Source organism: Thalassophryne amazonica, chromosome 14, assembly GCF_902500255.1.
Source record: "Thalassophryne amazonica chromosome 14, fThaAma1.1, whole genome shotgun sequence".
NCBI lineage: Eukaryota > Metazoa > Chordata > Actinopteri > Batrachoidiformes > Batrachoididae > Thalassophryne > Thalassophryne amazonica.
In genome coordinates, this window is record NC_047116.1 from 84,219,208 (window position 1) to 84,291,296 (window position 72,089).

Sequence of the window (72,089 nt, forward strand, 5' to 3'; positions counted from 1 at the left end):
TACCTTTAAGTTGACATTAAAATCACTAAAAGCACCTGTTTGTTTTTATTTTTTAAGGCTTCTGACAAAGCTGGTCATATGCTATCCATTTTAATGTGTTAATGTAATTCTGTAGTTTATATTTTTATAAACTACAGAAATTTATAAACTAAATTCATACAAGGATGTCTATGGCCTAACAACTTGGTCTTGGTCTTGGAGAAGATAGATGAGGGCTTGACAACTGCCCGTATCAATAGATGCGTTTACTGCAGAGGTGGGATGAAGTCACCATCAAGTCACTCTCAAGTCATGAATCAGCAAGTCCCAAGTCAAGACTCAAGTCACAATGGCGACCAGTTGTTTGCAAGCTGACTTAAAACTTGCAGATTGATGACTTCAGAATGACTCGACAGTGAATTCGTCCCACCTCTGGTTTACTGTGACATCATTTCCTTGATGTCGCCCATGTAGCAACAGGTTCCCACACCAATCGTTAATTTTCATATAGTCATCAAGGTGCAACTTGGGCTAATTTTGCCAGACCTGATGGTTTGATAAATTAACTGATATAGTACACCTACATACCACTCGCTCAGGCTTGTGCATTTTGGACCATGAGAATTTCCACCATTTTGTTTGAGATTCATCTTTATAAGTCCATAAAACTTTGTTCCACAATTGTTGTGGCAATTGACTGTACTTTAAAAAAAAAAAATTAAGCAAATTCCTGTTTTGTGATATCTTTTTCTCTTTTTTTGTGGAGGTTTTTGTCACAGTTATCTCAATGTTTCTCTCAAAGTGTTGTTCTTTGCCTTGGCCAACCCGTTCAATGGCTTTTGCTTGGGATACCTGTTCTTGTTTTAGCTATCAGGGTTTTTGAAACTGTTTTACTGACTATATCCTGTGTTTGTGCAAAGCCTGATTGATTTTCCTCCCTTTCAAATTAATTGCTTTCCTCCCAAAGTCCACATCGACATTTTACGTTTAAACAATACCTGCAGTCTTCATAGGTACAACAAAGAGTTAAAACCCGGAGCAGACATTCTGCTTACCCAGTTTATCTTCCCCCCTGGATATAATGTTTTTACTCCCCAAAAACGGTGTGGTTTGGTACAACAAGGAATTCTGTTCTATGTTCTTTAACATATCTACATGCACAGTAAATAAAAGCTGTCATTCTGTCTTCTGAAATTCTATTTTTGACCTCAAACCCAAATGTCTTCAGTGTATCACAGAAACAAATGGGCCTTTTTGTTCCAAAGGGGACTGTTTCTAGTCTTACCTGATCAGAGATTTCCCACAATAAGGTGAAGCAGAGGTGGTCCCCACTCAAAAATAGCACATTTAGTTCCAAGAATTAAGTAACGCAAGTCCTACACACCATGCTGAGCACATATCCTGGGCCAGGTTATACACCCAGATAGCAAAGGCCCCGTTTTGGGGATCCAGTCCAAGCTATATGTAGGTTGGGCGGCCTTCTAGGAATTGTGCAAGAGACTGGACAGGTGTAGTTTTAATGCAAATCATCAGGTCATCCCAGTGTTTTAGTATTTTGTTGTGAATGTTGCGTTTTGTTTGGGCAGCATAGTGGCTGAAAGATACAGCAGAGTTTTAGTGTTTTGCGCACAGTGAACAGGAAGCCCTGGCTCTGATGGCATTTTTAAGTGATTCTGAAGTTCTAGATTAATTCCTCTCTGTAATATCACACAAGTTATTCACATTTACCTGATCAAACCTGGGTGACTCTGCACTTAAATAATCCATCTCTCGTTGTCCATCTTTCCTCCTCATTAAAGATAAATCAACATCCGGTTTGTCCTTTTCACTGCGGTGAGTGGCAAAAGTTGGAAAAAGTTTAACGTCTGACAGCACTTGCCATGACTACGTGGTTGTCACACTCACAGCCACAGGCTGGGGAATTTTCCTGCAAATTTCTCACTGAAAACAACGGATCATCCAGTTTCCCCGCTGCCGCTTACATCCGACATGTGAATGCAGCAAAGTCTCCATGAATTTGTTAGAGTGCATGTGTGCAGAGACATCCACCCTTCATTGTTTGACTTAGGTTGCTCAAGTTATGGTCACAAATCCACACAACTGAAAGTGATGCTAGAAATCAAGCTTGACCAATATATTTGATAATATATCAGCCAATATGAGCCTTTTACTAGAATATTGGTATCTGCAGGGGGGGGGGGTTGTTTGTTTGTTTTGTTTTTTTGTTGTTGTTGTTGTTGTTTTGGCAATTTGAAAAGTTCTATTTTACCAAATAATGCAGAATGGCCGTTGGAAATGGTATCAGTATATAGATTGTCCAGCAGAGGGCGCACCTGCCACAATGCTGTCAGGCATGGCTGGGACTGCCATCACCCCTTGTTCTTATTAGCTATAAAACACAGTGGTAAATTGACCAGCTGCCATTCATTTTCAGTCAGAGTGAGCATTTTATAGTGACAAGAGACAAGTTGTTGCTATGCCGCCAGCTGGGCTGGGCCAAAATAGATGAGAAGTGTAATTTATGTAAATGATGTGACAAGGCACCTGCCAATCTGCATGAAGGCAGCATGACATTAGTGTGATTTGCATTGTCTGGGTGTTGGTTATATTTGTAATAAAGTTCATGTTTAAAGTGTAAAACGTCTGCCATTTTTTATGGACAGTATATGTTGGTAGATACAGTATATCATTATCCTAATTTTTTTTACTCCCAAATATCAGTATCATATCGGCTCCCCAAAAAATCCATATCGGTTGGACTCTACTGTAAACAAAGATACAAAAGTGAAAAGTATCACCCACTTCATCAAAACACAAAAACTGCAATGTATGCAATCCACAGGTGGTCATTAAGATCTGGTAAAACTTTCTGAGATACCAGAATTTGTTACCTTCAAACCATCCTGCGAAATATCCCATTAGACAATTCCAACAAATACTTTTACTCAACAGATATGATTATATTCCAAGCTTAAAAGTAATGGAAAGGAGATGGAGTGGTAGATGATTCCAACTTGATGATAATGTTGTTTACAATAATGGGCAGCACGGTGGCTTAGTGGTTAGCACTGTTGCCTCACACCAAGAAGGTTGTGGGATGGCTTTCCACATGTGGCCTTTCTGTGTGGAATTTGCATGTCCAAATTCCACATGCAAATTCCACCGGGTGCTGCTGCCTTCGACTTGGAAATACATGCAGGTTAGGTCAACTGGAAACTTTAAAATGTCCATAGGTCCACATGTGAATGTGTTTATCTACATGTGGCCCTGTAATAGACTGGTGTTCAGGGTGTACCCCGCCTCACGCCTTATGACTGCTGAGATACGCTTGAATCCTCGCCTGCCCCTTAATCGGAGTAAGCAGGTATAGAAAATGGATGGATAGTGGATGTTTGAAATAATAAGTCACAGAATGAGCCAAACAAGTGAAGACGGTGTGACCTATAGTCCAGGAAATACATATATATATATACTGGCCTGTTGTCTGACATTTTTCAAGGGTGGTAATAAATTACGCAATGAGTTGGAATGACGTGTCAGTTCAAAATGTTTTTAGAACCTTAGACCTCAACAATTTTTAGAAGAGGAACTCAGTAGCTTCTCCAAAACTATTAGTCCTATCAGTGTTCCATTTTGGTGGTGTTCATGCTTGACCCAAAATATATAAGCATACCAAATGGCAAATGCCAGCTGTATTCATTTTGTCCCTGATCAAAGTTGCACACACACACAGCTGTTTGTCTTTACTGCATGCAGACAGGGCTGCTGAAAAGGAGGAAAATAAGGAGAATGATTCTAGGAGCCCATGACTGACAGGGGCCCAGAGAGGCGGTGACCCACCAAAATTTCTTTTCATGGGGCCCAAAATCCCAGGCGGAAAGAAAATCCACATTTCGCTCATGGGGTCAGCAACATGAGGCTGAACTCATGGTAATGGCAACATAACTTAACTAAAATGACTAAGCCAATTGAACTACAAAATCACAATAAATCAATAACACTAACAACATTGTTAAACTAACATGAACCACAATAACAACATTCAAAACCCCAAACTCCCATGGTGCATTACAACCCAACAGCCATTATTCATTGGTTAGCTAAAATTGCTCATTTCTTTCAACTTTCCGTTTTTGCACAATTCGTCCTTGACCCAAAAGGGTTAGCCAATTTTTGTGTGATCGAAGCTATAGACACACGCACACCCATACGTACACATAGGCCACTTGGCTATTATAGTATATATATATATATATATATGAGGCTCTGTGGATGTATTATTGGTGGTAAGGGCCCAACAGGGATGACAGTCTAGAAATAGGCACATCTTACTAACAACACGTTAAAGAGCAACATCCCCTATAAAATATGAGCGCTAAATGTTTGCATTACTGTCACATCAAATCTACATTTGTCCAGTTTTCTCTGCACAATTCCTGGAAGGCTGGCCAACCAAAATGTCTTTCACAGAGTCCCGAGTTCATGAAAAACTATAACAAATATGGAAATGTAATATTGGGCCACAAGATGGCAGCACACACACACACACACACACACACACACACACACACACCAGTGCTGTAGAGGCAGTCCAAAAGAGGAGGAGAGTGAGGAACAGAGTGAGAGAATGGGAAAAAGAGTGAGAGGCACACATAGAAAATGAACAGGATCTTTGCGTCACCTCTGAGGAACAATTCATCAACCCCATGTTCAACAAGTAAGACGCCTCTTGCCTTCTGTTTCCATCACCTATTCCCCCCTTTTTTGTCATATTTATTCCTCAGTTCATCTGCTTTTTGTATTTCATTTTCTTATTTGCCTTGTTTCTCACTCTCATCTTTGTTTTTCTGTCTTTCCTTTTCCTCTGTCCGTCCTGTTGACTCATGTCTTTGTCCTGTGTTGTCAGGCAGACAGATGAGGTTTTGTCTTCAGCCTGCACCCACGCGTGGACGATGCTGCTGCTCTCTGTGTGTGATGAAGATGGACGGATCTGTCAGGAGACACACAGAAGCATCATGCCACCTTAAGTGAGTGGCCCACGTAGGTACACGTGTGGAAAAAAAAGGGTTTTGAGAGCCACCAGCAGAAGAATCAGAGATTCTGCAATATCTAAATCCAGAGTACACACTGGTGGTGTTTGTCAGTTGTGGTGACACCCAACCCAACCATAATGCGACTAGCTCCTGCTGATGTCTTGGAAAGCCTCATGGGTTGACTGTGTCTGGGAGCTCCAGCATTTTGAGCTTTAGAGGTGTGGCTTTGGTGGCAGGTCTGAAGGAAGAGACTTGGATCTTTGGACTGTATTTTCAAAATTTTACAGGTTGTTCTCAACTATAACTTTAGATCATGCAGACTCCATAAGTGTTGACGTACCAGACATCACCCACAAATCCCAGTTTTTTGCCCCATGGAATTGTGGGTAGTACTGTTTTGCGTTTAAGCCAATATGATAGAACACCCCTTTACAGACTCAACATCAACACTAAAAGACCTGTCTTCAGTGTCAAGACCACACAGTTTAAAGTGTGTAAAACAAGTATATCTGGGATGTGTCCAAAGTACGACACATGACTCAAAGAGGTTGTATTTATCTCAGAATTAATTTTGGGTGTCGGATGGATGAAATCAATCAGAAGTCCTGAAAAGTGGCAAATTGCTATTTAAATGGGTCTCTTATGGATCATAGCATCCACCAAGGCTCCCTGAGGTAATGCAGTTAGGCAGGGAGAGAAAGTTTTCTATTTTTCCATTTGAATTTGCTTCTGTTTTGTTTTCAATTCAGTTTTGCTGTAATTTCTTGATGCAATGCCAATTGGCAACCTCTGGTGTTGAAAAATGAATCCAACACAGAATTGCCAAAACCTACACCCTGAATGGGAGCTTAAATGGCCGCTTAAGACTGGATCCAGAAGTGAATCAACCTCCACAGATGCCATGTAAAAAAAAATAGGCCAGTTTTACAGCAGAAATAAGCATGTTTACAGCCTAGTACAAAAATGCAGGCAATCTGTGCGGTGTAAGTCTGAACCTGTCAGATCTCAGAGGCGAAGCAGTGCAGAGCCTAGTTAGCACTTGGACGGGAGACCTCAGGGAGGGTATCTGGTGTAAACTTGTGCCAAATACCAGTGCGAATCTGGCTGTATCTGCTGTGGCAACCCTGAAAAAAACAGGACAACAACAACCACAAACAAATACATTTTAGAAAATAAGAATCATTTTGGGCTCCGTAGGTCATTCACAACTTTACAGGGGTTAATTTTTTATGACATTTCCATTGCATGAAAATTGAATACCATTTGTATGTTGGAATTGTTAACAGTAATTAGCAGATTTTGTAAACCTGTGCATCAGTCTGGTCACATTTGGAGCAAAAAGTGTTCAACCTCAACTTATTTATATCCAGCTCCATGGCAAACTGTCACAAATAAACTGGAAATTTTACATTTATATCACATTTCTTACTTTAATATTACAAGCTATTTCTCATGTTTAGCCATAGGAGCACTTTGTCCTAATATGTACAGCTATAGTGCATTTCCATGGCAGCACAGAAGCTTATATACACTGTAAATCCAGATAAATAAAGTAGTACACCAGTCAACAAAACAGTTGAGTCAGTTTCAACATTGCTGAATGAGGTGTTCATTGTGATGACTCACTGAAAGTCAGCGCACTCATACTTCTATCTTTATTGAACAGCTGTGGTTTTAACAAATAAATAGTCTTACCAAGAAATTTATACTAATATCAGATGGTAAAAGTGCTATACAAATACAGTCCATTTACCATTGATGTTGTGTCTGATTGAATTTTAGTGGAGTCATTTCAGAACTTGGAAGTAGTTTTGTTATTATTATTATTCAGATATAGTTAATGAACCCTACAAAAGAGACTCAAACTGCAAATATTCATGAAAGGCTTGAAATCATCATGGAGTGGGTCGCCATTGCTGATGAATCCCTACTAATGGAGTGTCTTCATGTGGCTGTATCAGCTAGTCCTGGAGGCTCACTCTCTACCACAAATAGTGCACAGATGGGTGGTGGCATCTTCAGGGATGGCAGCATGCTTCCTGCAAAAATGTTTCTCTCTGGAGGACCACCTTGATGGTGAGCACCATCCTCCACCTCCCCATGGAAGATGGCCTTGGGCATCCTGTTGTTATCTATCCATGCCAGGTGGCCAGCCCAGTGTAGTAGTGCTGTGATGGGGATGGACTCAGTGCTCTCAAAGCCACATCTCTCAAGCACTGCACAATAGTGGAAATACCATAGTTTTTCTATGTTATTTCCACTATTGTGTTTTATATATTTTGCCTTGTTATTTTTAAGAATCCTTGCAGCATGCAGAAATGCACAAGAATTCCAATATGCTTATACTTAAATGTATACTTGCGCAATTGGCAAATAAACTAGTCATTTCACCTCAGTTTTGGGCACCTTTTCTAGCCAGCTCATATTAGCAGTCTTGTACAGACACCATAGTTAGAACTGATCAAGGCCACATATGTGCCACCCATTAGGTGTCCATGTTTCAGCATCATATAAGAGTCTAGTGAACCAGCCTTGTAGACAGAGACTTTGCTATGGACCCTGATGTCATGATTGATCCAGAGTCTGTTTTGTAGACACCCAAACGCACGACTGGCCTGGCCAATTCTGGCGGATACATCCTCATTGATGGTTGCAGCTTGAGCCAATGTGCTGCAAAGATAGCAAAACATATCACCAGCATTCAGTTGAGTATCCTTGATGGTGATCTGTAGTGGTCTTCATGCTGACGTAACCGGCCGTGTCAACGTATACTGTGATAGTTTGAATGTCAGCTAGGGAGTGTGCACCTAGTCCACAGTCATCAGCAAAGAGGAAGTCATGGATTACAAGCTTCTTGACTTTGCTTCTGGCTGAGAGACGTCAAAGGTTAAAGACTCCACTGTCAATGCGGAACATGATGGGAGTGTCTAGGTCATGATGTAATCAATGAGGTGCCCGTTTTTGGAGTGAGGGTGCATCTAAATTGTCTTCAGTTTGTATGGCTGCTGGAAAAGGGTGTTGGTAATGGAAAGATGGAACTGTGCACAAAAGGTGAGCAGGAGAGTACGATTGGCATTCTCCTTAGCAACACCATGGAGGCCAATAACACGTCACCAAGGATCAGAGACTCTGCCCACACAAGCATTGAAGTCACCCATCAGACCGATCTTGTTTCTTCAGAGTGAAGAGTTTTTATTGTCGTGTGCACAGTAAAAACAGGTAGTTATACCACACAATGAAATTCTTACTCTGTTCAGTCTCCCAAGAACACTTGTATGTAGATTATTTTAAAAAACACATTATAAAATACACATTAGGGTGAAGAATGCATTATATACACTATTTAAAGGATGTACAGTTTAGAGGATGTGCAGTTTATGCAGTATTGGCATATTTGTGTGATACTGGGTAGTTTTAAGCAGAAATCCCCCTGCAGGAGTCGCAAGGTGCGTGGATGCATAAATAGTGAACACAGCTATTATAATAAATACTTAGAGGATGTTAGTAGTAATGATGTGGAGAAGAATGACAGTGAAATAACAGTAACTGAGGTGGTGGAGGGGTCAGTGTGGAAGAGAGTTATTGAGAAGCCTAATGGCCTGTGGGTAGAAGCTGTTCCCCAGCCTAGTAGTCCTGGACTTCAGACTCCTGTAGTGTCTGCCCGATGGTAGGAGTGTGAAGAGTGAGTGTTGGGGGTGTGTACTGTCCCAGATGAGGTTGCGCATCCTATGTAGGACTCTGGTTTGGTAAATGTCCTGCAGTGATGAGAAGGCCGCCCCAAAGATGTACTCTGAGGTCTTAATCACACCCTGGAGAGCCTTCCTGTCTTGGACTGTGCAATTACCATACCAGACTGTGATGGCAGTGGTGACGGCACTCTCTGGGGACAGACCTTAATGTAAATTCTCCTCTTCTGAAGCTGACATTGTTGCATTAGCCAAGATCAGTGTGGTAGTGTGGCCATGTGCCAGTTGCACCTTGAGTATCTTGAGCCTGGGGTTTACACCTTTGGGGTGTGAGGATAGCTTCCTTACAATTGTTGACAAGCAAACTGCAAAGCCCACTCCTGCTTGAATGTGGTCTTCTTTAGGCTTGCCAGTCCAAAAGAAGGTGTACCCAGCACCCTACAGCTGCCCCTCACCGTCAAAACATGTCTCACTGAGAGCAGCAATATTGTTTCGGGTGAGTTCCCCGGCAATGATGGTCGTTCTGCACTCGTGTCATTCCGGATAGTCCTGGAGTATCCGCACAGTCCAGGAGCAACTGTTGTTTTCTGCAAGTAAAAGGATTACAAATTACATAGAAACTCAACAGAAGCATTACCACCCACATACATAAGCCACACTTTTTAGAAACATTCTTTTTAGTTTTCATGTACCTTTTTACATTTCACTGTGCATTGTGTTTGCAAAGTCTGTGCGTTAGAGTTGGACGATATGGAATTTTGGTATTGATCCGATACCAAGTAAATACAGGCCCAGTATCACTGATATCAATACCGATACCGATACTTTTTCATATTTAAACTTCATAGATCCAAAGGATCCAAAAGACCTAGGATAGAATTTCGCCAAGCATAGTATGTGACAACAAAATACTTTATTATCACAATCAGCATTTTTGTTTAAAAAAATCACTCAACACAACTTAAAACAAAATCTCCTGAGGTAGAGAGCTGACAAACCACAATACAAGGGTGCGCTGCTCCATGTTGTGTGACAAAGCGCAGCGCTGCTCTTACAGACAGAGAGTAGACTTTGATGAATCTGCGTGCGCAGCAGTCAGTGTGTGCGGGAGAGAAAAAAGGCTTGATTATCGATCTTTTTACTTTGGGGGAGGTGATGGTCTAGTGGTTAAGGTGTTGGGCTTCAGACCAGAAGATCTTTGGTTCAAATCCCCGCCTGATTGGAAAATCACTAAGGGCCCTTGGGCAAGGTCTTTAATCCCCTATTGCTCCCTGTGTGTAGTGAGCGCCTTGTATGGCAGCACCCTGACATCGGGGTGAATGTGAGGCATAATTGTAAAGCACTTTGAGTGTCTGATGCAGATGGAAAAGCGCTATATAAATGCAGTCCATTTACCATTTATTTACACGAGGATCATTCAATATCAATACCAGCATTGGTATCAATATTATCGATTTTAGGATCGATCCGCCCACCTCTACTGTGCGTCACAATTGTTTTTTGGCATAGCTGTCTATATACCTCGTGTATAGACACGAGACCACCGAGGTGCACCACAGAACGCCACAAGCGGTCTTTCCTATATGGCAATCAGGCTGTATAACTCCTCCTCCTTTTGCAGGATGACAAACAGTTATTCAGAGTTACTCAGAGTTATGTGCAATATTATCAAACATCATGTGCAAATGTCTTCCAGCCATTTCATATAAATTAGTTGTACTTACTGAAAAAAAAACATTATTCACTGTTTACTGTTTCAGTACTCTAGCAAAATAATTTTGTTTAGGATAAATAAAGTTGATCTTATCTTATCTTAACTTATCTTATATGAAAGATTATTTTAAACATACTTTTGTAGGAGGAGTGGATTAGATCAAAATAATATCTTTGTCCTATTGGTGAACATAAACCAGCTATTGTCACTTTTTTAATTGCAGTCAAATTCACAGAAGTTTAAAAATAGATAAATAAAAAATAGTGTTTCATTAACACGACAACAGCATTTTATATGTTTATTTTCACATGATTATGCATTCATAACAAATGAATGCATATTTTAGTTCATGGTGACATAATTAGGAAGTAATATAATTTATGTGTTAGAAATATTTTTGAATCAAGACAATACAAAATTACATCTCTGTAGCCAAAAATATGCTTGAGGAGCACGTTACAGCATAGTGAGAATTGTACAGGAGGAAAAAGGTGATGTTCTTATTCCCTCTGCAGGTTTAATAAAGAGAAAATCATGATTATGAACATTTCTAAAAGATATATGTATGTTTTACACTCAAAAGTTGCAGTTCAGCTAGAGTCTCTTATTGAATGTTAGATTTGGTTTAAATGACTTTGCAGTTTAGAACAGTTCAAGAAAAAATAAATCAGAGCAACATGGAAAATTACCGTACATGGTCATATGGGTAGCATCATCATATGAGAGCAAGGTAATAGTTAGTGGTTGACAGTATAGAGCTCAACAGTGCAGTTCAGGAGGAAAAAATCCCATTCACATTATCCATACAGATTTAGATTATGGGCTAAAAAGTTGTGACTATCCAAAATAAACTCAATAAGAACTATGACATTGTGCAATTATGGTATGTGCTCCTGTAGAAGCCACAAGTCTGTATTATCTTAACCTTATTTTCACAAAAACATGTTTTTTGTCATTAAAAAGAACAACAGAAAGTTGTTCCCACAATTCCAAACTGAAATGGCAACATCTGATTGGTGAGCATTGCTATAAACACACTAACAAAATTATAGAGAGCAACTTTGAATATATAAGGTTTTGCTGTGTTAGTCACAGCTGACAGTTTCTGCAATGATACAGCAGGCCGTATAAATCTTTATCATATACCTATAAATGATACGCCAATATGATTGGTTAAAACACTAAAGAATAAATAGCAATACACCCTTTTCGCGGACGGGTAATATTTTTCATACCACCCGCGTAATCAGCCAATCCGGACAGCGGAGCGGCGCCACGACGAAGAGGCGCGGTCAGAGGAACTATGAAATACTGGTGAGTCACTATTAATAATTTCTTACATGTCCAACCTCGTAGGTTGATCATTAAAATTTAATTTGTTAGTTCTAAAAGCCATCATAATTATTTATAGGAAAATGTTCTATTTTTTTCTAATAAGGTTTGAACTTTGAGTGTTTACACAGGAGAGAAAAGTGAGAAAATGTTAATGCCTGTTTGAGAAAAGTGTATAAAGTGTGTAGTGAGGGGTTTTACAGCCTTAAAACATCTATAATAATTGTAAAAAAAAATAACGCTGACTACTTCACGGATTTTGCCTATCGCAGGTTATTTTTAGAACGTAACTCCCGCAATAAACAAGGGACCACTGTATTTGATAAAATTGTTATCAAGTTGTTTTACCAATGATTATGGCTTTTTACACCCTGAAGAAAACCATACACCCTGAGGCCAAAGGCCAAAGGGTGTATGTATATGTATAAGGGTGTATAAAGCCATAGTCACTGGTGAACAACTTGATAACTGACAGTATTTGCAGGTCATTTTTCATGATAAAGGCATTTGCATTCAAAACAACAAAATTGAACACCCTTGAATACATATGATTTTACTCTGAAATCATCAAAATCGGCCAAGAAATAAGAGTTTAAAAGTTTAAATGGGGGGCCAAGATCGTATCACCACCTCGTCGTCATCGACTGTTTTGTTTACAACTGTAGTTCCCAATTTTGCAACAAGGACATTGCCTTGCGAATAGCAGATTGAATTTTAGCCTCAAAGCTACCTTGTGAATAGAATCAACGATTTAGAAATACGGCTAGCATCAACCACAGTTAGCATCCACATTAAACATGTCAATGTTGTGAGTGAGATAGAGTATCTCATCAATAGTTTTACATCCTCATTGAGCACAACTTTGAATGCTGTAGCTCCTCTGAAAAAGAGAGCCTTAAATCAGAAGTGCCTGACTCCGTGGTATAAGTCACAAACTCGCAGCTTAAAGCAGATAACCCGTAAGTTGGAGAGGAAATGGTGTCTCACTAATTTAGAAGATCTTCACTTAGCCTGGAAAAAGAGTCTGTTGCTCTATAAAAAAAAGCCCTCCGTAAAGCTAGGACATCTTACTACTCATCACTAATTGAAGAAAATAAGAACAACCCCAGGTTTCTTTTCAGCACTGTAGCCAGGCTGACAAAGAGTCAGAGCTCTATTGAGCCGAGTATTCCTTTTACTTTAACTAGTAATGACTTCATTACTTTCTTTGCTAATAAAATTTTAACTATTAGAGAAAAAATTACTCATAACCATCCCAAAGACATATCGTTATCTTTGGCTGCTTTCAGTAATGCTGGTATTTGGTTAGACTCTCCGATTGTTCTGTCTGAGTTATTTTCATTAGTTACTTCCTCCAAACCATCAACATGTCTATTAGACCCCATTCCTACCAGGCTGCTCAAGGAAGCCCTACCATTAATTAATGCTTCGATCTTAAATATGATCAATCTATCTTTATTAGTTGGCTATGTACAACAGGCTTTTAAGGTGGCAGTAATTAAACCATTACTTAAAAAGCCATCACTTGACCCAGCTATCTTAGCTAATTATAGGCCAATCTCCAACCTGCCTTTTCTCTCAAAAATTCTTGAAAGGGTAGTTGTAACACAGCTAACTGATCATCTGCAGAGGAATGGTCTATTTGAAGTTGAGTTTCAGTCAGGTTTTAGAATTCATCATAGTACAGAAACAGCATTACTGAAGGTTACAAATGATCTTCTTATGGCCTCAGACAGTGGACTCATCTCTGTGCTTGTCCTGTTAGACCTCAGTGCTGCTTTTGATACTGCTGACCATAAAATTTTATTACAGAGATTAGAGCATGCCATAGGTATTAAAGGCACTGCGCTGCAGTGGTTTGAATCATATTTATCTAATAGATTACAATTTGTTCATGTAAATGGGGAGTCTTCTTCACAGACTAAGGTTAATTATGGAGTTCCACAAGGTTCGGTGCTAGGACCAATTTTATTCACTTTATACATGCTTCCCTTAGGCAGTATTATTAGAAAGCATTGCTTAAATTTTCATTGTTACGCAGATGATACCCAGCTTTATCTATCCATGAAGCCAGAGGACACACACCAGTTAAACTGCAGGAATGTCTTACAGACATAAAGACATGGATGTCCTCTAATTTCATGCTTTTAAATTCAGATAAAACTGAAGTTATTGTACTTGGCACCACAAATCTTAGAACATGGTGTCTAACCAGATCCTTACTCTGGATGGCATTACCCTGACCTCTAGTAATACTGTGAGAAATCTTTGAGTCATTTTTGATCAGGATATGTCCTTCAATGCACATATTAAGACTGCTTTTTTGCATTTGCGCAATATCTCTAAAATTAGAAAGGTCTTGTCTCAGAGTGATGCTGAAAAACTAATTCATGCATTTATTTCCTCTAGGCTGGACTATTGTAATTCATTATTATCAGGTTGTCCTAAAAGTTCCCTGAAAAGCTTTCAGTTAATTCAAAATGCTGCAGCTAGAGTACTGACGGGGATGAAAAGGAGAGAGCATATTTCATCCATATTGGCCTCTCTTCATTGGCTTCCTGTTAATTCTAGAATAGAATTTAAAACTCTTCTTCTTACTTATAAGGTTTTGAATAATCAGGTCCCATCTTATCTTAGGGACCTCATAGTACCATATCACCCCAATAGAGCGCTTCGCTCTCAGACTGCAGGTTTACTTGTAGTTCCTAGGGTTTGTAAGAGTAGAATGGGAGGCAGAGCCTTCAGCTTTCAGGCTCCTCTCCTGTGGAACCAGCTCCCAATTCAGATCAGGGAGACAGACACCCTCTCTACTTTTAAGATTAGGCTTAAAACTTTCCTTTTTGTTAAAGCTTATAGTTAGGGCTGGATCAGGTGACCCTGAACCATCCCTTAGTTATGCTGCTATAGACTTAGACTGCTGGGGGGTTCCCATAATGCACTGAGTGTTTCTTTCTCTTTTTGCTCTGTATGCACCACTCTGCATTTAATCATTAGTGATTGATCTCTGCTCTCTTCCACAGCATGTCTTTTTCCTGATTCTCTCCCCTCAGCCCCAACCAGTCCCAGCAGAAGACTGCCCCTCCCTGAGCCTGGTTCTGCTGGAGGTTTCTTCCTGTTAAAAGGGAGTTTTCCTTCCCACTGTCACCAAGTGCTTGCTCACAGGGGGTCGTTTTGACCGTTGGGGTTTTTACGTAATTATTGTATGGCCTTGCCTTACAATATAAAGCGCCTTGGGGCAACTGTTTGTTGTGATTTGGTGCTATATAAATAAAATTGATTTGATTTGAATGTTCTCTCCTAACAAGTGAATACATATGCTAATGATAACCATGACTGGCACATTCATTTTGTAAGACATTTTGCTTCAAATCTTTGATGTGCGAGTAACCCAAAACATTTTTATACATTGTATTGTCACAGCATGAGTCAAATTCTTTGTCCTGTTGACGTTTCTTTTCCTTTTCTGTGACTAAGTCTAAAGTTGTGCTTTCAGCAGCATCATTCTGAACTAGCTTAATCAGCTAAAATGTGATGCTAAGTTGTTCAGATGCCCCAACTGCACCCAGTATAAATTTGGTTTTACTCTGACATGAAAAGTAATCTTGGCTTCAAAAATCTTGGTGACCACTGCTGGACATTTTAGCAGACTAAGTAACTTCTTAAATACATATTTAGACACGATTTTGGAGTGAAAGCCCTTCACATTGGTCTCTACTGTGCTGTAGCTAGTGAGAGAGAAAGGAGTGGAAAAATATCCAAGGAGGACATGGAAGAACAGAATTAGGTCAAGAGACAAACGCAGGATGACTGTTTTTGACAGATAAGAGGAAAAGCAATGAGATGAAAGAGAGAAGTGAGGACAGACAGAGTAGCCAAATAACAGCTAAAGGGAGTGGAGCGGTAGACAGAAAAAAAAGGCAGAAAGATTCATGGTGTGGGAGTCAGACGCTGGGAACAGCTGGGAAGACGATGACTAATATTAGCAGTGAGCTAAGAGAGAGAGAAGGAAGGAGGCGGAGAGAGAGGGTGGGTGTGTATGGAGGACAGCAGCTACTGTAAACCAACCACAATGAAGTCAAGTTTTATTTATAGCAGTGAAGTCACAAAAGTAGAAGTTGTGGATGACTATATACCTCAGTTGGTAGATTGGGTTGTCCTTTCGTGTTTACAGGTTCTAAGAACCCCAAAATGACTCAGCCATAAGGCATTCTGCTCCCACTTGAACATGTTAGAAGGTGTAGAAAAAGTAGTCATTACCCCAGAAACTAGCCTAATTGCCCTTACACCAGTGGTGCAGCTGGGTATTGTAATCATCCATCTATCAATAAGTCAGAAATAAGTGTCCCCATTTTCACCAAACATGGTAGCAATATTTCTTGGGTGAGTTTCGGGTGATAACTAACTTTTGGAGAGGACCATTCAATGTTCAAGGTCAAGGTAGTTAAACACCTAGAGACATTTGTCACGAAATGCCCTGTGCGCAGTACTATTTTCCATGTAAAGTGCAGTAATATGTACATGTGTGGGGTAGGTATTTGGTTGAACCCTCATGTGTTTGATGTAAACTGGGATACGCAGTGGAAAAATTGAAGATTGACATTATATTTATTTAGAGGATGTGGCCAACAGTGACCATAAAAAGTCAGTAGCCTTCGAACAAATGCAACTATTGGTAATTTTTTAAGAGTAAGTCAAGGTCACCGGCCTTCGAACCCATGCGAAGTACTCCTCCAAGGCATGTACCCACCAAATATAAAGTTTTTGCAAGCAATAGGTGCCGAGGTACATTGCGGCGAACAAATTTCAAATCAAATCAAATCAATTTTATTTATATAGCGCCAAATCACAACAAACAGTTGCCCCAAGGCACTTTATATTGTAAGGCAAAGCCATACAATAATTACGGAAAAACCCCAACTGTCAAAACGACCCCCTGTGAGCAGGGGGTTGTTTGAAATTTCAGGCGAAGGATTTGACAGTTGTGACCATTGGTGACCTTGAAAAGTAGGTCAAGGCCACCGGCCTTCAAGCCCATGTGAAGTACTCCTCCAAGGCATGTACCCACCAAATATGAAGTTTCTGCGAGCAATAGGTGCCGAGCTACATTGCGGTGAATGAAAAAACATTTTCCAGAATACCTCTACAATCTGCAAGTTGGTGGAAGCCATGTCAGTGTCACAAAGTCATCTGAAAACACATTTCCTGGATATCTGCAACAAGTATAGGCCTAAATTAATAATAGTTGCTTACCGTGTCGCTATTCATAGTCTGATAGAAATGTTTTGTTTTAATATTGACATGGTATAAATGGTAGCTAGATAGCTTTAGCCCTGACCTTTTTCGCTCAGCTACGTGTTGTTTTTTTTCAGTATTTTCAGTATTTTATGTATTTTCCTTTTTTCGTTTGATTTTATCTATTTGTTCATTTATTTTCTGTTATTGCATGAGTTTGCTGATGGAAATAAATAAAACAAATCAAATTACCACTCCTCCAACATCTTAAAATCATGTTGACAGTGCACTATTGTGTGAACGGGTAGGGTTCTGATGACATTGCTGTCTAGATTTACCATTTTACAGCCATCTGAACTGAGGCATCAGACAAAGAGGAATTCTCAGTGCAACATGTGTTTCATTTTATGGTATGTTAGCAGAGGGCAACAGTTAGGTTCTTCCAGAAGATCCCTCCAGTGAGTTCAAACAGAGGTTAAAAAAACATCTGCCCTGTTGTCATTGCTGTGTCTCAATGGCTGATACACGTAGTTCTGTTCTGTGTGATGTAAAACGAATACTTTTAACAAAGTACTTCTGATATGGCCACATGCACATATTAGTGGCATACAGCATTCGTTAAACTGGATGCTCCATTGTTTCCCATAACACGATTGTAAATTGCATCACTGTTGGCTGTGAGTGCAGCAGTTGCACAACATGTTGATATGTACCACTGCCCATTCAAAAATCTCAAGTTTTTCCCCTTATGACAGCAGATAGGACAAACCAGATTATGGGCTATGCCAGTTTATTATTGCAGTATGCTAGATTCAAGACTGCCAGTCTTAAAATATTCTTTCCTACAAGGTATTAGTTCCATATCTTTCCCCAGATACAGTAAGCAACAAGTGGCTCTTCACTACATGAAGGTAATGGTTTGGGCAAAATTTCAGTATGAAATCAATCATTTTTGGACCTCCTTTATTTGAGATGCAGGAATCTCAAAAGAGTGTAATTGTATGCACCAGGAATTGCCCTGACTGACTCACTGAGCTATATCATATATACATGATATTCTGTCTGTGCATGCATAGTTTTGTTATATCATATCTCGGTCAAATCATTTGTGAGATGCAAATTTCTACAAGTAGTAATGCAGGGGTCAGCAACCAAGTCAGGTGTGCACAGCAAATCATGAGCTAATAAACACCAGATTTAACTCAACTTGTGGCTGCAGCAGGTATGCACAGAAAACATGCAGGAATGTGATCTCCACGAGCAGAGTCAGGGACCCTTGATCTAATGGCACACTGTCAAAAACTGAGGCAAAACACACACACATACTTTTCAGATCTCCATGACCTGCAAGGCTCGAGATTACATTTTGTTCCCACATTACTCAGAAATTCCACTGGAGTTGCTCCAGTTTTTTTCTACATATTTTGTGAAATTTAAGTTTTGACCGTTGACCTCAAAGGAATGACTCCTTCCTGCATTTTATATATATATATATATATATACACACACACACACACACGTGTTTCCTTTTCTCTCCCCTACTAATCAAAAGCTGAAGCAATGCCTTTTTTCTCATTCTCCAGAGTGACACAGCTGCAGATGCAGTGTTCATTTTCATCGCATTCTGTGAAATGATGTTCAAGTAAAATCTGGGTAAAAGTCAGGAACCCGACCTATAAATAAAGTGTTGTGTTAAAAGGAAACAGGCTTTTTCAAGAAGGAGGGACATGTTTTCTGGAAGGGGCAAGCTACTTCAAGGAAAATAAAGCATGCCTCAACACCTGATTGTGTTTAGAGTGTAACAGCTGTCTGCAGTTCAGTTTTATCTAACGGGACAGAAAGTGTGTTAAAAAAAACTGGATGCCATGCCAACATGAGCTGTAACACACAGAGGGTACACTAAAGTACACACACAGAATCATTGCTTTCAGTAAATGTTTGTCCCTAATATGTACAACATAAAATGTACAAAAATGTAACCCTACAACTGCAATAGACTGGCGTCCTGTCCAGGGTGTACCCTGCCTGAGATAGGCTCCAGTCCCCTGTCACCCTTAATTGCAGTAAGCAGCTATAGAAAATGGATGGATGGTAACCCTACAAGTCATGGACTGCTGGAGGATTTTTTTAATGTTCTAGTACTTTATAGATTGATGCAGAACATCATGTCGGTCTGGGTTTGGTTACTGAACTCAATACGTCATTAACAGTATGGAATGCAACTTGACATTGACAGATTTTAGGGATGTTTGGTGAATATATTTGTGTATTAATTAGGATTAAGTAATTTCATTAAGCATCAATCTAAGCTTGCATCTCAGATGTACCTACCTTCTGGGAAATTGTAGCTGAACTTTGAGGTCTTCTTTTTTGAAAAATCCTTCTGTATATCACTTCATCATGAAGCTGTATAACTGGTGATACACAATGTAAAACATGCACTGTCTGCAGTTTCTCCAATCACAGCCACAGAACCCTTCTTGCACAGTCACTCAGTTTTTGTGAACTGTCAACGCCACACAGATTTACCGTACAGTGCCATACTGTTTTAATTTCTTCATAACTGATGTAAATAAAGTCCAAGACACATTCATTGACTTGGAAATGTTCATGTATCCATCCCCTGACTTGTCTGAAGAAAACTGGTAATAAAACATATTATTTACAGGTATTATACTAAAATGGCCCATTAATTATGCAACCCGTCATCTTGGCTTTTGTATTTTTAATTAATTGATGTCAAGTTGTAGAGCTTTACTTTCAGTTTGGGTTTAAGGAAGATCATTCCAGAAATTTTTATATTGAGAAGCCTGGTTTAGTTTTTGTATTTGAAATGGCATAAACAAATTAAAATGTGTGAAATATGAAGCAGCCCAATACATTTGGAGGGCTCTGTATGGATTTACTAAATTGGGTACTGATTTGCACATTTTTGTATTGCGACTTGATACAGAAGACCTGGAGCCTATCCTAGCATTCTACAGGGTGAGAGGCATCAGGGTTGAACCTGAGTAGGTCACCAAAACTTAATTTTCCATCAAGCATTTCTGATCACAAAGCAGTAACAAAATTAAAAGTATCAGTTCATTGCTTTTACATGATATATGGACACCAGTCTATCACAGGTCCCCATTTCTAACTGGTTGGACTGGAACACTTCATCTGGATTGTTCCAGTCCAACCAGTTGTAAAATGGGTGGCAGTAACCTGTGATGGACTGGCATCCAGAACAGGGTGAGTCATAGGGAGTTTTCACATTAGGCACAATTGCTCCATATCATGCCTGAGTACAACAGTTGGATTCCCCTGGTACGCACCAGTTCTAAGTCAGCTGCTAGGCGCCAGCCAAGGCCCATGTAAACACTCTATAATTATTCCATAAATCTCAGAGTTGTTGTTTGCCATGTCCAGCCGTTGTGACTGTTTGTGTCACCTGGAAGCATTTAATTTCTTCAGCACAACAGAAAGACGCTTTCACTGCCATCTTTGAAAACGACTGTCACGTAGTATTTACGTTGCACATTAAATAGCGATCTACTTCTTGTCTAGTTTGCCTTCACACCATGCATTGAGACCACCTTTTCAAGTGGACCCAGGCACAGTTCATTGATTTGTATACGAGTACAATACAAAGTGGTCCCAATACAGGACCTGGGGGTCAAGTGTACTTGGATCTGGGCTTGATTCCCTGATGTGAACCCCACCCCCCAACTAGACTTTCATCCACTTCATGCTACGGTATCTGGAAATAATCAGGGCCCATATAGGACTTATGACTTCCACTTTTATATAGTTGTTTTTCAAGAAATATAAGAACAAGAAGGATCAGCGAAAAAAAAAAAAATCCCAATAAAGCAAGACAACTGTCATAATCAGGAATGGACAAAAGTCTTCTTTAGTACACAGTAAATTTTGCAGAGTAAAATATACTCTGCCAGGACTACATTTAATTGCAGTCCAAATAGTGTTAAAACCTCTTAAACCCTAGAGTCCCCAAATTTGGAGACTTGCCCTGTTTTGGAACATTTGAACACTCATAACTAACCAATGCTGACACCAACATACACTTATTATACATCAAAATGTCAAGCGAAGTCTCCTCTACAAAAGTATCCACTTCAATCACATATCAACTAACCACAGCTGAAACGCCAAGCAAATAAAGACATAAAATGGAATTCTTTTTTGGGGAAAAAAAACCTCATTTACTCCTACCAGGTATTATTTACTTTCAATTTTTTTGCATCCACAACATCCCCTAGGACCTGTCTTTTAGCTGATCCAAACGTTTGCATTTTTGACCTTGTACAAGCTGAGAAATAATGTATGGGTATGTGATTTTGGTGAAATAGGCTCTAGGGCTTAAGGGGTTAAATATACTCTATCACAGTGCTAAATCAGTTCTATCACAGTGTAAAATCAACTCTATCATGCTGTGAATGACTCTTAATGCAGTTGAAAACTTGATCTGACAAGACGCTAGAGCTGATTTCACTCTAAAAAAGAGTGTATTTGTCTCTATTTGGACGGGGACCAAATGTTATCCTGGCAGAGTATATTTTATTCTGCAAAAATTTACTGCATACCAGATGTATTTGTTACATTTTTTTTTCTTTCCTAGACCTAGTTGATTTCTTTGCAAGAAAAGAAGGAAAAGTTGACTTTGGAGATCAAGTCTGCTTATTCATTACACTTTTCCATCATTCCAGAACGGAGAAAGAAAGAATCCAGTGTTTCATTATGCCTAAAACGTTTTAATGTGGCTGGCCACTGGCTTTTTGACCACAGCGCAACATGGCATAGGCGCTTTTACAGCCGTGCACCATCCACAATAGCCTTAGGCCTGGAAGGACCTCTCCCAATAAATTCGGAAAAAGAGAGCGAGAGACACAGAGAGAGAGAGAAAGAGAGAGAAAGAGAGTGGCTCATTTATATACTAAAGCCAAGGCTGGCCTGAAAATAAGGAGCCGAATTCAGCTGGCTGTTGGACTTGAGATGGCCTGCACATGCTGTAAAAACAGATGGAAAGTAAAAGTGGGTTACTATAGGGCACCGAGGGAGAAGGAGTTTCTTTGTGTCACGAGTCCTTTAGCTGGGATGACTCACAGAGGACTGGATCTATATGAACTGACTCAGTACTGTCTGTTCTGTTGTGTGTACTTTGTGTCTGTACGTATTTACTGCACACATGCTAACTGTACTTCTTTCTTTCTAGTTTTGGTCGCCTCTTCACACTCTGGTGCTTCCACTTGGTGAAGATGTAGCCTGTTTGATCTCCATGGTGATGTCTCCAAACAAAATTTCCTTTGCCTTGTTGCCATGGTTACTGCAGTTGCTGTTGTTGTTCTTCCTGTGTCCCGTCGCTCCAACAACAAGCTCCACCCCCTCATCAGAAACTCTAGCAGTCAACACCACGCTGTTGTTTGACAGCGGCGCCCCCAGTTACAGTCTACGAAACTGCAGCTGCGCCACACCCGTCCGGGATTGCAACGAGGCACTAGCTAACTTGATGTGCAGCTGTCACACAGTTTTGCGCTCAGCTCTGCCCCCTGCTGGGATGACAGAGCCCAAAGGACTGAGTGTTTGGTTGAAGGAGCTCTGGATCCTGGAGGAGCTGGTGAACAGGAGCATCGTCAGCCATCTGCAGTTGTCTTTTTGTGGGCCATCACATGTGGATAGTCAACATCTGGTTCTGTTTGGACTACGGACCCTGAAGATCCACAGTGCAGCTCCAGAAGCACTTTACCCCAACCAGGAGATTAAAATCTCTACTGAGGCAGCGGTTCCAACAGGTTCCTCATCCTCTGAATTTTCCACTTCCATTCTTCACATGGCCTTTGTGGATCTATCTGTGTTGAACGGGCTCTCGATCCTAAAGGCGTACAGCATGGTGGGACCATCTGCTCCTACCCTCTCTGAGCACCTTCCACACCTCGCTATGCCTATTCTTCCTCCAGCCACTGTCACTCATGATGATGCCCATGATGACACCCATGATGTCGCCCATGATCCAAGAGGGCAGGCCTCAGAGTCTCTGCAGACGATCGTCATTACTTTTGTCTACTAACAACAACTTCTCCAATAAAAGTGACAAAGGATGCACAGGAATACTTCCAGCACACTGAGGGAGCTGACATACAGTATATGGAATATGTAAGATCTTTGATAGCTACCTGCTTCACTACCATGCTGCTCCAAAGGAATTATTAAAAAAAATTTTTTTGAAGAAAGATGGATATCTTTGTCGCACAACGTTTTCTTCTTTCTGAAGGATTATCGACTTTTACTCAAGCGATATAGTTTTGCTGCCTAGATATTCCTTCGCCAACAACAGAAACTGATCAATGTGACCTATCGATCCTCATCTGATGTCACAACTGGTCTGTTCCAATTGGAGGCCATTTATTGCTGTAACCATACGCCAATACTGAAATTCTTTGAACTCCAGTACCATTTTCAATACCGTGTCTTAACATAGCCTTATGCATTTGTGACACTTTTGTTTCTAAATGCTAATTTTTGTATCGGTCTCAATGTTAAAATACTTAATGTTCAGGTTAGTATTTACTATCCCAGACATCATATCATGGTTTTGCTTGTATATAGGGCATTATATGGGTAGTCTGCAAAAAAGCACATTAACACAACTCATTTTCTCTACTAAAGGAACTACGTTGTGTCACATCACATATTTTTGAGATGGGGACCTAAAAGGTAGTATCACCGGTTTCACCCCATTTCAGACAATGTGTCCTTTCAAAGCATTTCTTTAAAACTCTTCAACACCTTGTCCCCCAACTCCCACATCCAGTACTGAAAATATAAATAGTTTATACTGTATGTGCAGACATGTCACTGAAAGTTATCATTTGTTATCAGATGATGAGAAATGACTGAAATGTCTAGACATGCTGTACCCTTTTAAAGGGTGTGCCTATCCAGTGTTTTCAATCAGTATTGTCCAATATTACCAGCTTGGATATTGGAAATTAAAAAAAAAAATCTGTATCTTCTGGTGCACATCTGAGTCATGTTGTGGGGCTGTGTATATTTTCCTTTCGGGGATTATTTTTTCCACAGTTTGACTAGATGCTTTGTACGGCTACTAGGTTAGCAAAGTACATCCAGACAAATGTATTTATTACAAGATTAGTTGTTTGTACTTGTTGTTAGTTGTTGTATGGATTGGTGTCAGCTGATACAGAAGCTTTGAGTATAGGCAAAAGTGGTATTTTGTTATCCCTAATCCTAATGTACATCTCTGTTAGAGTGATATCCAAGACTGTATACCTGCTCTCAAAGTGGGATCCGACATTCTAGGATATTACCTCTAGAGCACGTATTTTGTCTTTAGCTTCTGCTTCCATCCAGGTGTGGTCAGTTAAGGAACCATGATACCAAGGACACCAGAGGGTGTTCTTGACCTGCTACACACCTTCACTTATCAGCGTGATGCAGAGGAAAAGTTAGTCTTCCCATTCAGGGTTGAATGGTTAACATTGACTGACTATAGCACCCTAGTCAACCCATGGTTGTCTGACCTGCTAGCAGTCATGTGAAGGACAAATTGGTTTGAGTTTGAAAAATCTTATAATTGTAATTTAATGAAGTATGTCTCTACTGGGAACATTCTTATGAAAACCATGCAAAAATTATATTCTGAACGTAGACAGGTGTGGTCTTTATATATATATATATATATATATATATATATATATATATATATATATAGGGAGTTCAGGCCAGTTCTTTCAAAGTAAGCACTGGGTTCAGCTGGGTGTTGGCAGCAACAACATAGACCTGATTATAATCCTCACTAGTATACAGTAGCTACGTGTTACATTAACATAAAATAACTTCGCAAAATCAATAACTGAGTACCAAGTTGTTACCTGGTGGTGTTACATACCATATAAGGACAATACTTGCATAACATTTGGCTGCAGAAAAGCTATATGCTAACATGCCAAACTAGCATAGAAAGCCATTGTAGTGACTGGGCTAAGGTAGCTAGCTTGGTTGAGATCCAATAATTTAGCTATTATGAAGAGATTTTTTTTTGAAAAATATCCAGTATTGTCTTACAGCTGGCTGCAAATTATATTCATATATCTGTTTATGGAACAGTTTCTACTTCAGCAGCACAAAATTTTATAAATTTCCTTCACATGCTAACCCATTCTAGATGCTGTTAGCTTTCCTCATATCAAATGTCAACAGTAGAACTTGACACAACACATTATTTTTGTAAAAATATAAATCCATGACATTCCACTGATCTTTGCAAACAGCGCTGAAATTAATGAATTTTTTTTTAAGAATACTTGCAGACGACTGCTGAAGAGGACCTCCGTTTGTTTTTCTGTGCATGTACGAGGTCTGTCCAAAAAGTATCGGACCTTTTTATTTTTTGCAAAAACCATATGGATTTGAATCATGTGTGATTGTATCAGCCAAGCTTGAACCTTCGTGCGCATGCGTGAGTTTTTTCATGCCTGTCGGTTGCATCATTCACCTGTGAGCAGGCTTTGAGTGAGCAGTGGTCCACCCCTCTTATCGGATTTTTATTGCGAATAAATGTCTGAACGATTTGGAGCTTGCTGCATCAAATTTTTCCAGAAACTGTGAGAGACCTCCAGGTGGATATCATTCGGAAAATTTAGATGGCTTTCAGCCACGGAGCCGTTCATGGCGCGGCACAAAACCACCTCCGTGTTGGTCTCACAGGACAGCTTTCAGATGGCTTTCAGACGGCTGTGGATGAGCCTGGACATGCCAGAACATGTCCTGTGAGGCTTCATCACGGCGTTGCTTTGCGCCATGCGGCACCGCTGCGACGCACGGAATTCCTCCACTCCTCTTTCCATGACAAAAGCTCCTGTAACAGTGGAATGTGCTGTTCATTTCCAAACTGGACGCTATGTTTTATCTGGGACGTCGTCTGACTAGCACAGGAATTGCGGAAGACGTGGACATCAGCACTTTTTCGGCACATTAAGACAGACGTGCGGTGCCATATGGCGCAAAGCAACGCCATGATGAAGCCTCACAGGACATGTTGGGGCATGTCCAGCTCATGCACAATTTCTTGGATACTCACATGACTGAAAAGCAACCGGAAGCCGTCTGAAAGCCACCTGAAAGCTGTCCTGTGAGACCAACACGGAGGTGGTTTTGTGCCGCGCCATGAGCAGCACGGTGGCGCAATCCTCCACTTCTCTTTCCATGAAAAAAACTCCTGTAACAGTGGAATGTGCCGAAAAAGTGCTGATGTCCACGACTTCTGCCTTTTTTGTGGAAGTCAGACGACGTCTCAGATCAACAAAGCCTTCACGTTGGAAATGATCTGGTTGTTTCAGCGGGGTGTCAGCCTGTCGATCGGCGCTCGGAGCGCGCCGCGCTCTCAAGACGCTGTGGGCGGTCTTTAAACCGGCTGTAACACTCCTTAATCTGTGTAATCCCCATAAAATCGTCGCTGAAAGCCATCTAAATTTTCCGAATGGTGTCCACCTGGAGGTCTCTCACAGTTTCTGGAAAAATTTGATGCAGCAAAGCTCCAAATCATTCAGACATTTATTCGCAATAAAAATCCGACGAGAGGGGTGGACCACTGCTCACTCAAAGCCTGCTCACAGGCGAATGACGCAACCGACAGGCGTGAAAAAACTCACGCATGCGCACAAAGGTTCAAGCTTGGCTGATGCAATCACACGTGATTCAAATCCATATGGTTTTTGCAAAAAATAAAAAGGTCCGATACTTTTTGGACAGACCTCGTAGAGATAGACAGTATATCTCAACTGAGGCATAAAACAATGGCGCCATCTACTTTTGCAAAGCAAAAATGATCACATCACCAGGTTGCAAAATGGGGGAGATTCTGAATAAACGCTGCTGTGTAGAGAAACACTAAAGGAATCGAGCAAGCGAGGTTAATAATTTGTTTATTATATGGCTATTATATATAAACACGCAAACTTCCAATATTGCCCAAATATGAAAGCTGGTGACGGTGCTGGGCTTGTAGTCAAACCCATTCGCTTTCTTCACCTCCATGAAGAACTTCTGGTCGTTAGCTGGTAAGCTTTCATTCTGTGTGTTTTTTTTCGATGCCATTTAGATATTTATGTAGTATGTTCATGTTCGACTTGGTTTTTCTAATCGTGTTTTTAGTTTCAAAGTTTTCAATCTGTTCTTGACTGTACGGAGCTGCGTTTTCATCTTGTTGGTCTTCATTTTGCACATCCACTTCGAGCTCGTTTGCTGTTAATTCTTCCATTTTCTTTGTTCACTTTTTGTTTTTTGTTTTTATTTCCCGCCATGAAAATTGTAAACAATGTCGCAAATCTAATACATGATCCGAACAGATTGTCATGGTAACGGTCCAATATGGGAAAATATCAGACTGGAAATCAGCCAATCAGAGCGTGTGTACTGTCGTAGCCATATAATAATAAACAAATAATGAATGTTTATGAGTTCAATGGTATGAATCTTTCACTACATTAAATATTCGTTCCATTGAAAGAATGTAAGAACATTCATTATTTGTTTTATATAACGGCTAAAATAGATCTTTGTTATTTAATATTTTATTAATTTATAAACAACAGAAAAGGGACTTACAGTGGTTGCCAAAAGTATTGAGACAAAACAAAAAAAAATCAACTTTTTAAGCAAGAAGAATTCTAGATAAAATTACAGCACATAACAGTGTACATCTGTTATACAGTACTCAGTACTTCGTATGGAGTTCTTTGTTCTTCAACACCTGAGCAACCCATTTTGACATGGAATCAAACAGGCGACGACAGTAATCCGGTGTGACTTCTTGAATCCATGCTTGCTTGATTGCCTCTCGAAGTTCATGCACTGAGGACGGTTTTTTGGCAGCAACGGCTTTCTTCACTTGGGTCCAACAATTCTCGATTGAGTTGAGGTCCGGAGATGACCCTGGCCATGGTTCCAAGAGCTGGATGTCCTGGTCCACGGTCAATGAAACACAACAACAAATGTTATGAATAATCCATGTCACGTGACATACAACCCACCAATCAAATGACAAGGATCCACTCAGCTGTTATATAATGTAGTTGATTGCACAATTTTAATGATCGAGGGTTAAGATGTGCGTTAAGATGGCACGGCATGAGGAAGGAATGAGAGAAACCGAATAGATGAATTCCTCCTTCAGGGATCAATGGAACATCATAAAAACAAGATGTACTGCAGCAGCTGACTGTCGTGTATGCAGGCTGGAACAAATCCACACAATCCAGAGTTGAACCAGACTGTGCACCAGATATGGTGTTTTTCTGGGGATAGGCTTTGTGTGTTCTGCTGCTTTGCATTAAATATATTTAAACTGTAACTTAGAGTTAACACTGCCTGTTGTAAAGATGAAAAGACAACTGCCTGTGGCACACATGATGCAAGAATGTATTGTATGTATATATCCATTATTTAACCGGGTAAAAGCCACATTGAGGTTAAAGAAAATCTTCTATTGTAAAATACAGGAAGGGAAAAAAAAACTTAGACAAGGACTGTGGCGTTCTGCTGTTTTGTGAAGTAGTGGAGCGGCACAGTAGGCTCAGTGTTCTGAAGGCTGAAATCTGCTGCTACGTTTTTTCAGCTGGTGTGTTTGCCCGGTCTTATTGAGTGCAGATGGCTTAATAAAACAAGTTGTTTTGAAACAGGTTTAGAAGGCCGCCAAAAGTCCCAGGGTTAGGATTGTTTAAAACCAGCCAAGAAATCACACTGTTTGGATGAACAGAATGAATCTGGCTCTGATGAACTCGATTAATTGTGCCACCTAACAAGCTTGGCTGGGCTCTGCGATGGAGCGGTGGGACTTTAAATCCATTTCCATTCACAGTGGATATGATTGACTTACTCTGCATTAACTGATGTTCTGAGAGAAACATAGGAGGGGGTCTTTCTGTGTGGAGTTTGCATGTTCTCCCCGTGTTCGTGTGGGTTTACTCCAGTGGTGGGCACAACTAACAAAAAAGTTAGCTTCGATAACCGTTAATCCGCTAAATGAAAAGTTAACTTTTATAAAGCTAAACCGATAAATCCCTTAACAAATAGCAAAAGCTACAGATAAAAGCTAAACCGATAACTTTCAGTGTTTATTTCAGTACACAGCAGCTACTGACACAACAAGTCAGTGTTCTGTCTCAGATCAGCCTTCTCTCAGCAAAAGAGACCTGGTGATCCAAGAGAAAGAAGAGAGGGAAAAAAAGATAATTTCTCTTCACACCATACAGACCTGCCGGTCATTTCACTGGAGTCTTGCACAGGCAGACAGTTTTGACTTATGGTTATAATTTTAAACAAACTAGCCACCCACCGACCAACCACCTGGCATCGGTGGTTGGCTGGTCAGTATAACACACAGTTACTGAAACATGTGGTGAGTTTTTCAAATAAATCTGTATTTGTAAATATGTCATTTTTTTTCATCTGTAAAAAAAGGCAATTTGAAAACTGAAAATTCTGTTTAAGTCCTTCATCACTTTTAGCGAATGTGTGGCTGCTCACACTGCCATGAGCACGGCCATCTGACAGGAAACTAATTTACCCATAATGCAATGCAGCATGTGTGTCTAAATACTAAAACCTTCAAAATTAGTGCATTACTTTAAAACTTTAAAACATATCGTTAATATTTCACTTTGTAAAATGACAGGCGTGATGTTAATTTCAATAACTTGTCCGCAATTAGTTTGTTTAAAATTATAACCATAAGTCAAAACTGTCTGCCTGTGCAAGACTCCAGTGACATGGCCAGCAGGTCTGTATGGTGTGAAGAGAAATTATCTTTTTTTTCTTCCCTTCCTCTTCCTTTCGCTCTAGTAGTCAACTCTCCTCTGCCTGCAGAGGATAGAGCTCTATCGTTCATGGCTGTCTGTCTGCTAAAAAACATCTAACAGACAGGCACTAAAATCATTGATTTTTTAAATATGTTAGCGGTCTAAAAGTTACCGGAACTAAACCTATCGGAAGCTAATTGGTCCGCAGATGGTTTTCAAAGTTATCTGGAAAGCTAATCCGCTAATGAAAATGTTAGCTTTGATCATTAGAGATTAGCGGAACTGTGCCCACCACTGGTTTCCTCCAAGGTGCTCCAGCTTCCTCCCACTTCCAAAACTTTGAATTGACAGTTGGTGTGAATGAGGATGTGGATGTTTGTTTGTCTATATGTGGCCCTGCGACAGACTGGCGTCCTTTCCAGGGTGTACACCGCCTCCTGTCCTATGACCCTGTGACCCTTCATTGGAGTAATGCAATCTGATCTCAAGCCAGTTCTTAATGGCATTACGAAAAATGATTTAATCTACTACTTCATAATGAAAATGTGTTACATTTTCATGACGTATCATGACATTTGGGGTGAGGTGAGGGTTACGGTTATGGTTAAAAATAGTGAACTAAGCGGGTATAGAAAATGAATGAATGTTTTCACTCCTGTGTGTCTGTCTGTGTGTAAACAAAATAACTGGAGGAACTTTGACTCTATTTGGACCAACATTAGTGTAATCGACTAACTGATTAGATTTTTTGGGGGGGAAATGGCTAAAAGGCATTTTGACCCAAAGCCTTTATACAGGAACTATTTAGAATGTTTTTGTTGTTGTTGTTGTTTTATTTGTTACAGATATGCCAGTAGTTACTATTAAAACACTAATAGACAGTCATAGATCTACTTGCTATTGGACACATGACCTTTGACTTTGGGTGCCCTTGAAAGGTTAAACTCATGTAGAGTGTCTATTTTGAGGAACACCAATAGTTTCTATGAAATATGAAGTTTATATGTCACTTTTCTGTTGGTAACATGACCTTTTGGCCTCAAATGCCCTTGAAAGGTCAACATCAAGGTTATAACTGTTTAACATAAAATGTTTGGAGCCAGTGTGGTTTAAACATGTTGAAAGGGTTGTGGCTTATTTGGGGATAAAGTAATTCAACTGTGAATTAATCAAATGTCAAAACCACAGAATCACATTATAGCATCACTGAATCACAAAGAATTAATTAGGATAATTGCGAGTTAAACTTGTAAGGAGCAGGAGTTGCACTCTCTGAGTGTCTGGTCACACCACCCTTAAGCTGTCTCTTTGTTTAACAGCCTGCTTTGTGACATCACTAAACTGCAGAGATTGGCCTCTTCCTGTTGGTTAAATCTGGTAAAATAAATTTGATGACCCAGATTAATGTAAATAACAGCTATGTGTTGCTTATGTAATATCCCATACCATGCCGTCTGCTGAACACTGCCACCGGTTGGATGGTTAGTCGATAATGGAAATTTACAGAGAAACTGTTTCTGCACAGAGATGCACTAAATCAGAGAACTACATAATTATTTTCTGATTGCTTCATATGGTTATGTACAAAAACTAAAATAATATGGCTAAACTGCCACACAACCCAAAGGGAAGCAGAAACAAAAACTTCTTTCTTTCTCTGTGGTTTTGAAGTTACTTGTAGGCTGAAACGAGCTTGTTTGTCAGTTTCTTTCATTTGCAAACTCTCAGTCTTATTGTCACCAAGGCAAAAACAGATGTTTTCTCATGACATCATAAAGATCTAATGGCAATAAAAGGACTGTCTGCTCTCTGTGAGGTGGTGAAAACAATAACGGTGGTCCTCCATGTCATGTTTTCATCTGCATCTTCTTTATTTGAGTTCCAAATTTTGCAAGAATGTTTGGTTTAATCCGAGCTCCGTGGAATGTCGGTGGCAAAACCAGATTAAAGTGCAGGGACAGTAAAAGGTTTAAATAATTAAATTGACGCTGTAAAATAGGCCACACCCACACCGCTCTGAACCCCCCCCCCCCGTCTGCATACATAGTAATGGTAAATGCCATTTATATACATAAATACACATATATGCAATTTGTTCTTGCAAGACAGATAGTAGTGCGTGAGTGAACGTGGTGTGTGTGTGTGTGTGTGTGTGTGTGTGTGTGTGTGTGTGTGTGTGTGTGTGTGTGTGTGTGTGTGTGTGTGTGTGTGTGTGTGTGTGTGTGTGTGTGTGTGAGACCCCCACCCACCCTTCCTGATCAGCCTACAACATCCTACTGAAAGCCAACGGACAACTTCTATCAGGAAGGGTCGACCACCAAAACAACACAAAGACAGACAAGAACGAAAGACAAGTGGCAACAGCAACAACCGTGAAGTGATGAAGTGAGACACCAAGGAGACGCCCCCAAGGAGGAGCGAGCGGCGGCAGAGACGAGGGGCCAAGGAGCCAGCATGACCGCACCCAAAGCCCGGGCAGGGACCACCAAGCCCAACGAGGGCAGGACCAAGGCCCCCAGACAATGGGCGGGACCAAAACCCCTGAGCCAGGAAACACATGAGACTCCCTCAACGCCCGAGACTGCCCCAACACAGCCAGCAGGACCCCCCCAGCCCCTCATTCCCCTCCCCACGGACCCCACCCCAAACACCAAAACCCAAGATTAGGAGACCACCCAAGCGAGAGCAGGGCACCATCCCACCCCGCAGAGATCTAGCAGCCGCCCACTCCCCCAGTGTCATCACCCCCCCAACTGCAACACCCACCTCCCCAACGGGCCACGGCCCCACAAGCCCCAGAGTAGGGTCCCGAGACCACGGCAGAACAGGACAGACAGACCATCCCCCCCACCCCAGCACCCTAGACATCCCCAGCCATCCGGGGCCGACCCCACATGCCACACTTACCCTACCTAACAAACCCACCCTTGTTATTATAATTAAACTCCCTTGATGTGTGCGACCCCCTAAGTGGGCAAGGATAAAGTGTTGCATTAAAAGCAGGGCAGGAATGGCAGGTGGCAGACCGCCATGCGAGACTGCAGCACACTTATGCGCCACAGACTGCCCTGCAAACCCATCAACAACGTCTGACCACGAACCTATATGAACCCTATAATGTGCTGCTTAAAACGCTCTGAACACACCTGATCCCGCTGGATCTCAGAAGTGCAGCTGAGTTGGTCCTAAGTTCAAACTCAGTTTATACCAGATGCCCTGTGGTGACCCAAAGCAACAGGGACGGGCTGAAAGCGAGGCTTTTACACCAAAGCAAAGCGTGGGTCAAGGCCTCCTGGTGGACTACAAAGGTACTGCAGAAGGGTCTGGACAGGTCACCAAAAATAAACATCTTTGATTTTCAATTTTATTAAAAAAAAATGTTCAAAATTACCAAAAAAAAAAAGTATTATTTTTAAAATCTAACTAAAAGTAATAAAACAAAGCCATAGGATTTAAATGAGGTGTTATGTGGGTGGACTTCAGGAGACTTTTTTACATTTCAAGGTGGGCCCTGGTGTTCTTAAGTTTGTAACTGGTTACACTCAACAAATGCTGAAATATTAGTTCCATTCTGGAACAGTTATGGGTCAGATCTGAATAACAGGGCAGTGCAAGGATTTTTTGTTTATTTTTTTAAAACACACAGCCCTTCTGTAAGGCTCACCTACTCTCTTTTTCTTTCTGTCTCTCTTGTTCCAGCTCATATCCTGTGAGAGATTTAGACTTTGTTAGAGCTGGTCTCATAAACACAGTCCAGGGCCAAAACTTCTGAACACTTCTATTCCACTGGATTTTGTGTGTGTGTGTGTGTGTGTGTGTGTGTGTGTGTGTGTGTGTGTGTGTGTGTGTGTGTGTGTGTGTGTGTGTGTGTGTGTGTGTGTGTGTGTGTGTGTGTGTGTGTGTGTGTGTGTGTGCGTGTGCATGCACATGTGTGTCTGCAGGCCGTATCCTACGGGTGTGTCTTGTTGCTTGGGTGTGTGCGTGTGTATCTTGTGTATTCCGTGATCACAGTAAATGTGTCACTCCTCAGCCAGCGTTTAGTGAGGTCACATGATACTTTACCAGGGTTGCATCAGAACAGATACAGTGTATTGGCCTCACAAGCTGATTATTTATCAGTAACTACCCTGTCAGTAAAAGAAAACTTCTTATCAAACTTACAATGTTCGACTCACAAAACCTTGTTGAACAATTCAGCTGATGCAAACTTTGCTGTTATTTGCAGAACAGTTGTCCATCAATGGGGCGCCCGTTCACCATCTTGAAGCAGAGAAGCTGCAGCTCAGGGCCCATATCTGCGAAGCAACTCAAAGCCCTCTCAAAGAGCTATTAACTTGGCCTAAAATTTCCTGGCAAGGAATCGTAACCTAAGAGAGATCCAAGAGGTGTCTAAGAGCAAGTCTGAGCAAGGAGTGGACAGAAACTCCTATCTGACCCCATCGCTAAGAGCTGTGATTGGTTGTTGTGGAAAAGGGTGGAGAAATAAAAAAATGTGCACCGCCCTCCTACTCATGAATGGACAGTGGAATCAACCGATCATATAACCTGAACTGCACTAAGGGCCCCTTCACACATAACACGATTGTAGCCGACTAGCGCCCGAAGGAGGAATTGCATGGCTTTTGTGAAAAATCAGAGCTGCTTCAAATGCCTTGTACACCTGTCGCCACAACCATTCGTACACACAAGCAGCCGAAACACAGCGAATGCCCTGCGCATGCTCAGGTGTCGGCCAAATTCCAAGTGACACACCTGCCAAGAGGAGGATCGAACACAGACATTAAGTAGTTCAAGTAGTTTGGTTTGTTTACATTGTGTAAACAAAGATGGCAGCCTGAGCTACACGTTACTGGCTGGTTCAGTGACCATTGATATAATGTACGCTCTCGTCGTTCTGGCCGTGTTGGTGTTTTGCATATACAGTGGTCCCTCGCTATAACGCGGTTCACCTTTCGTGGCCTCGCAGTTTCGTGGATTTTTTTTTGTGTGTGTGTGTGTGTGTGTGTGTGTGCAATTTTGCATGCTTTTTTTTAACAGTGCATTGTGTTCTGCATCCTTATCAGGCGGGCCGGTCACAGCACCGGTCAGCTCTCACTGCCTCTGATGTGCTTTCTGTGGGCTCGGTAAACGCAGCAGTGGGCCACACACCGCCCTCCTGTCTGCTGTGCGGAGCTGCGCCAAATCTGGCAACAGGTCCAGAGACTACGCTTGCTGTTTTGATCCGGATGTTGACCGCAGCCGCAGAGCTCCATGGCCACTGAGAGAGGACTTGGATTCTTTTCGGGTCCCACATCCGTACCTCCGGAGGCAGTGAGCGAAGGGAGAGTACACGCATTGTGTTCTGCGTGTGTCTTTTTATAATCTTCTCGCACAGAAGAAAAAAGAGAGTGTTTACACAAGAGAGAAAAGTGAGAAAATGTTAGTGGCTGTTTGAGAAAGTGTATAAAGTGTGTAGTGAGGGGTTTTACAGCCTTAAAACATCTATAATAATTGCAAAAAATAGCACTGACTACTTCGCGGATTTCGCTTATCGCAGGTTATTTTTAGAACGTAACTCTCGCGATAAACAAGGGACCACTGTATATATTGGGTAGATAGATAGATAGATATAAATGTATAAGTATATATAGTGCATCTGGAAAGTATTTGCAGCGATTCACTTTTCCACATTTAATATTATCGGACGGGAGAGCGATCAGAGCGCCACAGCAGCACGTCTGAGTCTGACTGTCTGAGTCTGACTCTCTACACCCAAACTGATAAAAGGGAATAATGTGATTATTAACCATCATATGACAAAGTAAAACCTCTTAAATCATTCTAAAGTCAGTTTTCAGCAGAAACAAGGCGATAATCTGTGAATCGCTGCTGACGTTCTGAAATGACGCATGTACAGTGAAGGTTTGAGGGGCGTTCATCAGCGACATTGGGTTGGACCCCCTCCTTTCTTCAGAACTGCTTTAATTCTTTGCGGCATAGACTCAACAGAAACTTTAAATTGTCTGTAGGTGTGTGAGTGTGTTTGTTTGTCTATATGTGGCTCTGTGACATGATGGCATCCTATCACACCCTCTGACTGCTAGGATAGGCTCCAGCTACCCCCGACCCCCCATGACCCGTGAGTGAGTGGACTGAACAAAATGTTGGAAGCAGTCCTCAGAGATGTTGGCCCGAACTTCTGACATCAACAAGGCATTTTCATCCACACAACTGCCGCTCACTGGATATCTTCTCTTTTTCGGTTGTGTGTGAAAATCCCAGTAGATCAGCAGTTTGTGAAATACTCAGATCAGCCCGTCTGGCACCAACAACCATGTCACGTTCAAAGTCACTTAAATCTCGTTTCTTCCCCATTTTGATGCTCAGTTTGAACTTCAGCAAGTCATCTTCACCACGTCTAGATGCCTAAATGCATTGAGTTGCTGCCATGTGATTGGCTGATTATCTATTTGTGTTAACAAGCACTTGATCTGGCGTACCTAATAAAGTGGCCGGCGAGTGTATATTTTTTGGGACATCTTGGTCTAAAGATGAGAAAATGTGGGCAGCACACCAAAAAAATGTTTAATACCCGAATCAGGCAGGAAAATCACTGAAGTGTTAAACCCAAGATGTGTGTGTGTGTGTGTGCGTGTGTGTGTGAGAGAGAGAGAGAGAGAGAAATCTTTTTTGCCTTATTTTTAAACAGCTGCACAAGTCCAAGTGACTTTGTGTGTTTTCCTCTTTTTTGTTTCGTTCACACTTCCTTACAGTTCATAGTTAGATTATAGCTCAGTTCCTCCACACCCAAAAGGAACTGGCTCCAGTTGTCTCATTACTTACACAGCATTTGTGTATTAACTAAAAAAAAGAAAACATATAGTCGAGCTTTGGAGCGTTTGCTGTATCTTGTTACATTTGAACAGAAGGTTTGCAGTTAGTTCGTAAATGAGCTTGCTATTCCAAATTTAAACTGTCAAAAAACAAAATAAATAAATAATTTAAAGGCATGTTTGGTAATTCGCTGCAGCATCTGCAGTGATGCGGTCGCTATATCGGACCGTCGTGGTGAAGAGAGAGCTGAGTAGGGGGGCAAAGCTCTCGATTTACCGATCGATCTACGTTCCGATCCTCACCTATGGTCATGAGATTTGGCTCATGACCGAAAGAACAAGATCGCGAGTACAAGCGGCCAAGATGAGTTTCCTCCGCAGGGTGGCTGGGCGCTCCCTTAGAGATAGGGTGAGGAGCTCTGTCACTCGGGAGGAGCTCGGAGTCGAGCCACTGCTCCTCCACGTCGAAAGGAGCTAGCTGAGGTGGCCCGGGCATCTTTTCCGGATGTCCTCTGGACGCCTCGGTGGAGAGGTGTTCCGGGCACGTCCCATCGGGAGGAGGCCCCGGGGAATCCCAGATCACACTGGAGGGACTACGTCTCTCAGCTGGCTTGGGAATGCCTTGGGTTTCCCCTGGCGGAGCTGAGGGAGGTGTGTGTAGATCTGGAGGTCTGGGCGGCTTTGCTTGAGCTGCTGCCCCCACGACCCGACCTAGGATAAGCAGAAGAAAATGGATGGATGGATGTTTGGTAATTGTTCTGAGACAAATGCGAGTGAAGTAGCTTTTGACAGTATTTACATCGATTATCCTCTCAGTTACACACGTTATTACACAGTCTGAATATAAACCTGTTGATTCATGTCGAGCGTTCTTGGAACCTGCTTCTAGTGTCCATCAGGAGTCAGAACTTTAGATGCTTCCATGGTTAAAATGTGACACCAGGAATTAATCACAAGCTTTTCCCAAGTCAACACTGCCGGTGTCGCAGACCAAACAGTCCACCCCTAAAAATCGGTCCACCCTTTGCATCTGCGCATGCATCATTGTGGACCACAGCAGCACTTCTGAGACGGAGTCTCTTTACCCAAAGCAATCAAATGGATTAATGGGATTATTAACCTTCAGATGATGACGGTCAAACCTCTTCAATCATTCTAAAGTCAGTTGTAAGTAGAAACGAGGCCATTTTATGCAGAAACTCTGCGAAATTCCTTGCACTTTGAAATGACCGACACGCAGTGAATGTATCAGCTAGCAGCTCGTTTAGCCGTGGCGCTCTGATCGCTTCTGTCGCCTTTTATGATGAAATAATGCTGAAGTTATGTGGAAATGATTGTTGTACTAAAGCTTCAGATATCTGTCGCTGAGATAGATGATGACTGGAGTGCAGTTTGAAGCAGAAACGAGATTTTAATTCGTGAACCGCGGCCAATGACGCATGCGCAGATGCAAAAGGTGGACCAATTTTTAGGGGGGGACCGTTCGGTCGGCGACACCGGAAACACTCTGCCGTATGTATCATGAGCTGCACTTTGATATGTTCTTCACTGTGGACATTCTTGCTGTGTCTTCACAGGAACAGGATGCTGACTATGTCATCTGGCCTGGGAACTTTTTGGTTTTTTTTTTTTTTTGGTTTTTTTTAGGCTCAGTCTTTTTCTTTGTCGAATAACTCATCTGGTTATGCAACAGGCTGATTTTAATTTCAGACTGCTGAGCACCATCTGGATCAGTACATATTGTGCCGAGTGTAAAAGAGGCAAAATGCCTGTTTTGAAAGGATATAACCTTAGTTTTTCTTCTTTTTTTTTCCTACGAAAGCCGACATCCACGGCTGTTATTCAGCGTGGGACAAGGCTGGAAGTGTTTTTTTTATTTCTGCTCACGATACTGGTGGAAATTGCCTTTAGTAAGAAATAATGTGATAGTCAGTTCCATCTGGTGAACCATTCCACACTTCCACAAGTCACATTTAATGGTTTTCAGGCAGAATATTCAGAATAGAACCTTGTGCTAATGGTCTCATCAGTGCAAATCGCACTCGCTTAAAGCGTCTGGAACATTCTGCCACAAAACGGGTGAAAATGAGCTCACCGGCTGTTTTGGGTTTGACATCACTCTCATGCTGCAGCCTGAACTTCCTTTTTTCCCCATTTTTGGTCTGCCTACTTCAAAAAAAAAATACTTCAGCACCTTCAGAACTTGCACCAGAGAATGTAATTATTCAAAATTTAAATACAAATAAATTAGAACTTGTCTGTGGGAGTTAGACTGATTTGTACAAAATGCTGACTTTGCAGACCTTCTATGACATCATCAGTGAGTCACGTTTGAAACATGAATTGTCTAAGAAGCAGAGTTTTTATATAGGAATTGCTTGACAGGCTTGATTTGGATAGAATTTGTTCTTTCTTTAAAAAGCACATGCCTGCAGCTTTGTGGTTATCATGAAAGAGACCATGTGGATTATTTCTTTGCTCCTCAAATTGTCAGTGTAAAGTCTACATGCAATAAAAACCAAAAAAAAAAAAAAAAAACCTTTGTGATGTGTTTAAATATTGTTCCTGCTATGCATGTTTAAGTTACACATAAATGACTTCTGCAAAGCTCACTTTGGCTGCTGTGTTGTCAATATGGAGCTAATTATCCTATTTAAATACATAATGTCACAACAGTGTTTTTGTCTGTATGATGTGAAGCGGCGCAGCACTAAGGTGAGGTTTTGTCTCTCTGCATTTCCAAATTAAGATAGCACAAGCAAAAGCACAAAGCACAAATGCAAAAAAAAAAATTGCATCAATGTAATAATAGGTCGATGCATCAAAAGCATTTTGCAAATTGAATTTCAGAAAGCTTGCAAACACAGGGAACACAAGCAAATATAACTTGCAGCACATCCAGCAATTTAATTTGATAAGGTGTCTGCTGCAAATTCACAAAATGCACACAAGCATAAAAAATGCTTTGTGAAGCTTCACAACACAACAGAAGTAGAAACAACACAAACATCAGCTTGTGTTTGGGTGACTCACTCTCCGCCTGGTCAGCAGAACTGACCTTTATTTACTTTATTACCTCCACCGATGAAGTTGGAGGAGGTTATGTTTTTGCCTGTTTGTCTGTTTGTTTGTGAACAGCCTGGAGCGCACAATTTTTCATACGTCATTATGACCTTTTTACTGAAGATTCACATCCTGATAGGCAAGAACTGATTAAGTTTTCAAGGTCATAGATCAAAGGTTTTTTTTTTTACATTCACTTTTGATGCTCTGTGTGCTTCTTACCCTCTGTGCTGCTATACAATTCTGATGGAACCTCAGTTTCCCTGAGGGAGTCTTCCCAAGGGATCAATAAAGTTCTCTCTAATTTGTAATATAATCTATTATTGCTCCATTAACTGCCAACTTTGGTACATGTAAGAAAATTAATTTAAGGAGTTAAAGGTGATACTTATTTGCACTGGAACACCATAAATCCAACAAGGGAAGAATAATGAGGCTTGTAGATAAAGAAGATAAATAATTTTTAAATGACAAGATTGTGAATAAGAAATTATTAATTCATTCTCGATACCCATTTACTGCTAGAGTCTATCCCAGCAGTCATAAGGGAAGAGGCCGGGTGCACCCTGGACAGGATGCCACTCAATGGGAGGGCCACATGTAGACAGATAAACTCATTCACACTCGCATGGACACCTGCAATCAATTTAGAAGAAGCAATGTCACCATTACAAAGTGGTAATTTCTTTAGCTTCCCCACTTTTTTGGAATGTTTTGGAAGCTTAACTGTAGGAATGAGTCAAGTTAAGTCTGGGAAGATGCGCTGGTGCCACACTTTATCCACGAAACCATGGAACTGCCTTGGGGTCCTGGTTGGCAACCATCCAGACAGACAGCTGCTTCATTCCTGCATCTCAAAAATAACCATTTACCTGCCACAGCCAGGTGAACCATTGCCAGGTGAAGCATTGCCTTGTCCAGCCACTGGCATCATCAAGACTCAGGCACCTGTGGATCATGCCCAGAGAAAAACACCACATGGCAAAAATCTCAAAGATCATGGTCCTTCACAGTGCAAATGATACTCTTCATTTTGTTCTCTTAGGTAACCATTCATTTCACAACATGTAAATCCAGAGGTACCCAAGGTTCCTCTGAAGAGACCCAGTACCAAAGGCATCCAGTTATTGCCTGAAATCACTGGTTGTCATCCAAGTCACACAACCATACAGTTAAACAAGTAGCACCAGGAACCTACAGATTTGGACCTTTGTTCTCCTGCATAGACATCGGCATCTCCAAACACCTCTGTTCAGCAAACTCACGACTTCATAAGCTTTTCCCAGGCATCTCTCAACCTCAAAGGCAAAGGACCCAGAGACAGGAAGGCCACTGCTGAGATTAGTACTAGTAGGTATCGGCATGAAACCTTTGGACTCATTGTCAGACCTTATGCTGGTGCAGTGGGACCAGAGTTCCTCCTGGTACATGACAATGCCCAGCTTCATGTGGCAAGAGCATGCAGACAGTTCCTGGAGGATGAAGTAATTGATACCATTGACTAACCACATGCTCACCTGATCTAAATCCAACAGAACATCTTTGGGACATTATGTTTCAGATCATAGAACCCTGCCAGGCGGAACCTCAGACTGTTCAGGATCTATGTGATGCCCTGTTCCAGATCTGGAAGGAGATCCCTCAGGAGACCATCTGTCATCTCATTTGCAGCATGCCCCGATGTTGTCAGGCATGCATACAAACACATGGGGGCTGTACCAGCTACTGAATACCATTTGGAGTTGCTGCAAAGAAATTTTGGCAAAAGCTTGTTGCGTCATTTGTTTGATTTGATTTTCCGAGCGTCTTTGGATTCAGCCATCTGTAGGTTGACAGTTTTCATTTCCATCAACCAATGTGGTGTCCTTTCATTCCTAACACATTACCTAGTCTACACCAGGAAAGATATCCAGCATGCCCCCCCCCCCCCATTGAGATCTGATGTGTTTTAAAATTGTTCCTTTAATTTTTTTGAAAAGTAACTAGCATTTCCTTGTCAAGCATTTCTGTCCAGGAACCAGCACCCAGTGACATTAAGAAACAGAAAGACAACAGTCCAACATTCAGACAGAGTGAAGAAAAAAGTCAAAATATTATATTATGACTTTATTTTCATAATATTATGACTTTATTCTCGTGAATTTACGAATTTATTCTCGTAATATTACAACTTTTTCTCATAAAATTATGACTTTTTTCTCGTAAAATTACGACTTTATTCGAATAATATTACGACTTTATTCTTGAAGTCTAAAAAAAAAATTCTATGTGGCCCTAAAACACCGTCGTAGGATTGGTAGCAGTGTCCTGACAATGTTTAACTACATTCACTGAAGCATTTTTGAGTTTTATGTCATCCATCCAGAAAAGGACCAGTTACACTCAACAAAAATATAAATGCAACACTTTCGGTTTTGCTCCCATTTTGTATGAGATGAACTCAAAGATCTAAAACTTTTTCCACATACATAATATCACCATTTCCCTCAAATATTGTTCACAAACCAGTCTAAATCTGTGATAGTGAGCACTTCTCCTTTGCTGAGATAATCCATCCCACCTCACAGGTGTGCCATATCAAGATGCTGATTAGACACCATGATTAGTGCACAGGTGTGCCTTAGACTGTCCACAATAAAAGGCCACTCTGAAAGGTGCAGTTTTGTTTTATTGGGGGGGATACCAGTCAGTATCTGGTGTGACCACCATTTGCCTCATGCAGTGCAACACATCTCCTTCGCATAGAGTTGATCAGGTTGTCAATTGTGGCCTGTGGAATGTTGGTCCACTCCTCTTTAATGGCTGTGCGAAGTTGCTGGATATTGGCAGGAACTGGTACACGCTGTCGTATACGCTGGTCCAGAGCATCCCAAACATGCTCAGTGGGTGACATGTCCGGTGAGTATGCCGGCCATGCAAGAACTGGGACATTTTCAGCTTCCAAGAATTGTGTACAGATCCTTGCAACATGGGGCCGTGCATTATCCTGCTGCAACATGAGGTGATGTTCTTGGATGTATGGCACAACAATGGGCCTCAGGATCTCATCACGGTATCTCTGTGCATTCAAAATGCCATCAATAAAATGCACCTGTGTTCTTCGTCCATAACAGACGCCTGCCCATACCATAACCCCACCGCCACCATGGGCCACTCGATCCACAACATTGACATCAGAAAACCGCTCACCCACACGACGCCACACACGCTGTCTGCCATCTGCCCTGAACAGTGTGAACCGGGATTCATCCGTGAAGAGAACACCTCTCCAACGTGCCAAATGCCAGCGAATGTGAGCATTTGCCCACTCAAGTCGGTTACGACGACGACCTGGAGTCAGGTCGAGACCCCGATGAGGGCGACGAGCATGCTGATGAGCTTCCCTGAGACGGTTTCTGACAGTTTGTGCAGAAATTCTTTGGTTATGCAAGACCGATTGTTTCAGCAGCTGCCCGAGTGGCTGGTCTCAGACGATCTTGGAGGTGAACATGCTGGATGTGGAGGTCCTGGGCTGATGTGGTTACATGTGGTCTGCGGTTGTGAGGCTGGTTGGATGTACTGCCAAATTCTTTGAAACGCCTTTGGAGACGGCTTATGGTAGAGAAATGAACATTCAGTACACAAGCAACAGCTCTGGTTGACATTCCTGCTGTCAGCATGCCAATTGCACGCTCCCTCAAATCTTGGGACATCTGTGGCATTGTGCTGTGTGATAAAACTGCACCTTTCAGAGTGGCCTTTTATTGTGGACAGTCTAAGGCACACCTGTGCACTAATCATGGTGTCTAATCAGCATCTTGGTATGGCACACCTGTGAGGTGGGATGGATTATCTCAGCAAAGGAGAAGTGCTCACTATCACAGATTTAGACTGGTTTGTGAACAATATTTGAGGGAAATGGTGATATTGTGTATGTGGAAAAAGTTTTAGATCTTTGAGTTCATCTCATACAAAATGGGAGCAAAACCAAAAGTGCTGCATTTTATTTTTGTTGAGTGTATTATTGCGACCGCTAAGGCGGTTATGTTTTCACTTGTGTCCATTTGTCGATTGTCAGCGGGATTACAGAAAAACTCCTGAAGTGATTTTCTTGAATGTTGGTTAAAGGGTGGGGTATGGGTCAAGGCGGAAACCATTACATTTTTTGTGGATTTGATTAATCCAGGATATTTTGCTTCACTTCCTTTAACAAATAGAACAAACAGACAAACAAACATGGGTGAAACATAACCTCCTTGATAAAGGCAAATAATAATCCATCCATTTTCTATACTTGATTACTCCAGTTAAGGGTCATGGGGGTGCTGGAGCCTATCCCAGCAAATATAATAATAATAATAACTAGGACTGCAATCAGTCATATACAGGCCCTCGTTCCGCGCGACCGCCTTCCCAGGCCAGTGGGTGCCCTTGTGACCACATGTGGGCATGTGCATGCAGGGGCAACTACTCATCACACAGTAAAAATAAAAAATAAAAAAAACTCACAGAATGCATCAAGGAGTTATGACATGTTAATTGTTCATCCACTAGGGGGCGCCCAGTGTACAAACAGAGGGGTCGTGTGTGTTCAGGGGCCAACCGTCATCATACATGTGAAGTTTCAAGTCAATCAGGCAAAGCATGAAGGAGTTATCATGACTTGATGTTCCATGGCAAAGGGTCAAAATGGTGGCACCATAGCGGCCACACCCATAAAGACATAAAGACATAAAGACATAAAGAAAAGCTTTCGATAACTTTTGGTCAGCATCGTCTGTGGGTGATGTGGAAGAAATTTGAAGTGCATTGGACAAAATCCCTAGGAGGAGGAGTTCAAATACAACATGTGGAAATCACGCCAAAATGAGAAGAAAATTCTAAATGGCCGACTTCCTGTTTGGAGTAGACCCATGGTGCAAGAGACTTTTTTGTACGTCTATGCAAGTCACACGTGTACCAATTTTCATCTCCCTACTCCAAAAAAACCCCTATGTGGAGGGGTTTTTGAAAGTTTCAAGGGGGCGCTATTGAGGCATTTTGCCCGGCCCATGGGCGACGCCCCTATGAATTGTAAGAGGTTGTCGTGCTTGACCTGTGTATCAATTTTCATGATGATGTGACAAAATTAAAGCCATCAAAAGGAAGAACGTAATTTCATGGCGAATGGTCAATATTCGGCACGCCGCCACACGGACGCCATTACTCGTAACTTCACGGCGTTCATCGCCTACGTTCACCAATTTGTTCTGCATGTTTTAGAAGTGGAATGAAGTTGATTGGGTTAAGTATGTGACATCAGGACCTCTTAAAGTAAAAATAGGACATTTCTCACCACCACCGGGGGGCGCTATGGTGGAGGTGGGAACTTAAGATATGTAGACGTTCAGGGCGGGGCCCTCATCATGTCCAGCAAGTTTGAAGGATCTACGATGAAGTATGTGGGCGTGACAGCCATTCGAAGTGAAATGGCGTGCTCCGAAAAGCTCGCCAAAGTTTGACGACCCCTAGCAGCCACGCCTTTTGACTTAATTAGAATCTTTTGATAACGTTTGATCACCATTGTGTTGTGATGATTTTGACCAAATTTGAAGACGATCGGATGAAATCCCTAGGACGAGTTCGTTCAAATGTAAGTAGTGGAAATGGCAAAAATTTGCTCAAAATCGAAACGTAAAATCAAAATGGCTGACTTCCTGTTGATGTGTCACCATGACAGTAAGAGACTTTTTCGTGCGTCCTGGCATGGTAAATATGTGTACCGAATTTCGTGAGGCTACAACGAAAAAAGCCCAAAGCGGAGGTGTTTTTGAAAATTTCTAGGGGGTGCTATTTCACGATTTTTCTGGGACCATGTGCGACGCCCCCAAAATATCGAATTTTGGATCCGGCCGGACGACTTTGGAAAGTTTGGTGAGTTTTTGAGCATGGGAAGAGGCCGAAATTTCGATTTCAAAAGTGGCAAGAATAATAATAATAACTAGGACTGAAAGCAGTCATATACGGGCCCTCGTTCCACGCAACCGCCTACCCAGGCCAGTGGGTACCATTGTGACCACATGTGGGCATGTCATGCAGGGGCAACCACTCATCACACAGTTAAAATTTTAAACAAATCACATAATGCATCAAGGAATTATGACATGTTGATTGTTCATCCACTAGGGGGCGCTCAATGTACAAACAGAGGGGCTGGGTGTGTTCAGGGGCCAACCGTCATCATAGATGTGATGTTTCAAGTCAATCAGGCAAAGCATGAAGGAGTTATCATGACTTGATGTTCCATGGCAAAGGGTAAAAATGGCAGCACCAAAGCGGCCACACCCTTCAACATAGAGAAAAGCTTTCGATAACTTCTGGTCAGTATCATCTTTGGATGCTGTCAAAGAAATTTGAAGTACATTGGACAAAATGCCTAGGACGAGTTTGTTCAAATACAACATGTGGAAATCATTTCAAAATGAGAAGAAAATTCAAAACGGCCGACTTCCTGTTTGGAGTAGACTCATGGTGCAAGAGACTTTTTTGTACGTCTATGCAAGTCACACATGTGTACCAATTTTCATCTCCCTACTCCAAAAAACCCCTATGGGGAGGGGTTTTTGAAATTTTCAAGGGGGCGCTCTTGAGGCACTTTGCCCCGCCCATGGGCGAGGCCCCTATGAATTGTAGGAGGTTGTCATGCTTGACCTGTGTATCAATTTTCATGATGATATGACAAAATTAAAGCTGTCAAAAGGAAGAACGTAATTTCATGGCGAAGGGGCGATATTCGGTAGACCACCACACAGAAGCCATTACTCGTAAGTTCACGGCGATGATCGCCTACGTTCACCAACTTGTTCTCCATGTTTTAGAAGTGGAAGGAAGTTGATGGTGTTAAGTATGTGACATCAGTACCTGTTTAAGTATAATGTTCCATGGCGAAGGGTCAAAATGGCGACGCCATAGCGGCCACAGCCTTCGACATAAAGAAAAGCTTTCGATAACTTTTGGTCAGTATCGTCTGGGGGTGATGTGGAAGAAATTTGAAGTGCACTGGACAAAATCCCTAGGAGGAGTTCGTTCAAACACAACATGTGGAAATCACGCCAAAATGAGAAGAAAATTCAAAATGGCCGACTTCCTGTTTGGAGTAGACCCATGGTGCAAGAGACTTTTTTGTACGTCTATGCAAGTCACACATGTGTACCAATTTTCATCTCCCTACTCCAAAAAAACCCCTATGTGGAGGGGGTTTTGAAAGTTTCAAGGGGGCGCTATTGCGGCAATTTGCCCCGCCCATGGGTGACGCCCCTATGAATTGTAAGAGGTTGTCGTGCTCGACCTGTGTATCAATTTTCATGATGATGTGACATAATTACAGCCGTCAAAAGGAAGAACATAATTTCATGGCGAATGGGCAATATTCGGTATGCCGCCACACGGACGCCGTTACTCGTAACTTCACGGCGTTTATCGCCTATGTTCACCGATTTGTTCTGCATGTTTTAAAAGTGGAAGGAAGTTGATTGGGTTAAGTATGTGACATCAGGACCTCTTAAAGTAAAATTAGGACATTTCCCGCCACCACCGGGGGGTGCTAGGTGGGAACTTAAGATATGTAGACGTTCAGGGCGGGGCCCTCATCATGTCCAGCAAGTTTGAAGGATCTACGATAAAGTATGTGGGCATGACAGCCGTTCGAAGTGAAATGGTGTGCTCCGAAAAGCTCGCCAAAGTTTGACGACCCCAAGCAGCCACACCTTTTGACTTAATTAGAATCTTTTGATAACGTTTGATCACCATTGTGTTGTGATGATTTTGACCAAATTTGAAGTCGATCGGATGAAATCCCTAGGACGGGTTGGTTCAAATGTAAGTAGTGGAAATGGCCAAAAATGGCAAAAATTTGCTCAAAATCGAAAATTAAAATCAAAATGGCCGACTTCCTGTCGATATTTCACCATGACAGTAAGAGACTATTTGTGTGTCCTGGCATGGTAAACATGTGTACCGAATTTCGTGAGGCTAGACAAAAAAAGCCCAATGCGGAGGGGTTTTTGAAAATTTCTAGGGGGCGCTATTTCACGAATTCGCTGCGACCATGTGCGACGCCCCCAAAATATCGAATTTTGGATCCGGCCAGACGACTTTGGAAAGTTTGGTGAGTTTTTGAGCATGGGAAGAGGCCGAAATTTTGATTTCAAGAGTGAGAATAATAATAATAATAATAATAATAATAATAATATATAATAATAATACTAATAATAAACAGCTCAATTACAATAGGGTCCTCGTAGGACGTTGCCTACTCGGGCCCTAATAATAAATAATAATAATAATAATAAACAGTGCAATTACAATAGGATCCTCGTAGGACGTTGCCTACTCGGGCCCTAATAACTAGGACTGCAGGCAGTCATATACGGGCCCTCGTTCCGTGCAACTGCCTACCCAGGCCAGTGGGTGCCATTGTGACCACATGTGGGCATGTGCATGCAGGGGCAACCACTCATCACACAGTTAAAATTTTAAACAAATCACACAATGCACAAGGAGTTATGACATGTTGATTGTTCATCCACTAGGGGGCGCTCAGTGTACAAACAGAGGGGCTGGGTGTGTTCAGGGGCCAACCGTCATCATACATGTGAAGTTTCAAGTCAATCAGGCAAAGCATGAAGGAGTTATCATGACTTGATGTTCCATGGCAAAGGGTCAAAATGGCGGCACCATAGCGGCCACACCCTTCAACATAGAGAAAAGCTTTCGATAAGTTTTGGTCAGTATCATCTTTGGATGCTGTCAAAGAAATTTGAAGTGCATTGGACAAAATCCCTAGAAGGAGTTTGTTCAAATACAACATGTGGAAATTTCAAAAGTGGCAAGAATAATAATAATAATAATAAATAATAATAATAATAATAATAATAACTAGGACTGCAAGCACTCATATACGGGCACTCGTTCCGCGCGACCTCCTACCTAGGCCAGTGGGTGCCATTGTGACCACATGTGGGCATGTGCATGCAGGGGCAACCACTCATCACGTAGTTAAAATTTTAAACAAATCACACAATGCATCAAGGAGTTATGACATGATGATTGTTCATCCACTAGGGAGCGCTCAGTGTACAAACAGAGGGGCTGGGTGTGTTCAGGGGCCAACCGTCATCATACATGTGAAGTTTCAAGTCAATCAGGCAAAGCATGAAGGAGTTATCATGACTTGATGTTCCATGGCAAAGGGTCAAAATGGCGGCATCATAGCGGCCACACCCTTCAACATAGAGAAAAGCTTTCGATAAGTTTTGGTCAGTATCAACTTTGGATGTTGTCAAAGAAATTTGAAGTGCATTGGACAAAATCCCTAGAAGGAGTTCATTCAAATACAACGTGAGGAAATGATGGCAAAATGACAAGAAAATTCAAAATGGCCGACTTCCTGTTTGGAGTAGACTCATGGTGCAAGAGACTTTTTTGTACGTCTATGCAAGTCAAACGTGTACCAATTTTCATCTCCCTACTCCAAAAAAACCCCAATGGGGAGGGGTTTTTGAAATTTTCAAGGGGGCGCTATTGAGGCACTTTGCCCCGCCCATGGGCGAGGCCCCTATGAATTGTAGGAGGTTGTCATGCTTGACCTGTGTATCAATTTTCATGATGATATGACAAAATTAAAGCCGTCAAAAGGAAAATGGCAAAAATTTGCTCAAAATCGAAACTTAAAATCAAAATGGCCAACTTCCTGTCACTATTTCACCATGACAGTAAGAGACTTTTTCGTGCGTCCTGTCATGGTAAATATGTGTACCGAATTTCGTGAGGCTACGACGAAAAAAGCCAAATGCGGAGGGTGTTTGAAAATTTCTAGGGGGCGCTATTTTGTGATTTTTCTGCGACCATGTGCGACGCCCCCAAAATATCGAATTTCGGATCCGGCCGGACGACTTTGGAAAGTTTGGTGAGTTTTTGAGCATGGGAAGAGGCCGAAATTTCGATTTCAAGAGTGAGAATAATAATAATAATAATAATAATAATAATAATAATAAACAGCGCAATTACAATAGGGTCCTCGTAGGACGTTGCCTACTTGGGCCGTAATAAATAATAATAATAATAATAATAAACAGCGCAATTACAATAGGGTCCTCGTAGGACGTTGCCTACTTGGGCCCTAATAAATAATAATAATAATTATTATTATTATTATAAACAGCTCAATTACAATAGGGTCCTCGTAGGATGTTGCCTACTTGGGCCCTAATAATAATAATAATAATAATAATAATAAATAATAATAATAATAATAATAATAATAATAAACAGCGCAATTACAATAGGGTCCTCGTAGGACGTTGCCTACTCGGGCCTTAATAATAATAATAATAATAATAATAATAATAATAATAATAATAATAAACAGCGCAATTACAATAGGGTCCTCGTAGGACGTTGCCTACTTGGGCCGTAATAAATAATAATAATAATAATAATAAACAGCGCAATTACAATAGGGTCCTCGTAGGACGTTGCCTACTTGGGCCCTAATAAATAATAATAATAATTATTATTATTATTATAAACAGCTCAATTACAATAGGGTCCTCGTAGGATGTTGCCTACTTGGGCCCTAATAATAATAATAATAATAATAATAATAATAAATAATAATAATAATAATAATAATAATAATAATAATAATAATAAACAGCGCAATTACAATAGGGTCCTCGTAGGACGTTGCCTACTCGGGCCTTAATAATAATAATAATAATAATAATAATAATAATAATAATAATAATAATAATAATAATAATAATAATAGGCATATGTGGACTACTGATATCTAAGAACATGTGAGATTTGACTTGTTGATAGAGGTATTATGCGCTTTCTAAAATGTAGTAAATGATGAAATCTTGCAGTAGAATATCAACATGTGACTAAAATATTGTTCTTAATGTTCTTGTTAATATGTTGATGATAATACCCCTACAGCCATATGTGTGCTTTGTATCTTTTTTGTGCAGTTTTAAGCAAAATATATACATTTACAATTTTAATTATTCTTATTATTTAACCTGACAAATAAGACCAGATTAATGGCCCTTTGTGGTAACTGTGCAAGTATTTCTTATTAGAAACTACAATGGAGCAGTATAAATCCTCCAAAGACATGCAGCAGTTACTTTAGAGAATTCTATTAGATTACGTCATGATCTTTGTCATACAGGACGCTCTATGATGTGTTTGTTGTAAACTTTTGTTGCCCTCTAGTGGCCAGTTAACCATGGTGTTTATAAAAGTTGAATATGAGTATGTACGTGACTGCTCTCGAGAACGACAGTGACGTACGGAAAAAGAAAGTGAAGTGGATTTCAAAGTAAAGGTATAAAATATACATGTCACTAAAAGGTGTTCAAGATGACTCAAATATGCAACAGAAGTTGCAGAAATTAACTGTACAGCTCGGGGATATTACCCATTTAACTTTTGTTTGTTTCATCATATAATTTGAAATAATAATGATTTTAATCAATATCACATGACCAGGCTGCAAATCAGTTTACTGCAAATTTGAATGCATTAATTTATTGAACATTAATTGATCACTTGCTTGAAATGTAATATTTTGTAAGGTATTTGTCACTGGATCCGACAGTTTTAATAATAATCTATTTTGTTTTTATCTTGTCGCATTTTATTACTGAGACATGTTGTGCTGTCAAAATGTCAGGCTCATGGACAATATATATATATATATATATATATATATATATATATATATATATATATATATATATATATATATATATATATACCTTTTCTTTTTTACAAATAAAAAAATGATATATTTATAAATACACATTTATTTGTAAAAAACCAACACACACATTACAGTAACTTGTGTGTTGGTTTTTCTGAATAAATAACCAACCAGTGATGAGCGGAGGCTCATTTTCCCATAATACCTTTTGGCATCTGCATGCGTTAATGTTCAAACCTTCAGAATTAGCGCATTATTTTAAAATTAAAGATATGTGTTATATTTGCACTTTGTAAAAATGACAGTGTTGACATTAATGTAGATAAACTATATGGATTAATTTGGTTTATAAATCAAAACCATAAGTCAGACTTGCTTTGCTTTTCATGACTTTTGCCTCACATCTGGGGCACTGCATGTTGAATGCAAATGATTCTTTCTTACAGCAGTGGGCAGAGTGCATAAAGACAGAAGCTCTGACTTGTGGGTTGTGTTGGGTTTGTGACCGTCTTTGATTTTACTCAGGATTGTTGGCAGTACTGAAACTCCAAACTGGCTTGTTAGTAGCTAAGAGTGTATCGGAGATAATACTGAAAGTTTGTGGTTAGCTGTAGCTTCTGCTAAATTTTTTAATGTTTTATTGGTTTAGCATTACAAAAGTTAACTTTTCAGTTAGTGGATTAGCGATTATCAAAGCTAACATTTTGGTTAGCTGTGCCACCAGTTTCTAGATAGATAAATAAAATCGATCTGCCACACTGGCTGTCTTGAACTCTGTGACATTTGCAGAAACAAACATGAAACAAAGTAGTAAAAGCTTTTACTTAATGAAGCAAATGGTGAAATTACGTTCCATCAAGAAAAAAAAAATGACAATTCAGCGAAAAACATTTGTTGCTTACTGTAAACCTGCTGGCAGAAAGTGATTTTACTTTGAAAGGCTAGCAGAAAGCAGCAGTGTCTGTTGTGTGTAACTTGACACTGAGTTGTTGTAGACTTTAGGTCGGGAAGTGTGTGTCGCTGTGGCTCCTGAATCCACACGGTATGTTTTTGTTTTTCTGACACTAAAACTACAACTGAAGTCCGCCTGGGTATGTAATCAAAGAAATGTCAGTCTCACGATTTTCGTCTAGTTTTAACACCATAATGCGTCCTGTTGAAAGTTTAACTCGTCATTCAACAAGAATGCACATAACTTATTTTTGGTGTCTATTATAAGGAGAAAAATGGTCTGTAACACGACCAATAATCAGTCATACTATAATAAAAATCTGCCAGCTTAATTGTTAAATGTATTAACATTTAAATATGTGGGGTACTTTTCTGAAATTTCCCTCGAAACATCCTATCGGCGACAAAAATATCAGTTGGCAAAAAAAAAAATATATATATATATATATATATATAAAACTAAGGTCTTGCCAATGGGGATCCATGGTAGTGTTTATTAAATAGATTGCTGCCATTTTTCAAGGGTAGTAATAAATTATGTGCAGTTTCTATGATGATTTTAATTGAAAGTGCAGGAAATTAAAAGTTTTAAGAATAATTGTATTTATTATTTGGCACTTTTAGTTGATGTTATGTTTTACCACTGGCAAGGTTGAGATACTTCCTTTGTTCAGAGCTTGTCTGGTTACCAGGGACTAATTAATGGTGATATCAACATCCATTGTTCACTTTTTTTTAACCTAATATCCTTAATTTCTCCAAAAATATTAACAACTAATATAAAGAACTAATAAAATAATAATATCAACTTTTTGTTTTCGCGCCATTCATCCTTGACCCAAAATATATAAGCATACCAAACGGCAAATGTCAGCTCTCCCCAGTTTCTCTATGATCAAAGGTACACACACACACACACACACACACACACAGAGGCCACTTGGCTTTTAATATATAGATATATATGGGAAAAACAGCTTATTAATATGTGGTCTCTCTAAGCTGGCTGCTTGTATTCTAAATCATAAATGAATATTTCTGTATTTCATTATTTTTATGTTCATGAGAGCCTGTGTATGTATTTTGGATTTGAGGGGTGATATCTTCTAAAAATAAATAAATAAATAATTTAGATGAATTAATGTCAAAGCTTTGAATTAAATATATTAATTTTAATTGCCTGACAGCACTAACAGAAATATAAGGTTTTATGCTTTTTATTTGATTTTTAATTGATATTGTACAGGGTCATGACCACATAAAGTGATAACAACAGCTACCAGTCTAGAAATACAAAACAAAAAATAGTGGACTAGTTTGACATTGCATTATTTGATTGAAATATTAGCATGTGTGCATTGTCACATAAGTATGATTATTGTTATATGAGGAAGTGGAGCAATATGTATGTACTTTACAAATTCTCTAGTACGACTAATAGCACATGTGAGGGTGGACTGTAGACAGAGAGGAAGCTGAAAGAACTTACTGGTGGAACGTTTACAGACCCTCTGACTCAGTGATTGAATTATATCTGTGTCACCATTAAATCAGATTTTAAACAAGCTAAAGGCCTAAAAGGTTTCTGAAGCCTCATATGTCATCTTAAAAGTGATATAATCGTCTTGTAGCGATGTCGAGAGTGTCTGCCTGCTTACTTAAGGAAAGCTATTGTCTTTTCCCAGACAGATAATGGTGTTCACACCGAGTGTGAAAGTGAACCACAAGCTGGTGTCTGATGAATGAGGAAGTATGAAGGCTTTGCCCCTGATTGTGTATCTGCTGGTTCACTTTTACTCAGGTGAGTAATTATAGTTTCTCTAACACGTCCAAAGAATATGTCGTAGGCTCAGAGGTTGTGGGACAAGGCTTGTCTGTACTTGGTGCTTCCTGAGTCACACTGCCTGTTCTGTTGTGTTGTTCAGGGTTCCCCTCTCTTCCCACCCCGGTGAATGTTTCTGTCACGTCCATCAACTTCAGTCATATCCTGTGCTGGGATCCAGGGCTCGGAACACCCCCAGAAGCAGCGTACAGAATCACCCAATGGTAATTCAACTGGTAATTTTGTGCACACTGTCATTATGAGTTATTATGCCATTCAGTATATATATACGAGGGCTGTCAATAAAGTTACGGTCCTTTTTATTTTTTTCAAAAACTATATGGATTTCATTCATATGTTTTTACGTCAGACATGCTTGAACCCTCGTGCGCATGCGTGTGTTTTTCCACGCCTGTCGGTGACGTCATTCGCCTGTGAGCACTCCTTGTGGGAGGAGTCGTCCAGCCCCTCGTCGGAATTCCTTTGTCTGAGAAGTTGCTGAGAGACTGGCGCGTTGTTTGATCAAAATTTTTTCTAAACCTGTGAGACACATCGAAGTGGACACGGTTCGAAAAATTAAGCTGGTTTTCAGTGAAAATTTTAACGGCTGATGAGAGATTTTGAGGTGATTCTGGCGCTTTAAGGACTTTTCACGGTGCGAGACGTCGCGCAGCGCTCTCAGGCGGCGTCGTCAGCCTGTTCAAGCTGAAAACCTCCACATTTCAGGCTCTATTGATCCAGGACGTCGTGAGAGAACAGAGAAGTTTCAGAAGAAGTCGGTTTCAGCATTTTATCCGGATATTCCACTGTTAAAGGAGATTTTTTTAATGAAAGACGTGCGGACGGGTCTGCGCGTCGGGACGCAGCCGCCGCGACGCTCCGCCACAGGAAAAACACCTCTGTTGAAAGCCTTAAGGACAAGTTGGAATATGTCCTGCCTGTTAAACAATTTCTCATATACTCACTCCACTGAAAGCCATCAAAAGCCGCCTGGATTTTACAAATGGTTATCAACACGGAGGTGTTTTTCCTGTGCCGCCGCACCGCGTCGGCTGCGTCCCGACGCGCGGATCCGTCCGCACGTCTTTCATTAAAAAAATCTCCTTTAAGATATATATATATATATATATATATATATATATATATATATATATATATATATATGTCTGTCAATAAAGTATAGGTCGTTTTTATTTTTTTCAAAAACTATATGGATTTCATTCATATGTTTTTACGTCAGACATGCTTGAACCCTCGTGCGCATGCGTGAGTTTTTCCACGCCTTTCGGTGACGTCATTCGCCTGTGAGCACTCCTTGTGGGAGGAGTCGTCCAGCCCCTCGTCGGAATTCCTTTGTCTGAGAAGTTGCTGAGAGACTGGCGCTTTGTTTGATCAAAATTTTTTCTAAACCTGTGAGACACATCGAAGTGGACATCGTGAGAGAACAGAGAAGTTTCAGAAGAAGTCGGTTTCAGCATTTTATCCGGATATTCCACTGTTAAAGGAGATTTTTTTAATGAAAGACGTGCGGACGGATTGCAGCATCGGCTCGCAGCCGCTGCGACGCTCCGCCACAGGAAAAACACCTCTGTTGGAAGCCTTAAGGACAAGTTGGAACATGCCCAGCTGTTAAACAATTTCTCATATACTCACTCCACTGAAAGCCATCAAAAGCCGCCTGGATTTTACAAATGGTTATCAACACGGAGGTGTTTTTCCTGTGCCGCCGCACCGCGTCGGCTGCGTCCCGACGCGCGGATCCGTCCGCACGTCTTTCATTAAAAAAATCTCCTTTAACAGTGGAATATCCGGATAAAATGCTGAAACCGACTTCTTCTGAAACTTCTCTGTTCTCTCACGACGTCCTGGATCAATAGAGCCTGAAATGTGGAGGTTTTCAGCTTGAACAGGCTGATGACGGCGGCTGAGAGCGCTGCGCGACGTCTCGCACCGTGGGAAGTCCTTAAAGCGACAGAATCACCTCAAAATCAGCCGTTAAAATTTTCACTGAAAACCAGCTTAATTTTTCGAACCGTGTCCACTTCGATGTGTCTCACAGGTTTAGAAAAAATTTTGATCAAACAACGCGCCAGTCTCTCAGCAACTTCTCAGACAAAGGAATTCCGACGAGGGGCTGGACGACTCCTCCCACAAGGAGTGCTCACAGGCGAATGACGTCACCGACAGGCATGGAAAAACTCACGCATGCACACGAGGGTTCAAGCATGTCTGACGTAAAAACATATGAATGAAATCCATATAGTTTTTGAAAAAAATAAAAAGGACCTATACTTTACGGACAGCCCTCGTATACATATATATATATATATATATATATATAATATATATATATATATTATATATATATATATATATATATATATATATATATATATATATATATATATATATATTCTTTATTTTTTATGGTATAAGGGGAGGGTACATTGTTTTATTATTGTTCACCTGTGTGCCGAATAAATAAATTCGTTCATTCATTCGTTATGTCTTTAAATACGCTGTAGGTTTGGTACGTACAGGAAGACTTCACTGGTGGCATAGGTCAATGTATGGGCAATGACATTTTCCATCAGTTCCATAAAAATGATTGATTATCCTCATTATTTATTTTTTTTAATTATTACTTAAATGTCACAAAGCTGACCCAAACATTTCTTTTAGGGAACCAAGCTTATTATCGATATCAGTCTGGGCATTAAAAAAAAAATAGAGGTGTAAAATACAGTGCGCAATAAAAATTGTTCAAACTTTTCAGAAACATTACATCCAAATTGCTTTCAATTAAATAGCATTTTTGTGGAAAAGATGAGTCAAAAACATCTTTCCCTGCAAAGAAATGAGCTTTTCTGTAGGAGTCAGAGTAATTGAGCTATTGTTAATGCGTTAGTCTGTTAGCTGTATTTTAAAATGTCAGTGTGGTTAGTCTCTGGTTTGTTGAGTCAAACTGGAACAGAAACATTTGAGTGAAACCACAGTTGACTTTAAAATTCTTGCTTTTATTGTAGCGGTGAGTCTTCAGACCTGTGAAATGTCATGATTTTTTTTTTTTTTTCTCAGAATTAATCATTTTCCAACAGAATTGTCTATTACATTTTACAAATTCATATATATATATACATTTATATATATACATTTATATAACGGCTGAGTGGCTCCTTGTCATTTGATTGTTGCTTTGTATGTCATGTGACGTGGACTGTTCGTCCCATTTGTGTTGTGGTTCCATTTTTTGTGCAAATTGGGTTCCATACGTTTTGTACCATTGCACCTTGCGAACCCCGCCCACTCACACAGTAGTGGGGGCAGCATTTAGCTAAACATCGCGGAGTTTGTTTTGCTGACGGACGACAATTTGAAGGAGCTATTTGACTGTGCTAATTCTTCTAACACACACACACAAAAAAAACATCCACTATTCCATAAGCTGTCTGGAGGCATGAAGAGCTGTTAAGATGGAAACCTGGACAGATTTCTGATGCGATTTTTTGCTGGACTGAGGGAGTGCACAAAGTCTTTTTTTTTAAGTATCACGGAGGGACTACATCTGTTTTTCCAAGTTTGCAAGAACAATTTTCGACTTCTATTTATTTAAAGTTCGTGTTGGACTGTTGATGTCAAAGCACCAGTGATGCACACCAAAATGTAAGTCCCTTTTATGTTGTTTATAAACTAATATAATATCAAATGACAAGGATCTATTTTAGGTGTTATATAAAACAAATAATGAAAGTTTTTATATTATTTCAATGTCCTCCTTGAATGGTACATTCCATGTTTTACCTCATGAAATAGTCGTTCCATTGAACTCATAAACATTCATTATTTGTATAATAGTGCTCCTTGATAGGAACATATCAAAGAGCAGAAGACCTCTGTTGTGATAGATGTAGATGTGATAGATCCCCACTGACAGCAGCATCAGGAAGGAGCACAACAAAATCAAAAATTGAGAAGTAGCAGGGCTAAAGGAAGGCCAAGTTTAAAGTGGTCCGAATGGTAATCGGAGCATGAGGAGATGTATCCTCCAAACTGGAAGAGTGGGTCCTGCAGATTCCAGGAAAAACATCAGAGGTCTCTGTCCAAGAAAGTGCATTCTGAGAAACAGCTAAAATACTGCAGAGAACCTCAAACTCCCATGATTCTGGTAGAGGACCTGAACTCAAAGGAGCACATACATGAGAGGGAGATTCAAAAAATAAAATTCCCCCTGTTTTTCTTGACGATGGGGAACAATTTTTGCCACATATGTGAAAGTTTCCATCCATTATGTCTAGCGTGGTGTTTGTCTGTTTGTGTGATGCAGCTGTGACCACAGAGAGGCTCGTTAATGCTTTTAGAACCAGTGATACAGCGTTGACTAAAAACAGCCTGTGGTTTAAGGTTTGAACTTTTTCTCACTTTGTATGTATGTGTCAGAGACGTTTCTTCTTTTTTTTTTTTTCCAAATCTAATATTGTATTTGGCAGCAATTCTAAAGGCATAGTTTGAGAAAGTTGAAAAAAGTTGAGAAAGTACAAAAATGCAAGACCCCATTGCTGCAATAAATTTTTAAGGTAACTCAACCAGATCAACAGCTCTGGTTGTAATTCATAACGAAATTTTATTTATTTATTTGCAGTTTATATTACTCTATTTAGATATTTTATTAATGCATTTACAGAAATTAACGTGTTAGGTTGTTTTATTCATATGACAAATCACTGCAAATTTGGGGATAATCGTTCCAATCAAGATGCAAGTATCAAAGTTTGCAAAAATACTCAAGATCATCTTAATTTAAAAAAAGCAACTTGATTTTAAAGAAATGCCAGCCATGTTGAAAGATGGATAAGCTCACCTACAGACAATTCAGAATTTCCAATTCACCTAACATGTATGTCTTTGGAGGTAGGAGGGACCTAGAGCACCCAGAGTGAGGCTCAGCAAACATGGGGAGAACATGCAGTGTCCACACAAAAAGGACCAGGTGGGAAGCAATCCATGACCTTCTTGCTGTGAGGCAACAGTGCTAACCACTAAGCCACCATGGTGCCCAGAAATGGTAAACTGACAACAGGAAATAATAAAAAAAAAAAAAAAAAAAAAAAAAAAGATATCATTATATAAAATGATTCATTAAAAAAATTGATTAATCAAAGACAAAAATGATAATTAATTGCAGCCCTGTATGCAAGAACATAGTGAGTGTACACTCAAAGGCCACTTTATTAGGTTCACCTTGCTAGTACGGGGTTGGACCCCCTTGTGCCTTCAGAGTTGCCTTAATTCTTTGTGGCATAGATTCAACAAGGTGTTGGAAACATTCCTTAGAGTTGTTGGTCCATACTAACATGACAGCATCACGCAGTTGCCCATTCAGTCGGTCTGCCCATTCTACTCTGACCTCTGACATCAACAAGGCATTTTCATCCACACATGGATATCTTCTCTTTTTTTGAACAGTTCTCTGTAAACCCTAGAGATGTTTGTGTGTGAAAATCCCAGTAGATCAGCAGTTTGTGAAATACTCAGATCAGCCCATCGGGGACCAACAACCATGTCACATTCAAAGTCACTTAAATCTCCTTTCTTCCCCAGTTTGAACTCCAGCAAATCATCTTCACCACATCTAGATGCCCAAATGCATTGAGTTGCTGTCATGTGACTGGCTGATTGAACAGGTGTACCTAATGAAGTGGCCAGTGAGTGTATATCTAATTAATGTGTACTGAGTAAATACATTTTTTGGATAAATATGCATCACCAAAGGAAACAATTCTCATGTCAAGACTTACGCCTGCTCATTCTCCATGAAATACAGAGTTCTGCTGGGAAGGGCATCTGGTATAAAACTTGTGCCAAATCAACATGCAGATCCATCGTGGAAGTGCTGTGGCAACCCCGAGTGAAAAAAGGGAGATTTGTTTTTAATTTATACACACCCTTCAGACAGAATTTTATGAAAATCAGTTGATTTCAGTCATGCGGTATACGTACATATCTGCCCACATTCTCATGGCCCTGAACCAATTTTTTTAGGTCTACCATAAAATGATATAAATTTTTGAAAATAAAAAAAATTAATAGCCAGTAATCATAATAATCTCTAGAGAAACCAAACATTTCTATAAATTCCATGAAAATTAGTTAGATTTTTTTAGTAATATGCGAACAAAACATACAAGAAATTCAAGTAGGTTGAATCAGGTCAACTGGACTTGTTTTAGTTCCTTGAAAGCGTTTGGCTCCTCATTCAGTAAAAGCTTCATCAGTGCAACTTGGAAGAGTGAGAGACTCAAATATTTATCCTCTGTGGGGTCACTGAGGTCACAATGATGCAAAGAAAGTTGAAGCTCTGTTGTGGAGGTCATGAGGATGTACATACTTTAGTGAAGAATGTTACACTTCCCAAAGTCTGGAAAGATTCAGAAAGAGATTGTGTTGGCTAATGTGTGTCTTCTTTCCACAGGAAAGAGAAAAAGAAGAAAGTGTTAATACACAATGGGACCAATCGATGCATCAAAATGGAGCTGGCAAACTTAGAGAGATATTACTTTACGGTCCAGGCATTGCTCAACCACAGTCGATCGCTGAAGTCCCGTCGTGTGGCTTTCTTACCTTTCCAAGACAGTATGTAGAACCCTTTTTTAAATTTCCTTTTTAATTAACTTCACTGATTCAGCAAAGGAAGATCAGTTATTGATGCAATTAAAGGATGAAGTTGCAGGTCAGGTCAGGTTTGGGAGCAGGTGCTGGTGTCACACACATTGACACATTCACCTTACTACAGAAGCACCCTGCATTCTGGATGACAACCACCCAGGAAGGCAACAATTCCACCCCCACCTCCTAATTTCAAATTATTCCATGTATTTCATTTATATAGCGCCAAATCACTACAAAGCTGCCTCAAGGCTCATCACACAAATAAAGTCTAACCTTAGCAAACCCTAGAACAAGCACACAGGTGACAGTGGTAAGGGAAAAACTCCCTCTTATGATATTGATGAAGAAACCTCAAGCAGACCAGACTCAGAGGGGGGACCCTCTGCTTCAGCCACTCTAACAGTTACAAGGTTTTTACAGAAGTTTTACAAAGCTGAAGAGACAGAAAACAGGAAATCAAACCAACATCAAAACAAAGTGCAATTATTGAGATGACTGCACAAGCATTTGTGCCACAGGTAGGGGGTCATCCGGCGCCCTGGGGTGCAGGGCCAGCATTCCTTCATCACGCCGTCAGTGGGGCTGTCCCCGCGGCAAAGTTTAGAAGGATCCTAGAAGTAGCCATGCATCTGCTGCAGCCAGGTGGCATCTGTGCATCCTGTTGGAGTTGTCCAGTTGCTGGGGTCCTTGACACCAAGGCACCTGTGAGCTGGATCAAACCCGGAGCAGTACGACACATGGCCAAAATGTCATGGGTGCTGTTCCCTCACAGTGCAAGTCATATGCCTAATCTGAATCTCCCTAAATCATCATCCAAACAAAGTAATTACAATGAAACAAACAAAGTAATGACAGTGGTACCCAAGGAGAGGTCTTGTATCAAAGCCAACCTTGGTTATCATCCAAGTGTCACAGACAAGAACCACCAGGACCCTAAAGACTTCAACCTTTGTTCTCTTGAAAGACTATCGGCATCATCATTACCTTTATCAAGGGACCTCATACAGACAATGCTGTGATTTTTTTGTGGATACAACAGCTGCTTGGAGCACAGCACTTGAGAATCTGAGGGATGAGTGGGAGTTTCTTGGTTAACTGTTTATCGATAATGGTTTGGAGAAAGATACAAATCAAATCAAATCAATTTTATTTATATAGCGCCAAATCACAACAACAGTTGCCCCAAGGCGCTTTATATTGCAAGGCAAAAGCCATACAATAATCACAGAAAAACCCCAACGGTCAAAACGACCCCCTATGAGCAAGCATTTGGCGACAGTGGGAAGGAAAAACTCCCTTTTAACAGGAAGAAACCTCCAGCAGAACCAGGCTCAGGGAGGGGCAGTCTTCTGCTGGGACTGGTTGGGGCTGAGGGGAGAGAATCAGGAAAAAGACATGCTGTGGAAGACAGCAGAGATCAATTACTAATGATTAAATGCAAAGTTGTGCATACAGAGCAAAAAGAGAAAGAAACACTCAGTGCATCATGGGAACCCCCCAGCAGTCTAAGTCTATAGCAGCATAACTAAGGGATGGTTCAGGGTCACCTGAACCATCCCATACACATTTATACAATGTATACAAATGTATTGGCAAGCCCTATTATGGACAGAACATGCACATTTTCCATCAAGAATGCTCCATATGGTATAAAGGTGAAAATATGAATGTAGGTGAAATAAACTTAACATCTGTGGAACAATGGCTGTGTCCCAATCCAGCATCTGCACACTTCTAAGGCTGTAATCATGAGCCGTTACATCTTAAGTGGCATGACTAGACTGTCTCATTTCGAAGGGTACTTCTGAAGCAGCCAACATAAGTATGACAGAAGAAAGTCGGAGTCCCATCTACCTCACTCCCCAATGCCAAAAGACGCTCTAGCGACAGTCCCTAGAGCATGTGGGTTTTAGCCTCCTGGTTAGAGTGCCTGCCTCCTGTCTAAGGGGGGGAAACACCGCGCAGATATTAAATATGCAGCCTTCTTTCCCCCTCAAATGAAGGATGCAAGAGGTGCATCCTTTACGATCTAAACCAGGTGTCACCAACCTGGAGGGCACCTATCCCGCAGTCTCCCTGTTCCATTACCAGGTAATTAACTCTATGAGGTGTGTTCAACCAATCAACAGCTGGAAGACACCACTTTTAAAAAAAAAAACAAGTGTGGCTTGAGTAGGTTGAGTGGAAAACATACAGGGCAGGGGCTCTCCAGGAACAGGGTTGGGAACCCCTGATCTAAACATTCAATCTATCAATCTAAACAGTCATTACGCAAATTTTCTCAAGACAAAACGATTGGTAAATTTGAAAGAAGTCAAAAGTAATTTTTATAAATAAAGCATAAATAAGTACTAAAAAATAATTCCTAAGATACGGGTAACACCCACTACACATGGCTGGCACCTGCAGCTGTCAAGGTTGTCAAGCGACCGGAGGTGGGGCGCAACATAAGGACACATCAGCAAAACACTCCGTGGCCTAGAAGACCATCTGGTTTCAGAATGGTTTGTTCTGGCCTCTGCTGTGTCTGAAGGGCTGAACCCTGAAGAGTTTCGTAGGACACAACCCTCAGGAGGGTGTAGAGCCTGATTTGGGACACAGCCAATGTCTCACATACTTGTAATATCCATGCTGGCGTTGAGCTGTACACCATTTACTTAATGACTTTGTGACTGGTTTTCTTCTCATGTCTAGCCATAATAACTCCACCAACATTATCGCTGACTGGATGTGGCAACTGCATCCAAATGACTGTTTCACTGCCTGAGGCTGACAGCAGTGCAAAATTAAAGGATATCCAGGAATTGTATCGTTTTGTATTCAATGTGTCCTGGAAGAAAGATGGAGACACAAAAGTGGTAAGAAATTATTTTCTATCTTTCATGCCATACGTTTTCCTGATCATTCTGAACTGCATTTAGTCTGTGATGATTCCGGTCATATTGACTCGGTTGCACATCTGGACACTCTGTCTGTGAGCTCTGCTTAGCAACTCCGGCTGGAGTGAAAACAATCAGTAGCAGACTGTGGAAGTTGATTCGAGTTTTTTTCATTTTTACCGCTGCTTTTCTTTTTTTTTTTAATGCCTGGGTAATGCGAGGCAGTCTGTTACCAACAAAGCGAGAAAGAAAATTTAATCCATCATAATATTAAAAACAAAACATAGCATGCAAAATTTGGGCAGCATGGCCCTCCTCGGCACAGGCCAGTATTTCATAAAGCATAATGATGACACACCAAGAGGATTATGCATTACATTCATCAGTATCGTGTGTTACTTTGGGGGAAAATAATCAGCAGCGTGGCCTGTCCTGGAGCAGACCAGCAATTCACAATGCAAAAATACAAATTTCTTTCGTAAATACCAGGTGTGTCTATGAGGTAGGAATAATTATCAGGATATTGAACATCTGGCTATTGTGTAGGATCGCTTTTCCATCGTCCAGCTTCGAGTTGGTACTGGCACGATGGCAGTCCTGCTGTTGCTAATTTGGTTTTACATCGCTGCCGGGCGAAATTATCCAAACCCTCTGAATAGCTGAAGGCCACGCTAAGGCCCCAACAACAGAAATAGAACAAAATTCAAACAAGTAAATACTTAAATCTGGAATTCAAGACCAAATACCACTCCCAAATGCACAGTGTATCTTTATGGTAAAACACGTCGACAGCCGCATATTTTCACACCAGCGACTGATCTGATGCCGAAGTAAACTGGCAGTGAAGTCGATGCGACCAAGTCAGTTAAGATTTTTCTCCTAAAAAGCTGAACTGGAGGCAATGAGATGGATAACGTAAAGAAGGCGGCCTGTTCCGTTTTTGTATTTTCCCATCAGAATCACTTGTGGAAATGCTGTAATCACAAAAAATTCTCCTCGCAGGGTCTGACAGTCATTGTCATTACTTGTAAATCTAATATTTTTCATGAACATTGACATTGGTGTCACACGCATGTGCATTGATGTGGTTGGCAAGAACACATGTAAATTGATACCCTGAAAGAGAGAAAGTATGGCATCTTGAGGAAGTGATTCTCTGAATACATTCAAAACCTAGATAGTACCGCAAAAGCAAAGTATTTCTCTAAGCTAACCTACAATGAAGCCAACCACGGTCGTCAACAAACCCACGTGACCAGATTCATGACGTCACAGGAAGTATCGCTATAGTTGGAAACGAGCCTTCACAGGTCCTGACCGACAGACACATTTTAAAGAAAATGAAATTGTATGGTACCATACAACCCCAATTCTAATGAAGCTGGGACGTTGTGTGAGATGTAAATTAAAACAATATAATTATTTGCGAATCCTCTTCAACCTATATTCAATTGAATACACCACAAAGATAAGATATTTAATGTTCAAACTGATAGACTTTTTTGTTTTTGTGCAAATATTTGCTCATTTTGAAATGGATACCTGCAACATGTTTCAAAAAGCTGGGACAGTGGTATGTTTACCACTGTGTTACATCACCTTTCCTTCTAACAACACTCAGTAAGTGTTTGGGAACTTAGGACACTAATTGTGAGCGTCATAATTGGGTATAAAAGGAGCATCCCCAAAAGGCTCAGCCATTCACAAGCAAAGATGGGGTGAGGATCACCACATTGTGAACAACTGTGTGAAAAAATAGTCCAACTGTTTAAGAACAATGTTTATCAACGTTCAATTGCAAGGAATTTAGGGATTCCATCATCTACAGTCCATAATATAATCAGAAGATTCAGAAAATCTGGAGAACTTTCTACACATACATTGAATGCCCGTGACCTTCGATCCCTCAGGCGGCACTGCATTAAAAACCGACATCATTGTGTAAAGGATCTTACTGCGTGGGCTCAGGAACACTTCAGAAAACCATTATCAATTAACACAGTTCGTCGCTACATCTACAAGTGCAACTTAAAACTCCACCATGCAAAGTGAAAGCCATAAATCAACAACATCCAGAAACGCCACCGCCTTCTCTGGGTCTGAGCTCATTTGAATGGACAGACACAAAGTGGAAAAGTGTGCTATGGTCTGATGAGTCCACATTTCAAATTGTTTTTGGAAATCATGGACGTCGTGTCCTCCAGACAAAAGAGGAAAAAGACCATCCAGATTGTTACCAGTCCAAAGTTCAAAAGCCAGCATCTGTGATGGTATGGGGGTGTGTTAGTGCCCATGGCATGGGCAACTTAAACATCTGTGATTGCACCATCAATGCTGAAAGGTACATCCAGGTTTGGAGCAACACATGCTGCCATCCAAGCAACGTCTTTTTCAGGGGCGTTCCTGCTTATTTCAGCAAGACAATGCCAAGCCACATTCTGCACGTGTTACAACAGCGTGGCTTCATAGTAAAAGAGTGCGGGTACTAGACTGGCCTGCCTGCCATAATGCGCCTCCATTGAAAATGTGTGGTGCATTATGAAGCGAATATATAACAACGGAGACCCCAGACTGTTGAACAACTGAAGTCGTACATCAAGCAAGAACAGAAAAGAATTTCACCTACAAAGCCTCAACAATTAGTGTCCTTAGTTCCCAAACACTTATTGAGTGTTGTTAGAAGGAAAGGTGATGTAACACAGTGGTAAACATACCGCTGTCCCAGCTTTTTTGAAATGTGTTGCAGGCATCTATTTCAAAATGAGCAAATATTTGCACAAAAACAATAAAGTTTATCAGTTTGAACATTAAATATCTTGTCTTTGTGGTGTATTCAAATTAATATACTACGAAACTGCTCTCTAGAGTATGTTACTCCCCGTATATCAAAGTGTTATGTGTGCCAAGCTTCAATGCAAATAGCTTAATAGCAAATTATTTTTTCATGTTTGGTTGACAGTTGCATAAAAAAAGCACAAACAAGACCTTTAAACTGGACAATTTAGAGTTCTACACAAAGTACTGTGTAAAGGTGGAATTAAAGACGGCTCTGAATCCAAACACTCAGCCATCAGAGTGGAGCTGCACCTTTACAAGCACAAGACGTGAGTTGAAAGTTCACATCTGCTCAAAATGTCTTTCTGTGTTGAAATATTCATATGAAACAGATAACCAGAGGAAAGCACTAATATTTTCTGATTTGTCTGTGCATGTGTGTTCAGTCTATATATATTCAGGAATAGCATCTCTTTGTTTGCTTTTCATCGGCCTGATGATCTTGATCTGTTGCGCCTGCTATGCTGGATTCCTGTGTCTGAAGATAAAAACACCCAGATCACTGCTCGTAAGAAACTTTAATAATAATATGGAAGTTTTTTTTTTTTTTTATTTATTTTCATTTTCATGAAGTTTGGGAGCTGGCACTGTTGTTTTTCCGCATCTGTCTGCCACAGCCAGGTGAAGCGTGGGCGTCCTCTTGGCCTTCTACAGCCACGGGGGTCATCAATGTTCAGACACCTACAGTGAGGAAAATAAGTATTTGAACACCCTGCAGTTTTGCAAGTTCTCCCACTTAGAAATCATGAAGGGGTCTGAAATTTTCATCTTAGGTGCATGTCCACTATGAGAGACATAATCTAAAAAAAAATAAATAAAAATCCAGAAATCATAATGTATGATTTTTTAATCATTTATTTGTATGTTACTGCTGCAAATAAGTATTTGACCCCCTACCAGCAAGAATTCTGGCTCACACAGACCTGTTAATTTTTCTTTAAGAAGCCCTCTCATTCTGCACTCTTTACCTGTATTAATTGCACCTGTTTGAACTTGTTACCTGTATAAAAGATACCTGTTCACACACTCAATTAATCACACCTGTCAACCAAGACCAAAGAGCTGTCTAAGGACACCAGGGACAAAACTGTAGACCTGCACAAGGCTGGGATGGACTACAGGACAACAGGCAAGCAGCTTGGTAGAAGACAACAACTGTTATGATTATTTATTAGAAAGTGAAAGAAACACAAGATGACTGTCAATCTCCCTCGGTCTGGGATTCCATAAAGATCTCACTTTGTGGGGCAAGGATGATTCTGAGAAAGCTCAGAACTACACAGGAGGACCTGGTCAATGACCTGAAGAGAGCTGGGACCACAGTCACAAAGATTACATTAGTAACACATGATGCTGTCATGGTTTAAAATCCTGCAGAGCAGCAAGGTCCCCCTGCTCAAGCCAGCACATGTCCAGGCCCATTTGAAGTTCACCAGTGACCATCTGGATGATCCAGAGGAGGCATGGGAGAAGGTCATGTGGTCAGATGAGACCAGAATAGAGATTTTTGGAATCAGCTCTACTTGCCATGTTTAGAGGATGAGTACAACCCCAAGAAAACCATCCCAACCATGAAACATTAGCACTTTGAGATTTCTTTGAAATGTAAGGTGCAATACAAATAAAATGTATTATTATTATTATTATTAGCATGGGGGTGGAAACATCATAGTCTAGGGGTGCTCTTCTGCAAAGGGGACAGGAAGACTGCACCATATTGAAGGGAGGATGGATGGGGTCATGTATTGCGAGATTTTGGCAAACAACCTCCTTCCGTCAGTAAGAGCATTGAAGATGGGTCATGGCTGGGTCTTCCAGCATGACATTGACCCCAAACACACAGCCAGGGCAACTAAGGAGGGGCTCCGTAAGAAGCATTTCAAGGTCCTGGAGTGGCCTGGCCAGTCTCCAGACCTGAACTCTATAGAAAATCTTTGGAGGGAGCTGAAACTCCAAACCTGAAAAATCTAGAGAAGATCTGTATGGAGGAGTGGACCAAAATCCCTGCTGCAGTGTATGAAAACCTGGTGAAAAACTACAGAAAACGTTTGACCTCTGTAATTGCAAACAAAGGCTACTGTACCAAATATTAACATTGATTTTCACAGGGGTTCAAATACTTATTTGCAACAGTAACATACAAATAAATTATTAAATCATACATTGTGATTTCCGGATTTTTTTTTTTTTTTTTTTTTTTAGATTATGTCTCTCACAGTGGACGTGCACCTAAGATGAAAATTTCAGGCCCCTCCATGATTTCTAAGTGGGAGAACTTGCAAAATCGCAGGGTGTTCAAATACTTATTTTCCTCACTATATATGCTGGATCATGCATAAAGAAACATGCCACATGTGCAAAATATTGAAGCTTGATTTCCTTAAATAACATTTGATCCTCCTAGAGACCTAGTGCCAAAGACATCCAGTCATTCCCTTAGGTTATCCGTTAGCATCCAAGTCTCACAACCATACAGTAAGACAGGCAGCACCACAACCTGTAAGCCTCGAACCTTTGTTCTCCTAGAAAAATATCGGCATCACCAAACACTTGTCTCCCCGATGTCTCTCGACCCCAAAGGCAGAGGAACCAGAGACATGAATGTCACTGCCACAATTAGTAAATGTCTCTACAAGTTCAACACGTTCACAACATATAGATACACTTGTGGTGGCTGAGTCCAGGAAATCATTAACAGCCTGGATCCTAGTCTTGTTCCAGGACAATCACAAAGCCAATCAGGATATCAGCAACAATGTTTGAGCTTTCTGGTACATTTCTCTGGGCTTGATCCAACATACAGGTGCCTCAATGTTGAAGACCCCAGCAACTTGAAAAGTTGAAGGGGATGCCTACATTTCACTTGGCTGTGGCAGATTGTTGGCTACTTTTGAGAAGTGGGGATCAGTAGTAACCATCAATTCAATTCAATTTATTTAATTTATATAGCGCCAAATCACAACAAAGCTGCCTCAAGGCACTTCACACAAGTAAGGTTTAACCTTACCAACCCCTAGAGCAAGCACACAGGTGACAGTGGTAAGGAAAAACTCCCTCTGATGTCTTGAGGAAGAAACCTTAAGCAGACCAGACTCAAAGGTCTCTCATTTCCCTCTGTTTGCGCAATGCCACTGACACACTTGAAAATACAAATATAGAGGACATTTTGTAACCCACGGTGGTGTGGTGGATGCAGTAACTTCTATTTTGGTCGTTGTAGCTGAATGTGTGGGTGTGTATAGCGTGACAGAAACCTTACTGGGTTTACGAGCCATTTGGCATTTCAAAATGGCTCGTAAGCCCAGTAAGGTTTATGCAAAAAGGGATAAGTGCACTGGCATCCTGAAAGAGCACCATGAAGTAATAGCTTGAACTTTGAGGACTTTTGTATGAGTATGTGTTGTGAGTTCAAAAAAGTCCACACTGATTTCATGGGTATACCAGCCTGGTCAGTGTGAAGCACATCAACAATGAAAGAAAGTAAAATGAGAGGAGCAAATTATCTAACAGGCCCTGCGATGGCCTAGTGGCCTGTCCAGGGTGTACCTCGGCACTCACTCAATGGCCACTACCATAAGCTCCAGTACCCCCCAAGTTGACCTTTAATTGGAATAAGCAGTGTTGGGCAGAATATTCCATGATGCTTGTCCTCGGACCAACTTGATGATACATACCTGATAAAACTGAAGGTCTACAGGTGTCCGTCTGGGGCAGACAAGTGTCAAGAAATATTCTGTTCTGTGTTAATCCTGACAAAACATTCATCACAAGGTCTTGAACACATACCATTCAGATGAACAACACGGACATGTCACCCGCACATAAGGTCAAACGCAAACACTTTTTCACCCAATCACATAGCTCTACTAATCCACCCAGCAGGGAAGGTCCGCCCTTGGAGGTTGGAAGAGTGTAGGTTTAAAATACAGGTGAGCCCAGAGGTTGGGGCTCTTGTTAGTAGCGGTGCATGTGACGTCTGTTCTCACGATCCCAGCACTGTAATGGTGACTCTCTTGTTCAATGTGGGCATCTCTTTAATACAGCATCTTGGTTTTCTAAGTCTGTCTCCTGTCAATATTTGAGTCTTAAGCTTGCTGACCAAATAAAATGACCTGGGTGGGGATCTCAGGCAGAAAATCCTCAACATTAAGTATAGAAAATGAATGAATACATGAATGAAATTGTCTGACATCCTTTAGTGTTGTCCAGGTTCTCTTGATGAATTGTTGTTCTGTCTCTCTGTCTGTCTGTATCTTCCAGATGGATCTAATCCATCACTACATCATGACACCAGAGAGGACAATCCCTAACCTGATCTCCGTCACCTCTGAGATGGATGGACCAAAGACAGGAAGCAGTCACACAATGCCACAGCCTGCCGCCTTGAATAGCAACTCAAGTGAAGATGGTGAGGATGAAGAGAAGGAAGATGAAAACGATAATGCCTACATAGACAGAAATGCACAGCTTTCCTCAGGTGCACGATCCTGCCAAGACTCTCGCGATGAGTCGTGGAACAGCAGACCCACTATTTCAGAAGATTCTGAGAATTTGAGAGAGAGCTTGCTTGGCGAGATGGAGGTAGAAGATGCTGACTGTGACATGCTAGATGGAGGGCATGATAAACATGAGGCTCAAGGTTCTGTCATTTGTGACGAGGCCCATCCTGGAACTGAGGGAAGGGCCACAGAGGAGGTGGAGGAGGACATGAAGGAGGAGGAAATTGATAGTTCTGGTAATGTAAATCTCTTTTCCATCACCCTTAACACATCAGAGAGTGATTTAAAAGAGGAGGAGGACGTTCAGACCACAACAGACTCACTAGTGAACCTTGCAAATATGTCCATTGGAGAGCTTCTTCTGCCCACAGACACACAATGGACTTTGAGCCACACAGACTCTCAATGTGAGAATCACACTGAACTGTCGTTAATGCAGCCGGAACAATTAGACTTTATCGGGGCTGGATATGAATGTAGACACGCATTAAATGTTGATGACAAGCGATTTGAAGAAGAGGAGGAGGAGGACTTTTCAGGATATGTCACACGCACGTGATATTTTTGCCTTGTGTGTGTGTGTGTGTGTGTGTGTGTGTGTGTGTGTGTGTGTGTGTGTGTGTGTGTGTGTGTGTGTGTGTGTGTGTGTGTGTGTGTGTGTGTGTGTGTGTGTGTGTTTGGGTCCTGTATCCCCCCTGGTGCAAAGCAGCACACAACACCTGTCTTCATTAGTTTCCAACCAGCACAGTTGTCATTTTCATGCCCAACACCCACTTTTTTTGGATGGCAAGTGTATTTGTACCCTACTGTGCACCCATGGCTGCATAGGTCTTAAAATGAGGTGTTGTCAGGTGGAGTGTTGGTGCATTGTCATCACGAAGCAGCAGAAAGCGATTGTGCAGGAGACCGACGAACACCTGGTCTCAAGAGTTTTTCTGCTCTTTATGTGATGCATTGTTCAGATACGCCTTACACAGGTGCACCCATAACACAGGTTCACTCCACTTGTATACACAACAATGTGGAACAGAAAACAA

At 40.9% G+C, this 72,089-nt stretch overlaps 2 protein-coding genes and 1 long non-coding RNA gene across 6 annotated transcripts in view; 2 read left to right on the top strand and 1 right to left on the bottom strand.

The window, feature by feature from the left end:
* Positions 1–4,539: 4,539 nt before the first annotated feature.
* Positions 4,540–23,700, top strand: LOC117524841 (uncharacterized protein C21orf62 homolog). 2 transcript variants are annotated; one of them, XM_034186656.1, is made up of 3 exons: positions 4,540–4,696; positions 4,886–5,023; positions 22,193–23,700. In XM_034186656.1, the coding sequence occupies exon 3, from the start codon at positions 22,255–22,257 to the stop codon at positions 23,041–23,043; it is 789 nt and encodes a 262-aa protein (XP_034042547.1). In that variant the 5' UTR covers positions 4,540–4,696; positions 4,886–5,023; positions 22,193–22,254; the 3' UTR covers positions 23,044–23,700. The 2 variants fall into 2 exon arrangements, with proteins under 2 accessions (XP_034042547.1, XP_034042548.1); XM_034186657.1 differs by having other exon boundaries at positions 4,886–5,019; positions 22,192–23,700.
* Positions 17,540–28,905, bottom strand: LOC117524842. The gene is made up of 3 exons (XR_004564876.1): positions 28,080–28,905; positions 23,031–23,036; positions 17,540–17,552 (listed from the first exon to the last, which is right to left on the bottom strand). It is a non-coding gene; the product is annotated as an uncharacterized LOC117524842 (long non-coding RNA).
* Positions 28,906–52,394: 23,489 nt separating this feature from the next.
* Positions 52,395–72,089, top strand: part of crfb1 (cytokine receptor family member b1) — a 20,944-nt gene continuing 1,249 nt past the window's right edge. The window contains exons 1-8 of one of the 3 annotated variants that reach the window (XM_034186919.1): positions 52,395–52,442; positions 54,037–54,152; positions 54,277–54,397; positions 60,643–60,803; positions 63,534–63,697; positions 66,678–66,822; positions 66,940–67,061; positions 70,814–72,089. The exon at positions 70,814–72,089 is cut by the window's right edge and continues 1,249 nt beyond it. In XM_034186919.1, coding sequence (XP_034042810.1) covers positions 54,104–54,152; positions 54,277–54,397; positions 60,643–60,803; positions 63,534–63,697; positions 66,678–66,822; positions 66,940–67,061; positions 70,814–71,611 — 1,560 coding nt within the window. In that variant the 5' untranslated portion in view covers positions 52,395–52,442; positions 54,037–54,103 and the 3' untranslated portion in view covers positions 71,612–72,089. Of the gene's footprint in view, positions 52,492–54,036; positions 54,153–54,276; positions 54,398–60,642; positions 60,804–63,533; positions 63,698–66,677; positions 66,823–66,939; positions 67,062–70,813 lie in introns of all 3 variants that reach the window. The other 2 variants (XM_034186920.1, XM_034186918.1) reach the window with 2 other exon arrangements.

What these genes read in the sequence shown, in the direction of transcription:
- LOC117524841 (XM_034186656.1), top strand. Translation starts at nt 22,255, where the DNA reads ATGGTGATGTCTCCAAACAAAATTTCCTTTGCCTTGTTGCCATGGTTA.